At 32.6% G+C, this 72,089-nt stretch overlaps 2 protein-coding genes and 1 long non-coding RNA gene across 7 annotated transcripts in view; 2 read left to right on the forward strand and 1 right to left on the reverse strand.

Moving 5' to 3' along the window:
• Positions 1 to 1,479: 1,479 nt before the first annotated feature.
• LOC143072437 (uncharacterized) lies at positions 1,480 to 16,472 on the forward strand. Of its 2 annotated transcripts, none has more exons than XM_076247360.1 (5): positions 1,480 to 1,584; positions 12,948 to 12,993; positions 14,047 to 14,184; positions 15,154 to 15,420; positions 15,671 to 16,472. In XM_076247360.1, exons 2-5 carry the CDS (start codon positions 12,972 to 12,974, stop codon positions 16,066 to 16,068), a joined length of 825 nt encoding a protein of 274 aa, XP_076103475.1. In that variant the 5' UTR covers positions 1,480 to 1,584; positions 12,948 to 12,971; the 3' UTR covers positions 16,069 to 16,472. The 2 variants fall into 2 exon arrangements, with proteins under 2 accessions (XP_076103475.1, XP_076103476.1); XM_076247361.1 differs by having other exon boundaries at positions 1,528 to 1,584; positions 12,954 to 12,993.
• A 6,352-nt stretch (positions 16,473 to 22,824) lies between these two features.
• LOC143072438 (uncharacterized) lies at positions 22,825 to 44,203 on the reverse strand. Of its 2 annotated transcripts, none has more exons than XM_076247363.1 (5): positions 43,987 to 44,078; positions 39,008 to 39,242; positions 36,701 to 36,815; positions 30,261 to 30,387; positions 22,825 to 27,743 (listed from the first exon to the last, which is right to left on the reverse strand). In XM_076247363.1, the coding sequence occupies exons 2-5, from the start codon at positions 39,239 to 39,241 to the stop codon at positions 27,245 to 27,247; spliced, it is 975 nt and encodes a 324-aa protein (XP_076103478.1). In that variant the 5' UTR covers position 39,242; positions 43,987 to 44,078; the 3' UTR covers positions 22,825 to 27,244. The 2 variants fall into 2 exon arrangements, with proteins under 2 accessions (XP_076103478.1, XP_076103477.1); XM_076247362.1 differs by lacking the exon at positions 43,987 to 44,078 and adding an exon at positions 44,098 to 44,203 and having other exon boundaries at positions 22,826 to 27,743.
• Positions 44,204 to 66,330: 22,127 nt separating this feature from the next.
• LOC143072440 (uncharacterized) overlaps positions 66,331 to 72,089 on the forward strand; it is a 9,563-nt gene continuing 3,804 nt past the window's right edge. Inside the window, exons 1-2 of one of the 3 annotated variants that reach the window (XR_012977183.1) lie at positions 66,331 to 66,628; positions 68,682 to 68,789. This is a non-coding gene — a long non-coding RNA (uncharacterized LOC143072440). The other 2 variants (XR_012977184.1, XR_012977185.1) reach the window with 2 other exon arrangements.

The following is a 72,089-nucleotide window of genomic DNA, read 5'->3' on the forward strand; positions in this document are numbered from 1 at the left end:
ACTTTATAAGATATCTCATATACTTTGTAAGATATCTCATATACTTTGTAAGATATCTCATATACTTTGTAAGATATCTCATATACTTTGTAAGATATCTTATATAATTTTCTTTATAAGGTATCCCATAAATTATAACTATATGAGATATCTTATAAACTATATAAGATATCTTAAATAAACTTTATAAGATATCTTATAAACCAGTGGCGGATCCAGAAATTTTCAAAAGTGGGGGCCCACTGACTGCTTAAGAGGGGCCCGCTCTTGTCATGCTTCAGTGATATAATCAACCAAATATAATGTTGTGTCATTTTATAATACATGTATGCGTTTTCAATGTATTTTTTAGTTGTGTACTTGAATAGACGAAGTGCATCTAAGTCTTTGCCATTAAAAACTTTTAAATTCCGTGTTTTGAAGATGCAAACTTTGGCTACACCGAGGGAAAAAAATAGAAAGTAAACAATAACTTGTGAACGTTTCAAAAACCCAAGCCTAGTAAAAATAACTGTTCATAATCAATGGAAATACCCATATCTGAGGAAATAAAATATGTTGTTGTTGTTGTTGGTGGGTAATTGATAAAAATGTTGTGTAATATGTCTTTCGGGTAATCATGAAGTGGTTTGAACTTTTAACAATGTACAACCAGTTGACTAAGATTTTCTATACCCTGGCCGCAAGTTAATAGTTCTTTCCACTCTTCAGGAATACATCGTATGATTTTTTCGAAAGCTGTATTTATTTGGTGTTTGTATCCGACGCGCTAAACCACTCGACCAGGGATTTCGTTACCATAAATTACTTAAAACCTTTACTATTTTTTTCCATAGATATACAGATTTAGTTTTGAAGTTTGGTTGTACCTGTAGAAAACTTATTTCGAACGTGAATCTCATTTTTACGGAGACGTTGTTAACCGTGCCTGGAAATTTCCGTAAGGTCAGTCAATTTAATAATGACGTCAGTATTACTACCAATATATAATAAAATATGTTCGGTATACAAAGAAATATTTTCAGTGACCATGGTAAAATTAAAAATTAAATTATTATTAATAAATTATTTGCGTTATGAAATGATTGAAATTCAAAAGATGCAGTAGGTGGGTCTATACAAAAAATAATTATCTGAATTAAAAAAACAGTATCAATCAACTGAAATAAATTACATTAGTACGTGGAAACTTGTAAATTATTTAATTTACAAACGAAAGTGTTCCACGTCGATTCATTTAATACTAACTGAACAGAAGTTTAAATGATTTAAACATTTCTCTACTGAAAGGATGATGTGGTTGCTACGAACGCTTTACTTAACCAGAGGCGAAAAGGGATATTTAAAAGTAAAATCAACCTTTCATTTTAATAAGACTCAATCACCGATTTCTAATAAAATATCTAAAAATTTAATTGTGGGCTATCTGATTTGACACCTTTAGTCCCTTTTAAATCTTACCCCACGTCACAGTTTACTTTAGAAATTAGTTAAGCGAAACTATGTAGATAATGTGAATATATTATCGTTCTTTGTTGTCAAAACACTCTCCTCTCTTACCAACCACGGAAAACTCATCTCACGGTAGGTTGTATAAAACACTGTTTTCCATTAAATTATAATATTGATTGATAAGATAATACATTAATTATTGCAAAATTGATATGTGAAATACATAAAAATTGAAATCTGAGCAGTTATTTCAATCGTATTTTTATGTAATTGTCTGTCAGATATCAATGAAAAATGGTTTAATAAACGGGTCAAATGAAATTTAAATAGACAAACTTTACGATTCTACACAACGACAGTTAAAATAAGATATGTCAATAGTATATCGGGCTTCTTAAATGTATTTCGAATTCAAGATATCCATATTTGCCCATGGAGGCTTTTTTTATATTCGAACAGTTGTAGTTTTTCTTTTATTCACATATTTGTTTCCTTTTAAATCATAATATTTAGTCTGAGTTAGTTCGCTGAAGAGCTCGAATTCTCACAGTCCAGTGCATTTTGAATTACATACGTTTGGAGATCTTTGAAGCATTTTGTAAATAGATAGTAGAACCACACATTTTTGGCTTCCATAGTTGTCGCATTTAACTACATCACTTGGAAAAATATTAGGCAGATTTGACAATATGCTCAGTTATTCCTTTCTAAAATTCCATCAATAACAACAACAAAAATACAATATTTGTCGCCTTTAAAAACCATGTTTATAAATAAGGTACAGCTTCACAAACAGCCAGAACAAAAGTCGATTAAAATGGGGTTCAGACGAAAAATGATGAATAGTTTTGGGCATTCAAGTCTGCACATGCTTTTAAACAATGATTTTCGGAGACTTTTGTTCTTTTAGTGATTTGAGTAGGTGTGAAGCATACGTCTAGTTTATACGCATGCAGTAAAAATGTTGCCCATTTGATATACAACAATCAAAGTACTGAAGAACTGAACATCAAATGACCGCAAGTTCTGGTTGATGGTCTCTATACCTGAAAGTTAGGTTGACGTACATAGATATATTTTTTTCTATGACAAGTTCCTGTGTGGATGATGAATAAATGACGGGGAATTTAACGTCATCGTGATGATTTGTTACTGATATATATATTTCTAACGACATTTGACTTGTTTGTTCTAGCGTTACTTATGGATATTTGTATTATAAGCTGGTACTTTTTATTTATGAGTTATTTTATACATGTGTATCAGAAGTATCTTCAGTGAATCTTCGTGTTATGTTTTTGAATGGACGGTGGGTTAAGGATTAAATATCTCCACAGTTGCATATAATCCGAGTCTACTCTATGAAATAATAATATTGAAGTCCCAGATATAACTAAGGACATTTTTCACAAGTGATAATCATCTATTTTTATAATTATAAACACTGGTGTTAAACTTTTCATCGTCATTGCAGTTACGACGATCCCAACATGGCGGAGCATTAAACAAGTAAATCGTCTTCTTCTAATTTCTCCGTGTACACGCGTTGTTTTCAAGAATACATCAGCAGCTAGGTTGATATTTACGGTATTGTTGTATGTTTGTTTGTTTGGGGCCTTTGTTACCGAAATAATAGCCATAGAATATTTACGGAAGATCGGCGTAACTCCAAAAGAAGATCATAGTAACTTGTAGACAAATAACTTGAAAGATAATCGTTACTGTATAAAATATATCTATGAGCATAGTAACAGATTTTACCAGTACCCTCTGTTAACGGAATATTTAATAATAAATGGGGAATGTATCCATGGGACACAGATCGAGGATGCCTCTGTTTGCATAAACCGTTATAAAGGAACATAAAATCAAGAACAATGAAAGTGATACTGCCCAAATTTGTTCCTGATTTGAGGTTTGTGGTAATAAGCATTTTAATTCACACCATTTGATTGAGGCAAACTTAAGTAAGTGAAAGGAAACAAAAAATTCAGCCTTTTTCCAGTTGGAAAGGGGCATAACTGTAAAACAGTATGAGTGATTTGCCTTTAAAATTCAAAACTTCATCTGCCATATGTAGTATTAAGCATTGTGTTTCAGTTTCATTGCATTTGGTCACAGCAAACTAAAGTAAGAAAACTAAAACGTAAAATTCAGCATTTTTTTATTTGTATATATATATGTTGCCTAAATATAATTGCTTACATCCACTTCATATTTGATCGCCGGTGGATAGTTGCCTCATTAGTAGTCATACATCTCTTCGTTATTTATACCATTCAGCTGACTTTTAAACTCCTGAACTGATTCCCGAACACGCATGACATATTGTCACTGGGCGTTAAAAATTAGCAACAAACAATTAATCAATAAATCAATTCAAACTTGTGTTGAATAATAAGAAAAAACATTTGATATTTATTGATTTATTGGGGCTGGTAAGAGCTGAAAAATATGCATAATTAGCGACAGATTAAAAGAGTTGATAATGTCCTCATCCATTCCCCATCCTTCATCTATAAATTTAAACTGACAACCACGGCACGTAATCAGTGCACGGAATAGCCCAACTTAGTGATAAAAGTTGCGTTAAAAAACAATCAATCAAAATCCATTCCCTGGAATATCAAATAGCCGACCCTTAACTGTTATTGTTTAAACAATATTTTATTCAAATAAATTGAATTGGATTGGGCAACAGGCATAGCCTATGTAAGCCCTCTCCACAAAACAAGGTACAATATATTACATTCAAACAAAGCAACACATACACAAACATAAAGACAAAACAGAATTAATTTTTCAAAAATACCTCTTAGCTGACTGGAATGATATTTCAAATAGTTAACTCTGATCAAAAGTATGACTATTTTAAAATGCTTCAAATGTTAACTCAGAAAAATTATGAAAAAATAAATTATGAAAAAAAAGTTTTAGTATTCTAGGTTATATACTCCAACATTGATTTAGAGGTCTCACATTAAATTAAATGGTCTCCAGTCAGCTATCTAAAATAATAAATTTAATAACTCATTTTTAAAACAACATGTTTGATATCATGTACTTATTTTTACTAAATTATTGCACCTGAAGAAAAACGACAACGAGTAGTAACCATATTGATACATTAAAGAATTATAATAATATAAAAAGAATTTGGAATGTTAATAATAAAAGAAAAAAAAAATAGATTTAAGAAATTAAAGATATACAAATTGAATATATGAATGATATAGAAATAAAGGTGCATTTAATAGCTTTTTAGCTTTAATAATATTAATTCCAATGTACTGTCGTTTCATTATACTTTTGTTTCAATTTTAATTATTTTTCAGCTGGTTCGGGTCTAAGAGCTTAATATAATATAAAGTACAGACATACAAAGTAAAAGTTAATTTTTAATTTGGTTTTGGACTATAAAATACATTTCATTATACAAATCTCTCTGAATTTTTTATATATTCATGAACAGCCTTAACTATCTGCACATTGTCTTCAATACTCATAGATTGATCACCAAATAGTATCAAGTTTAAATCAATATCAACTCCATAAGCAGACAGTTTATCAAGGAGTGTGATCCTGTTAATATTGTATGATGGACAATCAAAAAAATAATGTTGGTTGTCTTCACATTTATATAAACATTTAGGACAGGAAGGTTCTTCTGTCAAAAAATCATGAAACAAGTGAGAATTTAAATTACTTGCTTCGTTTCGTAATTGACAATGAATAATATTAAATTTTCTTATACCTGAACAAAAATATTTAGGAGGAATTTCTGGTTTATATATCTTATCAAGTACAGATTTGAACTGGTTAATCGACAAAGCATTTTTAGCATTAGTATCTAATTCATTCCAGAGTTTAACAACAGATGGTATGAAACTTTTATAATATGAAACTGTTCTGCACCTTGGGATGGTATAATTCTGAGAGTCTCTCCTAAGATTGTAATCATTCGATGTGAGAAAACAAGGTTCTAATAAATCATGTATCTTGGAGAAAATCCATTTTTTATTTTATAAAATGTAGTAAGTTTATGCTTCTTCCTTCTGTCTGATAATTTTTCAAGACCTATTTCAGTGTATAATTTTTTAAGAGAAGTTGTACGTCGGAGACCAGTAATAATACGAGCAGCTTCAATTTGAACACTTTCTAATAAGTTCGCTTCTTGTAAAGTACAATTATCCCATATAATGTTTGCATATTCTAGAATAGGGCGAATAAATGCTGTATAAATTGTAGTAAGTACATTTCGATCTAAACTATATTTTACTTGTCTTAATAAATGTAATCTAGAACATGCTTTTTTTATAAATTGCATTTATATGTAATTTCCAATTAGCCTTACTCTCAAAGTTGAGACCTAGGTGACAGTGACTTTTAACTTCTTTTATTTGGTCCCCTTCAATGCCAAAGTATAAAGGGGGAGGATTGATATCTTTTCTAGAAAATAAAAGGGTTTCTGTTTTGGAGGGATTAAAGGTTACAGCCCAGTTTTCAGCCCATGTTTTAATTCTCCCAAGATCATCAGTCAAAGACATAGAAACAGTATCATAGTCATCATCAATAATGGCATATAAAGAGGTGTCATCTGCAAATAATCTAATATGATTACTCATATTTTCCACTATATCATTAATATAAGTTAAAAAAAGGAATGGACCCAGTACCGAGCCTTGGGGTACCCTAGCACTGGTACCTTTTTGAGATGAATAAAACCCATCCAAAACAACTTTCTGGCATCTGTCACCTAGGTAATCTCCAATCCAATCAATTAAATTACTATGGATACCAAAAACTTTCAATTTATATAGTAAACCATCATGCCAAACTTTGTCAAAAGCTTTGGAAATATCGCAAAAAATAAAGCGAATATCTTTTCCTTGATCAAGACTGGAAATAATAGTATTATATATTTCTGCTAGTTGATTTACTGTACTATCACCTGGTTGAAAACCAGATTGAAATTTACATAATAAATTGTAATCTTTCATGTAATTGTTATTGTCCATGTTGTTTTATATTTATCCAGCTTATCGTTCTACAGGGATGTCCATCTAAGAATTTCATACCATAAAATCGTTTATAACACAGCTCACATTCTAATTATCGACTCCTAGTTATCGACTCCTAGTTAACGATGGACAGTTAGTGCGTGAATTTTTCTTACTACCTGATTGGAAGATATTACGAGACATGAATAATCAAAGTTTATTGATTGGTTAGGACAATCCAAACCTAGTAAATGTCCTTCAATCCCGTAGAGTATCGGATTTGTCCTCTCTGTTTTTAGCAATTAGATTTTGCCTGGTCATTAATCATGCATATTCATGATATTGGTACACAGGTAACTTTTATCTATAAATAGTCGAATCTTCTGGAGTTTCGTAAACAACAACGTTAAATGATATACACTACTCCATAACGTGTGACCTCACGTGTGTGGTAAAATTTGTTGATTGATGCACGTGGTTATTCTAGTAAATGAATTAATCTACAAAGTGAGAGCACTTTCCATTTTCCTCAGCTAAGAGTCGACTAGCCCTTTTTGAAAGGCTAATGCTTGTATATCTACATTCATTAATTTATTTATGTCAGCCATGTTTGTTATGAGCCTCCAGAAGATCTACACTATGCAAAAAAGCCCAGCTAAGATCAAACCACAAAGCACTAATGGCATGCATAACATTTTCTAGGTCTGTATTAGATTGGAAAATTGAGTTAGAGAATTTTCCTGTCTTATGTGGTTTGGCAGCTAGTTCAATAATTGTGCAGCACTAAAACGAAATGATTTTAACCCATATGTTGTAGTTTTAACTCTCGGTATATCAGCTCTATCCTTAGATCTAAAATTATAAAGTCTTGAACACAGTAGAAAATATCGCTAATTAAGACATTAAACAACACTGGTTCAAGAAATTAGAAGAAGTCGATTTTACTTGTTTTTGGCTCCGCCATGTTTAGATCGTCGTAACTTCAATTACGATTATCAGTTTGTCACCAGTGGTAACGTAGGCTATGTAAATGGACGAAGTGCATGAGTTCTTTGGTTACATTTTTACGTGTAGATGGGTCATTATCAAAAAAACATGCTAAACTATGTTAGTGGGTCTTTTTAAGTCACAGACATGAAAATATATCAAAATAACACTTGCATATGTTAGATATGAATGTTTTGAGATACACAATATACAGTTTACAGTATGAAATGTTATAAAAACATCCTTTGTGTTTTCTTAAATCCTTGGTGATAGCCAGAATTAACTGGGTTTTTTTTTACTATAAATCCTTTCAGCTGACTTGAAATTATTATTATCCATATAATTTGTTATTATGATTTATCACTTTTTATTGCATTTTGATACATACAAACATTTTTTAATAATTTAGGAGGTGTATGTTGGTTTTATAATAAAATATTTTCACCAAAAGGAAATGTTACATTTTTTATGTCAATGGTGTAACCAAAGGACAAATTAGTAGGACTAGAACACACCCGCGAAATCGCGGGCATCCAGAGCGTAGTTTAAAGTATGTAAAGTGTTGTTGGAAGAATTTTGTAAAATATTGAATGACTGGAGAATTTCAGCAAAAGTATCATAAGTCATGTATAGGTTATTTGTGACAGGAAAATGCTTTTTTTTTTTTTATCCCTCCTCCTTTATTTCCAAAATTCCCAATTTTTGGTTTTCTATCAATTTCAATATGAACATAGTTTTCATTTAGTATGTTATGAACATTTAAGTAAGGAGCCTGTAATTCAGTGGTTGTCGTTTGTTTATGTGTTACATATTTGTTTTTCGTTCACTTTTTGTACATATTTTAAGGTCGCTAGTTTTCTGGTTTGAATTGTTTTACATTGTCAGTTCGGGGCCTTTTGAAGCTGAGTATGCGGCATGGGCTTTGCTCGTTGTTGAAGGTCGTACGGTGACCTGTAGTTGTTAATTTTTGTGTCATATTGGTCTCTTGTGGAGAGTTGTCTCAACATGGCAATCATACCACATCTTCTTTTTTTTTGTAATCAATGAATTTTGTAAAAGATTTAATGACTGGAGAATTTCAGAAAAGGTATCAAAAGTTCACATGAATATTTTTAGCGCTTATCTGTATATTATGAACATTCATTACTATATAAATATAGTGTATTTACTTTCAATTCTAAGTTTACTAATCGATCCATGGTGGTCATTGATATAGTATACAGACCCTCTTTATTTAATAAACTCTGTGACCGCCGTGGATAGTAATCTTGAAAATGATAGCAGATAGAATTCTGAAAATACACTTTATTCTTTGTATATGTATGTTTAAAGTATACAGAAAAACGCAAACCGGAAGTCTAATATGACTTAAAATTTTGTCCAATGACGGGACAATATCCGGATGCCTTTTTTCTCGTTTTTCTCCCAAAATAACTCAATCTGAATAATCATATGAATGGATGACAAATGCGACTATGCACTGTACCTATAGGACACAGAGGCGTGTTGATTAATTTATTGTGGAAAGGAGAGAAGCGACACCAAAAATGAGGTCTTCTCGTTTAATAGTATAGATAAGAGTTATCTTTCGCAAGATTTGGGAATTTACAACAGTTTCTCCCTTAGCAATGTTACCTGTAAGCATGTTATGAAAAAGAAAGCAAACAATTTTGTTGAAAATTTAGTGAAAAAATCTTAAAAGTATAAGTAAAAGCTATATCATAAACGAAAATAGTGTCTATGGTGTACCTTTGTAAAAATCATTTTTTGAAAACATTTCCTTAACTTTGAATTATGAAATATATTGATTATAGAAACATGCACCAGTGACAACATATATAGAATAAGGGAATGGAGCATTTATTTCGTAACTGAATCTTAAAATACACCTTAAATCATTGGTGTTACTGTCAATGATGAGACCATTTTTATAAAATAACAGTCATTGACCAGTTTAGTAACACAACTGAATATATGATCATGACAATCAGCATTATTTTGTGTTTCTTTCATGTTTAACAAGCGAAACATCATATTATTTATGAAAAACAATACTTATTTAACAATGTTTTAACAATATCATGTATTACATTTACAAAGTTTTTACAAACTGATGTATGCTGGTAACACCAATGACACTATTTAGTAACACTATTGACATTTTTAGTAATGGATGTTATGTTATGTAATTTGAGATTGTTTAGCCAAAGAAGTATTTTTTCATCTTTTTCTTTTGCTCGATGTTCTTGGCTTTGTGTTTAATACTTAATAAAAGTAAAATTTGAAATGTGATGTCAATGGTGATACTTTTGTGTCATTGGAGTTACTGAAGGGTCAATGGTGTTACTATATAAAAATGAGACATTTTTTGTATTTTTATTCATAAATGAAAGTGTTTTTAGGTCGTGTACGAAGCATAAGGTATATTATTATCATTTGATCTTATACATTTTACATATATTCAGTTTAAGTGTATTTTTTAGTATTTACAACGGCCATAATTAGGACAGCCAACTTTTTTACGACAATGTATTCTGAAATTTATGTTTGAATAAAATGCACAGCTATATGAATAATGTCAATAAGTCTTAATTTAAACCTTAAAAAAAATTTGAACAGTTGTTTGATGTTTAACAATAATATTTAGTACCTAAATGTATGTTTTAAATTGGTAACACCATTGACACGATTCTATCAAAGGATGCCCTAAATTGTTAAAATTGAAGGAACCTTCATTTTCCCCATTGCATAAATTGGCATATTTCTGAATATCGTTGCTACCATACTATAAAACATTTTCGCTAGCCAAGGGTTTCGATCCACTCCCGCTCTCTTCTCGTGAAGAGAGCGGGAGTGGATCGTAACCCCTGGCTAGCGAAGATGACTATAAAATAGAGGGCCACATTCAAATGTTTTAAACAATGACATCATTTTTCAAAATATTACCTCAAAGAAATTTGCACTTTTTTTTATAATGTCCCAGATATGTCCACGTAGACGGCCAGAATTGGATGCAGGTTGGAATTGTGTAATATTACTTTAAAATCAGCTACTTCAACAGTAATGAGTAATTTTTGTCAAAACAAATGTGTATTTCAGATTAAAAAATATACATTTCCAAAATGCATTTGATTAAATAGAAGCGACGGGGTTCGTTCGTCGTATTTATAAGTATCTCAATCATAGTACTTCACACATTTAAGTACTGCTCTGCTCTAGATGCTGCTTGTCTGTAGTAAAATTGTCAAAAAAACTAATCTTAACTTACTAGTTTTGTTGTTATGTTGTAACAACAGTTATATAGGTTGGAATAAAAGATGATATATAATATAGTTTTTACGCCTGTCAAAATTTTGACGGGACGTAAATATGGTATACAAAGGTCTGGTGTCCGTCTGTCCGTCGTAAACATGTCGCACCGTAACTTGAGAACAACTCATACAAAATTTATGAAACTTAATATTGTCGTTTCTTATGATGGTCAAACGATCTGTATACTTTTGGGTGAAAATAAGATTAAAATTTTTAGAGTTACAGGACTTTGTAACGTAAACAGGGGGGGGGGGGGTCACATGTCGCGCCGTATCGCAAAAACAATTTATGATTATTGCTCAACACTTTACACATGCACTTCTTAGTTATATCAATCTAAAGATCTGTATACTTTTTGGTGATGATTCAAAATTTTATTTTAGAGTTATTGAGTTTTTTTTTGTAAAAAGAGGGGGTAGGCGTTCACACGTCGCGCCGTATCTCAAAAACTATTAATGATTATTGCATTAAAACTTCACACACTTATTAGTTATATTATCTGAAGATCTGTATACTTTTTCGTGATGATTCTTTATTTCATTTTTGAGTTGTTATAAATTTTAGATTTTACGTTTCCTAGTTGTGTGGTTTTATTCATTTATGTATTTATACATTTTAGATTTTAAGATTCCGACTTATGGGATTTTTTCATAAAAGAGGGATGAAAGTGCTTTGAAAAGTTTTCTTTAAATTTTGGTGACTGATTTATATCTATTAAGATCACTCACCTTTTGGTTTTTTTTTTAATTTCTGATATGACATTGAACTTTATTCTTTGAAAATGCGACGGTCGTATTATGCGCTCATGGAGCAGCTGTTTATTATACTTTGTAGATAGTCCAAATAGCTCATGTGAGTAAGAGATTACAGGTGGTAGCAATAGCTCACATTAGACCGGTTGTTGAGTTAACAATATAGAACACACGTTTAACTAAAACAACAGCAAACAACGCCATATACATTTTTCGACAACTAACTACATGGATTCACTTGCTTGTTGGCGGAGGGAAAACAAGGGGTGTCGTTATGGCAATCTAACTTTCAAGAAAGTTTTTCAGTACCCAAGGCCCAAATGTCAAATTCGTCTTCTAAAAAGTAATATTATTTACACACCTTCCCCCTATTAATTTGAAAAGGTAACCCAAGATTACCAGTTTTCTGACTTGTTTTTGTGTTGCACATTAAAGTATCCCTTAGCTAGAACATATTTAAATACTCATTTACTATTTCACCCTACTGTTTGTAACAAGTTCTTATCAGACCAATAAAACTAATCAGAAAGTTAAATAATATCTTATTAAAAGTCAAAATCAAATTTTTGATAAATAATTATGTTTCTAAATTGAAATTGATAATTCTAAATTTATTTATTTATAAGCCATTGACTTTTATTAATTTGTCTATGTTTGAAATTTATTAACAAACATTTGTAGTTATTGACGATGAAATCTGTTTGCAAGGGGAGGCACTGGTATTTAAATTCTTAAACATTTAAATATACATTGCTTGAATAAATATTTGCATTGCGGGGGTAAAAATTCAAAGTAAGATTTAATAATAATGTTACGCCCGTGCAAGGAACTTGAAAGGCACTTGTATATGTTAAAATTGCATTAATTGAAAGTTTTATAATAAAGTGAAGTATTTAGAAAGTTAAGCACCGACATTTTTACGACAAGATAAGTAAGAATTGAATTTTAAGGATAACTCTGTTCAACCAAAGGTAAATTTGTTTTAGGCATTTATAAAATTTAACATGTTTTTTTTAACTTACAAATCAAATTAGAATTTACCCTTTCTTATAAACCAAAATCATTCAGATGCACAAACCATGCATTCAGAAGCATAATGTAGGTTAAACTAAAGTAATCGTTTTTTTTTTTTTTATTGCTAATACGCATTGTTTTACGAAGAATGGCGACATCAACATTGTTTACGTGTATATAGATTACATTATTCTTCGTAGGAAATATGCTACGAATAAGCTTTTTCTATTGAAAAAATAAAGATCTATAGAATCAAAATGTTATTGCAGCATAGCAGCTTCGTTTCTTTTATCTGAATCATTGTACGCGCAATTGGGTATGCTTTGCAATGCATGTGTTTTCAAACACCTAAATCGAAAAAAATAGAATTAAACAATTAAACAAATGTAAGTTAGTTTTGAACTGTTATTAGTGTTTTTCTTTTTTTCAGAGGCAGACATCAATACATTCTCAAATGGAGGAACAAGATAGACAAAGTAAGTAAACATTACCATTAATAGCACATGCATATACCCACTTGGTGTTCTCTGGACTTAGTAAAACCGTATTGAATTTGAATAATAGTGAAAAGTTAAATTTATTATTGTCAGAATATCCTCGAAAAACAGCTCGATACTTAGAACAGTCACTAACAAAACGCAGACACACTATATTTTTAATTAACATGTATATAAAATTCCTGATGTCAATCTGAATTAATACTATAGTATCTATTTAAAGTGACTTATAGGTCCATTGGACCGGGTGCAATTTAATTGAAATATTTCAATATTGTACATATTTTGTTATACACAATGTCACTATAATAAACATATTTGTATTGCATAATTGTATTGTATTGTTCTGTTATATTTAAAACGAGATGTTGGAAGAAAATAGAAAAAGGTCACGATTAAGAAAGAAAAAATATGATGATATGTTTATTAGTTTCTTCATTTGACTAAAGAAAATGCAAATTAATGTGTTTCGTGTATATATCATATAATATAAACGCGTATCAAATATGAAAATCAATTTTCCAATCAGCTCAGTTAGATTTCATATAAACAATGGCATGTAGTCCTCTATTTTAATATTCATACCATTTTCTGTATATGGTTTCAATACGCATAACTAAGCTTGAATTTTTAGTTTACTTTTTCCAGAATATTTTTTTATGATTTATTTGGGGATTTATATGATAAACGTATACTGCTATGAAACTGATAATGAAAACTATATTATCCTAAAGCTGTGGCAATCGTTTGTGTCAATAGGGGATAAAATGAGACGCTTAGGCATAGGTCCTTTTTATCGGTGTAAAACCTATTTTCGTTAAAATTCCTTACTTATCAATGTCGTTACCTTTAAAAATAGCATGTCTGTCCGTATTTACACGTCAATCCTTCTTTAGTGCGAATGAAAACGAATAATGATACAAGGGTTCAATGTCCAAGCGCATGTGTCCGAAATAAGCAGTTATTCATGTTAATGTTGAAACCCAAGTTTCGCACAAACACATCTTGGTAACTGATAATCTTCTTTTTCAGGGTTAGATGCGTTGTTCGCTGAAAACTGTACTGACGGTGTAGTCATACGAGATGGGTTTAAGGCAATATTACAATGCATGGGCAACAATCCTACTGATGAATCCATTGACGAAGTATTCGCAAATTTCGATGCTGATGGTAAGTTTCAAGAGAATTAATTGCAGAGCTCTATATATAAGGGGAGACCATTTACTAATGTCTGCACGTCGCAACATTTTGTAGAGAAAATATAACTTGTGAAATAGTATTAAAAGCATCGGACTCTGGTATATCTATTTATTGTTTTATTGTCAGTTTATTACAGACTGACATATAATTAAAATATACAAATAGAAATTTATAACAAATATACAGTGGCAACTAAGAGTCATTGAAATATAAACAAATACTAGAAGGATATTTTGATCATAACTATCTCTTAAAAGCCTCTGGCGATGTACAGAAAGTTGAAAACAAAATGGTGTTAAACACGATTGTAAAGGTTCAATCTCGCTTATAATGCTGTTAAAGCAAATGCTCCTTTCCAAAAACATCCCTAATTTGAACATTTTGGAGCAAAGAAAATAATCCCAAATTAATTCTTAACAATGGTAGTGGAGACTGATTAACACAATTTGTTTATTGGTGCTAGTCAACACTTGTTTTACACAATTGGTTAAATTCAATCATTTTGAGACAATTGAAAGCAATAAGTAGATTACACTACTGCTTGGGGAGTTTTAATCAAAAAGTCTCATTCGGATACACAACACCTGTATACTAGCCTTTCGGGTAAAAAACATTTTTTTATACAAATTTGTGTGCACATTAACGAGTTTCTGGAATAAACTTCATCTGGCAAGCTCGAGACCAAACGTTTGGATATGATACATTTTGAAAGCATGAAATGAACAACAATAAAAACAGTCGTTGTTTAATTACATTCACATAGAATTATCAATTATTGATAGAAAATATGTAGTCGTTCTGTGAAAAAATATATAATTTTAATAGACACTGAATTTAAATTTATCCCCCAAACCCCCTCTTCTTCAGGAAAAATACAGTTATGTCCAATATCCAACCATTGTTAAAATTATTTGTTAAATGAGGTAATTTTCTCTATAGGCACAACCGGGTTATCAAAGGACGAATTTGATGAGTGGTTCAATAAATGTTGGGTTCCTGTAGCCCAGGCACGCGAGGCAATTGTAGAAGCATTTAAAGTTTTGGCTGCTGAAAGCGAAGATTCTGATGGACGTTGCTGCATTACAAGTTTAGTTGATTTGTTGAAAAATCGAGGGGGAGAACCACTATCAGATGAAGATGCTGCAGTATTTCAGAAGGAACTGGAAGTAATTGACACAAGCTCAGACGGCTTCATCGATGGAGAAGGTATATGAAACTTTTATATAGTGATTTCAAGTGAATGTGCAAAATATGACATGGTGATTCCTTGCGAAAAATGCGATAAAATATGCAAAGTTTAATACTAGTAATATACATATAGCAAGGTTGACTTCCATTTTAACTTATGAAAATATGCAACGTTGTTTTTTTTAATTATATTGAAAGAATTGTCTTTGAATCAAAGTTTGTTTCTTTTGCTCAAATTATAAAAAGTGATATATATATTTATTTTTAGAATTTGCCAACTTTCTAACGGAACAATGCCAGGAGGTCAAAACAGAAGAAGAAAATCAGGAACAAACGGAAGAAGTTCAAACCGAAACTACTGAAGAAGTAACCGAAACTACTGAAGAAATAACCGAAACTTCTGAAGAACAAACAGAAGAACAAACTGAAAATACTGAAGAACAAACAGAAAACACAGAGGAACAAACAGAAAATACCGAGGAACAAACTGAAAATACTGAAGAGCAAACGGAGAATACAGAGGAACAAATTGAAAAAACAGAAGAAATCACAGAAAAGACAGAAGATCAAAATGAAAATACAGAAGAACAAACTGACCAGCAAAATACCGAAAACTCTGAACAAGAACAGTCAGAAACTCCAAAAACGGACCAAATTGAATCTTGAAATAAAGTTCTATTTAAGTGTAACCACCTTTTAAACTATTCAGGATAAATGTTCATACTATTGATGTTATTTGGGTGGGGGGTGTCTAGAAACACTAACTGAATGAGAAACTTTCAATGGAATCCTTACGTATATAGAATAACTTAAATGGTGCTATAAATTCTACTCATGACTTCTGCCTTCACCAACTGGTGCTTAGAACAACCTGCTTTTAAATAGGCATTACAAGTCAATGGATATTCAAATGCAATAACATATCTTATGCATTATGTTTTTTTTTATTTATTTCTGTGATATATTGTGAGAGCTGTGATAACTACGTATTTATTTGTTGTGTTGTAAATGTATTGTGACAAATTCAATATGAATTTGCAAGCACAATTATACAATTCTATTATCTAAAACGGGTATTTTTTTTATTTGAATCATCATTACAGTTGTAACGTATGCATTTTATATTTTGATATTTCTACAAGATATGCCTTAGTTACTGCTAAAATATGGGTTTCCACGATAATACTGCTTGACCAAATCTATTGAAATGAAGTTAGTATAAAAATGATGTGGTATGATTGCCAATCAGTCTGATTAAAACCAGTCAACTCTTCATGAGAGACCAAATGACAGAAATTAACAAGGAGCATAACTGTAGAATAGTAAAAGTGACGCTATCCAAGTTCTTACTTGATCTGTGTTTTTATCAATTTAGCATTGTGCTTTAGTTTCATAACATTGGGTTAAGTCAAACTGAAGTTAGAGAACGGAAACCAATTTTGGGATGTACGGGCGTACAGATGGACAAGGTTAAAACGTAGTGACTCCTCTATTACGGCGAGGGCATACAAAAGAATATCACAATCAAAAATTATCTTCAATTGCAAGAGCTATCTAATGATTTGTCATCGATATCATTATTATAGGTTACATTTTAGATGACGGCATTGAACCAATTCACAAATATTATACATTTAGTTTGATCTTGCCAGTTTTTACTAGACTAATGCAAGTTATCTCAGTGCTCCAACTATTGATTAAGTGGTAATTTATTTAGTTGAAATCATCTTTTCGTAAATTTTACGGACGCCATCACGAGTTGGTTGACCGTTATGGAATAACCGTTTCACAAATGATATCGGATATGTTCCTTACGTCGTAACTACTACCACCTTCCCTTTCATGAATGTGACCTACCGAATTATACTGTTTACCGGATTTTTTATAACATAAGCAACACGATGGGTGCCACATGTGGAGCAGGATCTGCTTACCCTTCCGGAGCATCCGAGATCACCCCTAGTTTTTGGTGGGGTTCGTGTTGCTTATTCTTTAGTTTTCTATGTTGTGTCATGTGTTCTATTGTTTGCCTGTTTGTCTTCTTTCAGTTTTAGCCAAGTGTTGCCAGTTTATTTTCGATTTATGCGTTTGACTGTCCCTCTGGTATCTTTCGTCCCTCTTTTATTAGCATTAGTTTGTTCAAAGTCAGTGGTTCATATCTAGCATAATAATTTGAAACACAGACATTAACTCTTGTTGGTTGTTTGCTTGATGAACAGTCGGAAATATTTCATGCATATTAAGAGCATATATAAAGATATGAATAGTTAATTTTGTTTAGTTAAATTCATTGTTTACAAAGTAATTAATTTTTTTGCACTAATAAATTGCAGATGACTATATATTTTAATAATGTATCAGGGATTCATGGTATTGCAGGTACATGTACGGCTTAATGCTAAAGGGGTTTCTGGGCTTTTAGAGAAGTACTGTTTCAATTTTAATTCTAATCAAAAGGACGGTTTCTGTAATAATATTAATTGGATTTATATTTAAACAACATGTGATTGATTTTCTAAAAAACTGTACCCCCCTTATGATCCAAAACCAAAGTTTTATGGGAACCGTGAACGCAGGTTGTAGTTAATGTACGACATGTTGACGACATACAGACGGTCAGACAACAGTCTATCATAATTCGTCTCATGAAAGCAGTTTGTAGTTAATGTACGACATGTTGACGACATACAGACGGTCAGACAACAGTCTACCATAATTCGTCTCATGAAAGCAGTTTGTAGTTAATGTACGACATGTTGACGACATACAGACGGTCAGACAACAGTATACCATAATTCGTCTCGTGAAAGCAGGTTGTAGTTAATGTACGACGTGTTGACGACAAACAGACGGTCAGACAACAGTATACCATAATTCGTCTCGTGAAAGCAGGTTGTAGTTAATGTACGATATGTTGACGACATACAGACGGTCAGACAACAGTATATTTACACATGTAAATACAGAAAATATAGTTGTTTTGCATAAAAGTTTATAGAACACCAAATATAGTAGACGTATTGTAAACAGTATAAGAAAAACAGACCAAAAAACAACCAGGTGCTTCGCAGGGCACAGCTTTATACGACCGCAGTGGTCGAACCCTGAACGGTTGGGGCAAATTTGGTCACAATATTCAAGCTTTAAACTGTCTGAATTTGGATTGTGATCCAATTTTTGACATAATACAGGTTTTTGTCACAAAATAAATGTGGTCAAAAGATCTAACAAATATATTGCACAAAACTGAGCAACTGAAGATTTCTTCTTGAAACTTTTCAAAATTCGAAATTTGACAAATTTTGTTAAACAAGAGTGCACACGCTGAAATGTCTCGCCTTCTTTACTAATCATTGATATTATGTTGATAGACCTAAATATAAAGCTTTATTACAACTGTCACATAAACTCAACATTAACCAAGAAAACGAAACATGGATCAATGAACCATGAAAATGAGGTCAAGGTCAGATGAACCATGCCAGGCAGACATGTACAGCTAATAATTCTTCAATACAACAAATATAGTTGACTTATTGCTTATAAATTAAGAATAACAGACCAAAACACAAACACTTAACACTTAGCAATGGACCGTGAAAATGAGGTCAAGGTCAAATAAAACCTGCGTAACAGACATATAGATCATAAAATATTTCCATACACCAAATATAGTTGACGTAATGCATAACGTATTAGAAAAATAGACCAAAACTCAAAAACTTAACTTTGACCACTGAACCATGAAAATGAGGTCAAGGTCAGATGACACCTGTCAGCTAGACATGTACACCTTACAATCATTCCATACACCAAATATAGTAGACCTACTGCATATAGTATAAGAAAAACAGATCAAAACATAAAAACTTAACTATAACCACTGAACCATGAAAATGAGGTCAAGGGCAGATGACACCTGCCAGTTGGACATGTACACCTTACAGTCCTTCCATACACCGAATATACTAGACCTATTGCTTATAGTATCTGAGATATAGACTTGACCACCAAAACTTAACCTTGTTCACTGATCCATGAAATGAGGTCGAGGTCAAGTGAAAACTGTCTGACAGGCATGAGGACCTTGCAAGGTACGCACATACCAAATATAGTTATCCAATTACTTATAATAAGAGAGAATTTAACATTACAAAAAATATTAACTTTTTTTCGAGTAGTCACTGAACCATGAAAATGAGGTCAAGGACATTGGACATGTGACTGACGGACAGTTCGTAACATGAGGCATCTATATACAAAGTATAAAGCATCCAGGTCTTCTACCTTCTAAAATATAAAGCTTTTAAGAAGTTAGCTAACGCCGCCGCCGCCGGATCACTATCCCTTTGTCGAGCTTTCTGCAACGAAAGTTGCAGGCTCGACAAAAATTATCCCTTAAAAAAATTGGAAAGAAAAATCCCCCCCCAAACTTATTGAAACCCCCCTTAAACTCTATGCCATCATTTCCTTTGTAGTATGGAACCTTGTAGTACAATTTCAGAGAGATCCATACACTTAAACACAAGTTATTGTTTGGAAACTAGAAACATGCTTCTTTTTGGCTCCTAATTCCTACATATTTTGGCAATTAATCCAAAACTTAATACCAGCCTCCCCTTTGTTATATGGAATATTGTGGTACAATTTTAGAGAGATCCATACAATTACACACAAGTTATTGTCTTGAAACTAGAAAAATACTCGTTTTTGGCCCCTTTTTGGCCCTTAATTCCTAAACTTATTGTGGTACAGTTTTAGAGAGATCCATACAATTACACACAAGTTATTGTCTTGAAACTAGAAAAATGCTTCTTTTTGGCCCTTTTTGGCTCCTAATTCCTACATATTTTGGCAATTAATCCAAAACTTAATACCAGCCTCCCCTTTGTTATATGGAACATTGTGGTACAATTTTAGAGAGATCCATACAATTACACACAAGTTATTGTCTTGAAACTAGAAAAATACTCGTTTTTGGCCCCTTTTTGGCCCTTAATTCCTAAACTTATTGTGGTACAGTTTTAGAGAGATCCATACAATTACACACAAGTTATTGTCTTGAAACTAGAAAAATGCTTGTTTTTGGCCCCTTTTTGGCCCTTAATTCCTAAATTTTGGACCCATAACCCCATAAATGAATCCAAACCGTCTACTTGTGGTTTTAATCATTGTGGTACAATTTCAGAGCAATTGAAATACTTACAGATATACACAAGTTATCGTATGGAAACTAGAAAAATGCTTGTTTTGGGCCCCTAATTCCTAAACGGTTGGGACCATCATCCCTAAAATCGATACCAACCTTCCTTTTGTGGTATTGAACCTTCTGAAAAAACTTGTGGTTTTAAACATTGTGGTACAATTTCAGAGCAATTGAAATACTTATACACAAGTTATCATATGGAAACTAGCAAATTGCTTGTTTTGGGCCCCTAATTCCTAAACGGTTGGGACCATCATCCCCAAAATCGATACCATCCTTCCTTTTGTGGTATTGAACCTTCTGGAAAAAAATTCAAAAAGATCTTTTCATTTAAACTAAAGTTATTGTCCGGAAACCAATGTGTCTTCAGACGATGCAGACGACGACATCATACCATTATACGATCCCAAATTATTTTTTTGCGGTTGTATAAAAACTTGACTTTAACCAATGAACCATGAAAATGAGGTCAAGGTCAGATGACACCTGCCAGTTGGACATGTACACCTTACAGTCCTTCCATACACGGAATATACTAGACTTATTACTTATAGTATCTGAGATATGGACTTGACCACCAAAACTCAATCTTGTTCACTGATCCATGAAATGAGGTCGAGGTCAAGTGAAAACTGTCTGACAGACATGAAGATCTTGCAAGATACGCACATACCAAATATTTATCTTATTGCTTATATAAGAGAGAATTTAACATTACAAAAGATCTTAACTTTTTCCAAGTAGTCACTGAACCATGAAAACGAGGTCAAGGACATTGGACAGTCAGGGATAACATGGTAAACCATGACCAATGAAAGTGATGATTTTCCATGACCCATTAAAAATACAGTTATGGAAAACCATGACTCTGAACTGTAACTATATTTAAGGTCAAGGGAGTAATTAGTTTTCAAAACTTATACCAAAGTCATGGCAAATCATGACACTTTTATTTTTTTCAATAGTCATGGGAATCCATGACTAATGAAATGGCTTGAACTTCTGGACATGTGACTGACAGAAACTTAGTAACAAGAGGCATCTATATACAAAGTATGAAGCATCCAGGTCTTCCACCTTCTAAAATATAAAGCTTTTCCTTGTAAGTAGCAACCTCAATCACAGAAATCAACTTCTGAAATATATCAACTGAGATATATACTCCATATGCAGGTTCTACTGGAATGGTGCTACCTAGCAATGGAAAATTCACAACTGAGAAGCTGAAACCATCTCTTATGTAACAATGTTTTGCTCTTAAACGACCAAGTCTGTTGCTATTGAATAATTTTAAATGTCAGAAACGGTATCTTTTTTCACACTAATGTGTGAGCAAGCTTCTTGTGTATCGCCCTCTACCCAGTGGTTTTCTGCCCTGGAGCCGCTGGGTGCCTTCAAACCCACTGTGTTCAGACTCCTCACTGAGGTTCGGGTGTACACGTATAAAAGGCCTTGCTATGCCACTGGTAAGTATGCATTCCCCTTTTCCAATAGAGTGGAAAGGGGGGTTAACAGTGAGCATGTTAATAATACAACTAAAATCAAGTAGTTTTAACAATTTAATGTAATTTCAAAAATTTCCACTGCTGAAAGTTTTAACATGAATATGTATATATAATGCAAGTGAACTGATTAAGTATCGTGAAAGTAAAGTTCAAAGTGTACAATTGAACTGAAATAAACATAATTACATAAAACTTACACAATAAACAGTCACGTAAAACATTTCTGAATAAGTACACACACATATATATATATATATATATATATATATCTATCAACAGAAAAAGATATTTAATACTTAAAAGAAAATTATGAAACAAGCACATTTTATCAATCAATAAATTGCATCGCCGAGTGCAGCTGAATACGACCCCTGAGGTCAAACCCTAAACAGTTGGGGGGAAAATGGACACAATATAAGCACTTGATACAGGTCTGAATTTGGATTGCAATTAAAAATTTGACACATAATAGGTTTCTGACACTGAATAACTGTAGTCAAAGAACTTAGAATGCGTTATATGATTTGAATTTGTATTCAATTTTTTGCTATTGTGCAATACACCATGCTGTTGTGAATTACCTCCCCTAAAAAAAAATATTTTTTTTTAACCCTCCTTTGTTTTTTTTATTTTGTGCAATACATTAAGCTGTTGAGAATTGACCCCCCCCCCCCCCCCCCCCCCCCCAATTTAAATTTTTTTTTACCCACACCCAACCCTTTTTTTTTTGGCAAAAAAAATATTTGAAGAAATTTTTGAAATTTTGAGAAAAAATTTGCCCCCCCTCCCAATTATTTCTTTTCACTCCCCCACATCCTATTAAAAAACCCCAATTCTTTCACTCAAGATATGGTCAATATCTCAATTCAAATTTCCAATGGAGTTTGAAACCATAATTACCCATTTGATAATTTAAAAGCAATGTAAGGGAGGTAATCCAAATTTTACTTAAAAATAATTGTCTGATAAACAGGACACCCTTGTTTTTTCCCCTTTTTTGCCCCTAATTCCTAAACAGTTTGAGCCATAACCCCCAATGCCAATCATAACCATCCATTTCTGGTATGGAACCTTGTGGTATTATTTCAGAGAGATCCATACACTGTTCCATAAAATATTGCCTGGAAACTACAAAAATGCTTATTTGGGCCCCATTTTGGCCCCCAATTCCTTTACCGTTAGGACCACAACCCCTAATATGAAACCCAACCCTCCTTTTGTGATTATAAACCTTGTGTTTAAATTTCATATATTTCTATTTACCTATACTAAAATTATTGTCCAGAAACCAAGTGTCTTAGGACGACGCTGACAACGCTGAGGACGACAAAGTGATAGCAATATATGTCGCAAAAATTAATTTTGCGGTCGTATAAAAAATTCAGAAATTGCAAAAAACAAGCTTTTTCATGTTAAAACTCAAGCATGAACTGGATACACAAAAACTTCAAATTGAACATTTCTGCATTGATCCAGATTAGCCTGGGGTCCTAGCTTATCTTGTCAGCATATGATGCACAGCTAGATCTGACCAGGATGCCAGTCTAGTTCCCAGAACTACTTGATTACTGGTACCTGTAACAATAACTACAACTGGTACCTAGAACTAAACATTGTCTTTCAAACAAAACCAAGGTCACAAATAATTCATTCTTAAAATGCCTCATAAATTTGACACTATAAAATTATTTCATATATTAAAACATGCAAGAGATTCAAATGAAACAATATTTAATAATCATGCATAATTTTAACCACTTAATTGAAACTGTGTTTGATCCCTATTTTCTATTTTTAGCCATGGCGGCTAGTTTGTTGATGGATTAAAACTTTCGGATACAATTCATAAAATAAATACTCTAAGGAACATTCATTTAAAGTTTTAAGGTATTTGGCCCAGTAGTTTCAGATTTTTTGAATAGTTTACGACGGCATGACAATGGCGGAAGCCAAGTGATGGCATAAGCTTACATTGACCTTTTGGGCCACGTTTTAAAAAAAGTCGATTTGTAAGGATTAAAATGATGAACAAAAAACAGAGAAAGCCAATACACATCATTAAATATATAAAATCGCATTAAGCTAAAATGTTATAAAAAGCAAAATACAAGCCTGTTAAAAAAAATATAATGGAGTTCAACTCTCTCGTAAATGTATTTACCTGCTCAACAATTTAATTTAATTACTTATAAGGATACAAATCCAATTAAAATTTAAGCAAAAACATGATATATATATATATAGATCTAAATAACATATACAAATTACCATTAATTCATATTTGGAACAGCATTTACAACTTGTAATATGTTGTATACATAAGGAATGGAAAATAAACAATAAGAAAAATGCATATGGTACACTGAATATGATTAAAAAGGACAATACATACTCATCATAGGTCAATATTTTCATAGCACATATAAAACATATCAATGTGCTCAGCAATCAAAACATCAATTAAAAGCATGAAAATCTTCTATAATATCATTCCATTTTCAACCAAATGAAGAATACTGAAGAAATGGTACTATATATTTATAAAGTTACTATGGACCTTCATTTATTTTCAAAGTACAATGTATCTTCATTTTGAAGAGCAGATGTATATGATGACTAAATCATTTTGGTGAGTGTTACGAAAAAAGTTTCTTGCATGATAGACTTAAATATTTAAAGCCATCATTTTGTTTCTTTCTGTAAAAATTAAACACTTTGTTGATCTGTTAATGCCCCAAAGTTTTGATGTCTAAAATACTTTAACCTTAGGCATAAATCCTTTACAAGATAATGAAATGAGGTGTCAAATAAAGGTCAACATACAAATTCTCCACTAGAACATGTAAATATATATTCAGTTCATCATTTGGAAGAAAATGGATTCTAACATTACATTATAAGATTGACCTGATTCCACATGGCTTAAACAGCTACTTCATCATTGACAGGAATTCTATAAAAAAAATGGAGAATGTGTCCCCATGGACAGAGATGATGTCCCACTTCCATACAACATTATATAGGGGCATAACTCAAGAACTTTAAAAGTGATGCTACCCAAATTTGTACTTGATCTGAGTTTTGTGGTAATGAGTAATGTGTATAGGTTTCAAAATGTTTGGTTTGGACAAACTTAAATTTCAGAATGGCAACTTAATTTTTTTTCTTCGATTTTTTAAGGGGCATTTAAACTATTAGTTAAAGTGACACCACCAAAATTCAACTTGATCTGGTTTTTTTTGTTATAAGCATTGTCTATAAGTTTCATATCATTTGGTTGAGGCAAACTCAAGTTAGAGAACGGAAACCAATTTTGAGATGTACAGACGACAAGGGTAAAACTAAATGCCCCCTCTGCCAGGGCAGGGGCATTAAAATCATAGAGCTTGTAAGCAATGACGGGTAAAGCTTGCTTTAACTTATCAGTGGGAGTAAAATTGAACATTGAATTGTATGAAGCATTGGTTGTAGTTGATTCAACTACAATTATGGACAAAGGAAGATAACTCCAATTTTAAAGATTACTCTAACAATGACATCATTGATATTTTGAGAACAGATATTAGCGATTTTCTTGCAAGGTATAATATCATTTGTAACATGAATATCTGATCACATATTTCATTGATAAATTTCTGGAAATGTCCATGGATAGGATTCATAGAATGTTATGATCAATGCACTATATTTTGTGCATATCAAAAATAGTGAAAACCCTTGAAAGATATAAATATCAATTCAGTATCAAAGGATTTTGATTAAATTTTCATGCAAAAATAAACTTTACAGATTTTTAAACTATCAATTTACATATCCTTGTTCATCTTTAGAATAATGAGAATACACTAAGTTTTGTATTGGTGAAATGCTGTCTTATTGGATAAAGAGAATATGTGATACATTTTGTACAACAAAGATATAAAAATTAATTATTTGAAACACAATAACATTTGAAAATTTGATTAGCAACATCATCAGTTACACAGTTGTGTAGGCCATATATAATCAGGTCAAATCAATTAGTTAAATAAAATATATAAGTCAGGGGCGGATCCAGCCATTCAAAATAGGGGGAGGGGGTTCTAACCCAGGATAAAAAGGAAGGGGGGTCCAACTATATGTCCCCATTCAATGCATTGATAGACCTAAAAAGGGGGTTCAAACCCCCAGAAAACCCCTGGATCCGCCACTGTATGTTTATCTGGTTATAATATAACAATTCAAAACTGTGCAATAAAATAAAGTATTCTTCTTTCCGCCAACTTGGCTTACAAAGCAGACCTGCTGCTTATCAACAAACAATACTAGTTTGTAACAGTATATGCTAGTTCAGATGTCCCTTTTGATCAGAGAAGAAACTGGAACAGTGGCTGCTTATCAACAAACAATACTAGTTTGTAGCAGTATATGCTAGTTGTCCCTTTTGATCAAAGAGGAAACTGGAACATGGGGCTGTTATACGACAAACAATTCTTATTTGTAACAGATAACAATTTTAGATGTCCTGTTTGATTAGAAAAAAAAAGGAACTAGGGCTTCTTATCAACAAACAATATTACTCTTTAAAATTGTTTCTTTGGTTCTGAAATAATAATGTTTTTTTTAATGAAATGAGGGCCAACATTACACCCACTTTCTTTACTCATTTTACAATCAGTAAATTCAAATTCAAATACACATTCAGATATATAATTTCAATCACCAACTAAAAATAGCCATTGAATTATTTTTTTCAAAATGCAATTCTATCTGATCACTGGAAACTGTTTTGTCCTATATTCTTATGTGAATCTAATACAATAGAAACCTCACAGAAATGTGTTTGATTTGATGTTAATCATGATAATGAAACTACTAGCATTTCATTTTCCATCATGGGTTAGAAAAAAAGGAAATAACAACCTTTGCACTTAATTAACTAACTGTAAAGATAAATTTACAAATAAGAAAATTTGAAATGAAAGGACATGATATAATCGTATCTAATGCCTATTTTCCTTTGGCCAAAGCTAATCCTTGTCATTTCTTACAGAAAATTTTCTTTTCTTATGCATTATGTGTGCAAAAAAATGGATTTGATCACTGGCCTGACAATGTTTTAAACATTGCACATGTTGTAATTAGGTGTAGGCTAGATAGATGTGGTGGGAGTGGGAAGATGAAACATAGCTCGGCTCAAATAAGTCTTTACTTTACAAGGAACGGGTAATTTTGGAACCAGTTGAACAATATTTCTTTTTCGGTGCTGGTAAAGTCTCTTTTGTATGACTAGACGACTAAGATTAGCCAGACTATGTGGCGAGTTCATGTTATTTTTGTACCATTCGAGGAACGCTGGATCATCAGCCATCAGTTCCTCAGGAATCCCTGGACCCTTCCATTTGATCCAGTCTGTCAAGTTTAACATATCACATCCAGCAGAATACAGGACCTTGATACAGGGAACTTGATATTTCAAATCTTCCTTATAAAGACCAGTACTGAGCGAGCTGACACATACATACAGAGGGGTACGACCCTTATTATCAAGTTTGTTAACATCAGTATCTGCTCTGAGAAGAATTTTGATCATATCTTTCAGCTTCCAGTGGGCAGCTACATGCAATGGAGATTTACCAGCATTGTCAGACCTGCAAAATAAATCACAGATGAAACTATTTTTACATTTTGTAGGTTTTTTGCAATTGAATGCTATATACTCCCAAATCAATGAATAAGGAGTACAAATAGAAGGAGAGAGGCAAATTGCCCACCCCTGTTCCTACACCACTTTAAATACTGTGGATTCATTTATTTCTGTGGGTACCAACTTTTGTGGATTGCAGAAACCTTGCATATTCATGGATATGTGATTTCGTGGTTCTACCAAAGTCTAGATACTACTTAATAGAAATTTGTATTCCGTTGAATATTTAAATTTGTGGCTCACATGTACCCAAGAAACCCACAAAAATTGGTATCCAACGAATAATAATGAATCCACAGAAGTCTTGAATCATTAATCATCACACATAAAAAAACTTCACAAGATAAAAGAATGAAATAAACATTTCTTTGCAACTGAAGTTTTCATTTCTGAATTCTTAAATAATTCAGAATTCCGCTGTAAAAACAAGAGTTCACATGCTGAAATGTCTCGTCTTCCTTACTATTCATTTTGATATTATGTTGACAGTCCTAAATATAAAGCTTTATTACAACTGTCACATAAACCTAACATTAACCAAGAAAACTAAACATTGACCAATGAACCATGCAAATGAGGTCAAGGTCAGATGAACCATGCCAGGCAGACATATACAGCTAAAATTGTTCTATACACATTATATAGTTGACCTATTGCTTATAGTTTAAGAGAAACAGACCAAAACACCAAAACTTAACACTGAGCAATGAACCGTGAAAATGAGGTCAAGGTAAAATAAAACCTGGGTGACTGACATATATAGATCATAAAATATTTCCACACACCAAATATTGTTGACTTATTGCATATAGTATAAGAAAAAAAAAGAAAAACTCAAAAACTGAACTTTTCCCACTGAACCATGGATATGAGTTCAAGGTCAGATGACACCTTCCTGCTAGACATGTACACCTTACAATCATTCCATACACCAAATATACTAGACCTATTTCATACAGTTTAAGAAAAACAGACCAAACAACAAAAACTTTACTATAACCACTGAACCATGAAAATGAGGTCAAGGTCAGATGACACCTGCCAGTTGGACATGTACACCTTACAGTCCATCCATACACCAAATATACTAGACCTATTGCTTATAGTATCTGAGATATAGACTTGACCACCAAAACTTAACCTGGTTCACTGATCCATGTAATGAGGTTGAGGTCAAGTGAAAACTGTCTGACAGACATGAGGACCTAGCAAGGTTTGCACATACCAAATAAAGTTATCCTATAACTTATGATAAGAGAGAATTTAACATTACAAAAAATCTTAACTTTTTTTTCAAGTAGTCACTGAACCATGAAAACGAGGTCAAGGACATTGGACATGTGACTGATGGAAACTTCGTAACATGAGGCATCTATATACAAAGTATGAAGCATCTGGGTCTTCCACCTTCTATAATATAAAGCTTTAAAGAAGTTAGGTAACGTTGCCGCCGGCTGGATTACTATCCCTATGTCGAGCTTTCTGCGACAAAGGTCACAGGCTCGACAAAAAGTCTGTGCAATTTAGAAAATAGTCAAAAGTGTTCAGCCTTACATCTAAGTTTATCAAATTTCAAGCAAATAGAAAAATTTCCCTGTTGTACATGTAATTAAGGCTACAAGCAAACAGCAATCAAGACGTTCATGACATAATGTTTACTCCCATATTCTTTGGGGTAAGAGGATGTTGAAAATGTATATCCTGGGTTTGCAAGACCTGACCAAAAAGCTTGCACAAGACAAGATGAAAATGTATATTCTGAAAAACAAAGTGCAGGAATCATTGGTCCAAAAGAGCAAATAAATTTTTGCATGTGTACAATGGTGTAGCAACAGATGAAAATGAATACTGTAAATTCAGAACTTAATGCATGCATTTAATATTGCAATTTATGGAGAATTGACAATAATGAGATAGATTTACTATACATAGCCATTTTAGAAATTCTGCATTCAGATGCATATATCAGTTTGGAATGCTTGTTTTTAATTATAAAGATTCAAACCCAGTTGCACAACTAGCATTAATAAAATCCTAGCAATAATTTCTGAATTTACAATAAACAGGCTATTATTTCAACTTGGAATTATTTTTAATTATGGAATTTGCATAATTTCTTGTGTTTGAAATTTTTAACGAATTCCATGTTTATTCTGCATTATAATTTTTTAAGCATTGCACAACACTTTTCATACAATGTATTTTGTATAGATAGTTTTGTGGGCAGCACAGTACATTCTATTGAAAACATGCATTCTTCTTTGTTATAGAAAGTGTTGTGTGCTGCATATATAACATTAAAACAGAGCCTATCTAACTTTCTCATTTTTTAATATGTTTTCATCCTAAATATGCAAGCAATATTTGATAGCAGACTTTAGGCAAATAGAAATCTATTGATCCCTTTCTGAAGAGTTCAAGGGTGAAACAAAACATCTTTCAATTAAAATCTATGACTTACAATTGTAATGATGCCCCACCAGAGAGAAGTCTCTCTACAGCTCTATAACTGGAATGTACAATCGCATTCTGTACACATATATACAATGGAGTCTGTCCAGCTTTGTCACATTTGTTAATGTCGGCACCTGAAATCGGAATCATACTTTGGTAATAAATCAAAAATTGTAAGTCCCTTATTACAAAAATGTATGAGTAGGGGTTGGAAGGGTACTGATCCCGAAATCCCGAGGTCCAGAATTTAAATAAATTGAAATCCCAACATCCCAAAATTCAAAAAAAGAATTCCCAGATCCCAAAGGGTCAATCCCGATATCCTGAGCTTAAAAAGGCAGATCCAGGAGTCCCGAGAAAGGTCTTATCCCTCCTCATGTATAATGAGGCAAATTTGAACTTTTGACGGTTTTGCTATCTATATTGGCCTTTTTGGTTTCCTTGCTGCTTTTTATTATTTTAAACTTTTTGTGTGCAGTCTGTACTAGGAGAGGTTCACTCCAGAAGTTATATCATCCATTATACCACTTCCAGTGTCACTGATGGTGAACTAAATTCCCACCAAGTAGCCAGTGATTTTGTATTGGCTTGATTCAAATTACACATTTTGTCTGTATTTAAAATTTGAAATTCTTATGCGATAATTCTAAAGCTAATGTTGTCACTCCCTTATGGCAAAGTTGTTCTGAAAAGGTTTTTACAGTTCCCTTTACATTTATAGCATGTTTAGGCCCTGTTGGTTTTTTGTGCTGAAACTTTTATATTTGTGACTTTCAAAACATTTGGGTTAATATGTACCTCATATAAGATGACTTTGCTCAAAATGTGTTGTGTCTTGTGTGTATGGAAATCAGTAAATGTTTTCTATTGATTTCACTCGTATAGATAAAAGAAGATATATTATGAAAGCCAATGGTACAACTATCCATCCTAGTCACAATTTGTAAATGTTAACCATTATAGGTCAAAGTATGGTCTTCAACACAGATAGAGCCTTGGCTCACACTGAACAGCATCCTATAAAGAGCCCCAAAAATAACTGATGTAAAACCATTAAAACAGGAAAACCAATGGTATAATCTTTATAAATTAAATTGGAAATGTGTCCATGGGACTTAGATGATGCCCCCACTTATATATCATATAAAGTTATAAAGGGACATAACAGAAGAACAGTTAAAGTGACACTACCTTAATTTGGTAAAAATCCAGATATAACATTAATTAGGAAACCTTAAAACATTTTTGTAAACAGCATGGAAATCAGTAAGTGTTTTCTTTTGATTTCTCTCATGCATGATTATCGTTTATGATATTAAAGTAGATCTGTCATATAGGATTTTGAATAGAAACATCGGAAGTACACCAGTAACTTATTCATGGTCCCAATACTTTCTATGTTAAATTCATCCATTTCAAGCAGGCACATCTCTTTTGTTAATATTTCAAATAAAGTGACCATCATTACATGTCAAAGCAACACTTTATGGTGTCTTGTACTGAAAAAAATCAACATACCTTTAATGGCATATAAGATAGAAATGGTTCCCGGAACTTCCGATGTACCAAAACAGGTATTTCAGATCTGACAAACAGACAAAATGTACCCTCTTTTTAAAATTTTGTGCATTTTTTTCAGTATTCAAAAAGTGTTCTACAATGATCACCAGTCCTTCAGCTTTTATTTGATGCCAAAAATACCTAATTATTTTACATATTTTGAAAGTTACAGGCCCGAGACCACAATTAAGAAATATATGAGAAAGGGAAAGAAAAAAAAAGGAGAAAAAATTCAATATAAATGAAGGGAACTATATATATTCGTGAACAATGAAAAGCGGGATCATTAATTGTGGTCTTGGGCCTATAAGGGGCCAAATACTTGACCAATACCAATAAAACTTGGCATGATTTAAGCTTAGTGAATTATGAGTCAGTTTACAAAGTTTCAAAGCCATATGATATATGTTATAGAAAATGTGGCATTTTTTATATCTCATCTTTGGTTGCTGAGTTGTGACGTTGAAATAGAACAATTTCAACTTTCAACTTTGGGCTTCAAAAATCCCTAAAAAACAATAAATTGCACTTTTTAATGTCTCAATGTATAAGATTTTATCTATTGAAAGAAATATTTAGCATACTAAATGCATCAGACTTATAGAAAATGGACCCAACAGTTGATTTTATATGACCCTGTGCCAAAAAATAGAGGTTTTCAAATGAAGTGAGGCGTTATACATTGTTATATGAAATGTAATATTTTCCACTTACAACAATTTTTTGAAATTGTTTAGTTAAACCAAAACCTTCTACATATCATAAATGTTCCTTTTATGTAAATATAAGTTACAAATAGCATAACACATGAGTATGACATGGTCTTAAGCAATGTCAAGCTTAAAACAAGAATGTGTCCATAGTACACGGATGCCCCACTTGCACTATCATTTTCTATGTTCAGTGGACTGTGAAATTGGGGTTAAAACTATAATTTGGCATTAAAATTAGAAAGATCATATCATGGGGAACATGTGTACTAAGTTTCAAGTTGATTGGACTTCAACTTCTTCAAAAACTACCTTGACCAAAAACTTTAACCTGAAGCGAACGGACGCACAGACGAACGGACGCACAGACGAACGGAGGCACAGACCAGAAAACATAATGCCCCTCTACTATCGTAGGTGGGGCCTTAAAAACAAGTTGACAATTTAGGCCGTTCCCTATACTTTCATATTAAATTGCATATAAATGAAATGGGAGATTGAAATATGCTCCTTTTTGCTCAAATCCTTGCTGAATGAAGCCTAAATGTAACAAGACTGCTGCTTTCAACTACGGTATATATGTAGATAGTATGGTCTGATGTAAAGTTTATTCACTTTACTGTTTAAAACCTGCATGAAATTTCAGCCTCAAAAGGCCAATATTTTAACCATCAGTCATCCAACAGAAGAAAATAAAGGTTGTCTGTGAAACAGACAAGGTTTAACAACAAGTAATAAGTGCCTTTGATATAGATTCAGAACAATCTGTTTCATTTGCTTTGTACGGACTGTTAAGACTTAGACCATTAAAACAGCACATTTTGCACTCTTTTTATGTTTATATCTACTTTTCTTTGTGTTCAGAGTTCACAGAGGAGTAAAACAACTGAAATTAATACCACAAACACAAATAGATATCAGAAAACACCTGTCAAAGAAAAAGTAAGGATGCTGCTTTTGCAAAAATATTGAAAAAAGTGAAAAAGCTACATTTTGGGCAAATAAGCTGAAAAGTGACTTTTTTACAAAATTTCTATCAAATAAAAGTGGAAATCATTTCTTCTCACAGAGTTTGACAAATTAAAACCAATAGATCATTCAGAGAAGTTGTCAAAGAAATAATTCAAAATTTGCTGAAATGCACCTCTTAGACCCGAGACCACAATTAATTCCTCTATCAGTTCTTTATAACGTTTTGTCTCATTAAAATAAATCTACCTGTGTTTTTTGTCAGATCTTTTGTGAGTGTAATGTACTGTAAAAGTCCAAAAATATATCCAAGTTTCAGAAAAATTGCTGGTATAGATTTTACAAATTTAGCCAATACACATCCATACCCCTATGGACAAGTCAAGAGATGTTCGAAGACTATAAATATTACCTTTTTGCACCTGGCCTTATCACTCTTTCCATATCAAAATCAGTTAAAATAAAACATCCAAAAGTTTATTTCAGCTCTCTTCTTTCATTTCTACCCCAGAAAAATTAAGAAATATATGAGAAAGGGAAAGAAAAAAAATAAAGAAAAAATATACTATAATTAAAGGGAACTATATTCGTGAACAAAAAAAGCGGGGTCATTAATTGTGGTCTTGGGCCTACACTCATGGGTAGGAACTATTTTGTGTTAAATATGTACTTCTTTCTGGTACTGTGGATTCATTTAATTTCGTGGGTATCAATTTTCATGGATTGAAGAAAATTTCGTCGATATTTAATTTCGAGGTTTGTCCAATATTTGCATACAAGCCTACAGAAAATTTGAAATTTGTTGAACATTTGAATTTGTTGTTCACCTGTACCCACGAAACCGATGAAAATTGATATCCAACGAAAAATAATGAATCAACAGTACCGGGTATGTGCTCTCTTGCCAGACCCAAATTAGTGGTGTTACACCTGTAGCAGTTACTGGTGTATATCATGTATATGTTACAGTGAATTTGTATAATCAGGGATTATGTAGAATCCCTGATTTTTCAGGGAATATGTAGAATCACTAAAATCATTAGTAATTATATATAATCCCTGAAAATGACCAGTGATTTTACATAATCACTGAACATTTGAATAATTATTCTACAAATTCCCTAATATAATTTCAGGGATTATGAATAATTTAAGGATTCTTTGTTTGATAAAAAAAAATAAAAAAAATATAGACAGATCAAATTTATTCGTTCATAGTGTGTTAATTTACCATTTATTTTATTGAGTTAAGCCTTCCAATTGATATTTTATCGTGTGTTTTTCTATGTTGTGATGATTTACTATTGTTTCACAAAAAAGGGAGAAGGTTTGGTACCATTAAAATGTTTAATCCCGCTTCAAATGTTTGCACCTGTCCTTAGTCAGGAATCTGATGTACAGTAGTTGTCATTTGTTTATGTAATTTATACATGTTTCTCGTTTTTTTTTTATATAGATTAGGATGTTGGTTTTCCCGTTTGAATGGTTTTACACGTCTAGTAATTTTGGAGCCCTTTATAGCTTGTTGTTCGGTATGAGCCAAGGCTCCGTGTTGAAGGCCGTACATTGACCTATAATGGTTTACTTTTATAAATTGTTATTTGGATTGAGAGTTGTCTCATTGGCACTCATACCACATCTTCCTATATCTATCAAATTATCATTCTTTTTACTTTCATATTCCTTGCCAGATGAAATAATTTTGCTTTTAAACACAGACGATGGTCTTAAAGATATAACCATACAGGGTTTCGAGATAAAGTTGAAGACTTCAAAATTAATAATATCAAGAGTCCCTTTATAGCGATAACTTTACATATATTGTTTGTTTTTAAAAGCCAGCGTCAAATTGATATTCATGTTCTATTTGTAAATCTACAGAGCATGTTATTTGTGGTACATGTAAAACAAATGGTGAAGAAGACCATGGAACATCTGTATTTTGGTGTTTTTTTTTGTTTTTTTCTCCTCAAATGAACAAGAAATTCAAACAGAGAGAACTTACGCATCTAAATGTACACAGCATATAGAAAAACTAAGGATTGACAATTAGAACAAAATTGTAGAGGAAGCTGAAATTTGGTGTAATATTCTCATAGCAATTCCACACGGTAAAAAAGGAAAGGAAATCCCCAAAAAAAACAGAATTGTAATTGTTCACCAAGAAAAAAGAATATCGCCTGGCCAAAAAAACATGGGGTCTTGCAAGGACCAGTTCGAGGTTGCTAATTCTCTTTTTTGGGGTACCTATAGATGTTTTTACTGAACACTTTATTTCTCTTAGGCGGGTCATAAAATCTGATTCGACGATATAAGAAGGTAAATGTTTTCTAAAATATGGATATTGTGGTAAAAACAGATGTAATGCATATTATTTTAATATATTGTATTTAACATTTTGATATATATTGTGCCTAACATTTAAAAAATAAATAAAGTTATAATTTTGATATTTTGTGCTTAACATTTATAAATAAAACTATTTCTTAATTTCAGTTATTATGTATAATCCCTGACGTTTTTTCTAGTGATTATACATAATCCCTGAAAATTTTAGTGATTTTATATAATCCCTAAACTGGACAGTGATTCTACATAATCACTGAAATTTTCAGGGATTCTACATAATCACTGATTATACAAATTCACTGTAACATATATATACAATGTATGTTACATAAATAAACTGTTGACACAGAGATGTCAAGTTTTGCAATATTGATAGTATAACAAATGTTGAAATTAAAATGGAAATATGTTAACATGAAAACTATGCAATCATTCAAAGTCCTTGAACCATGATTAAGGGGAGGGGCCAAATAATTTCCAAAGAAATGAGATGTGCCAATGCTAATACAACTGCATACTAAATATCATTGACCAATCCACTGGTGTTTCCCGATTAACTGACCTAATCACAAACAAATACAATATTGATGGCACCACAGCCTTAAACAGTATGCTCATATTTAAATTTTTTACCTCAGCGAAGGAAGACAAAAAATTATGATTAAAACAATGCCAGGCCTAGTCTGTCTTAATCTTGAAGTTACATTATAGCACATTTTCTTACATTAACAAAATTATGGTAAATTTTTCAGGATTTTATCCTTTTGATTAACAGCGACAACAGAAAATTAAAATTATGAAAAAAAATGTCAAGCTAAAAACTACCTGTTCAAGACTATTATTTTCAAAAATATATTACCAGCTTTTAACAAAATATCTAGCAAAATAGGTCTCCCATGGAAAGCAGCTTTATACAGAGGTGTACAGTCATTTCTATCAGTCATATTTATCTTTGCCCCTGCTCTTATTAAAATCTGAAATAAAGCAAATTTAGAATATATTCATATGAAAACAAGTGTATCAAACTAACAAATAAAATTATTCGCTGAGAGCAGCCTGATACGACCTCAGAGCTTGAACCCTGAATATTTGTTGAGTTAGGGCACAATATTCAAACTTGAAGTTGGTACTGTCTGAATTTGGAGTGTGATCAATTTTTTTGTTACATAATATAGGTTTCTGACACAAAATAAAAATGGTGAAAGATCTCAAAATTTGGAAATGGGTTCACTTGCAAGTGTATAATTCAACCTCATTGAATCCTTATTCATGTTAACTTCAATTTAACCCCTTATCTAGAGATTGATAATGCTTGCAGTGTGTGTGGTCAGTTATTAAAAGGAAAAGAATGTCAACATTGAAAATGAAACAAAGGTAAATCATTTGATTGACTGATTTGATCCTCAAATAAAATGCTTTGCTGGGCGCAGCCAGATACGACTGCAGAGGTCGAACCCTTAACAGTTGGGACAAGTTTGGACACAATATTCAAGCTTGATACTGTCTGAATTTGGATTGTGATAAAAAAAATTGACAGAATTTAGGTTTCTGACATAAAATAAATGTGGTCAAAGATCTAACAAATCTATTGCCCAATACTGTGCAATTGAAGATTTCTTTCTAAAACTTTTCAAAAACTTGAGATTTGAAAAAAAATGAAAAAAAATATGAACACCTTAATTTTTTTACCCCCCCCCCCAAACAAAAAACCTTTTTGAATCCCCTCTTTGAGCAATTAGTTATTACCCCCAATATCAATCCTAGCCTTTCCTTTGAAGTATATATATATGGAACCTTGTAAACACAAGTTATTGTCTGGAAACTAGACAAATGTTTGTTTTTTTGCCCCTTATTCGTATATGATTGAAGCAATAATCCCCAAAATGAATCCCAGCCTTCCCTTTGTGATATGGAACCTTGTAGTAAAATGACATAGAGATCCATACACTAATTCACAAGTTATTGTCTAGAAACTATAACCAGATGCAGGGCGCAGCTTTATACGACCACAGAGGTCGAACCCTGAACAGTTGGGGCATTATTAATTAGTATGGACACTACATTCATGACATTCAAGCTTGATACAGCTCTGAATTTGGATTGTGATTAAATAGTTGACACAACATAGGTTTCTGACTCAGAATGAATGTGGTCTAACAAACTTAAAAATTATCTTTTTTTGCTTTTGAGCAATACACTATGCATTGCTATGCTGTTGAATATTAATTGCCTCAAAACAAATATTTGAAGAAATTTTTAATTTCTGAAATCTAAAATGAGAACAATTGTACTTATATTTAAGTTATTGACAAATTTCCAATTATGCTAAAATAATTGGCAAATTTCCAATTATACTTGAAAGTTTAAATGTTGAAAATTTTGTCAGAAATCAACTTTATTAAAGTTTAAATCAGTGATAACATTAAAAAAAATCATTGAAAATATAATCATGATAATAAACACAAAAAATCCCATGCAGTTTGATAATGTTAAACATGTTATTTCTATCTATTTGTGTAGTAGATACATTTTTTACTCAGGTAAATTAATCAATGAGTGATAGGTTTCTCTTAGAAGAAATTTAAAGGTCCCAGTTAATAAACTACACAGAGAACAATACCTATTGTATTTGTTCAATGGGACAAATGAACTGCCAAAAGTTTAAATGGACAGGTAACTATCAGGTGAATCTATGGAAAGGTACAATTGGGTTCGCAATAAATAAATATAGAGGTCCATTTTGTAACACTTTGTGATCAATTTATTTAGCAATCGTCAATGGCAGTCAGTAGGGTTTAAGAACATCAGTTGTTCGACCTGCTAGTCAAATGTGTTTTGTTCAAATATATTTTTTCACTCTTTTCGTCTTTTGGAAAATGTTGTTTGGGCTGTATTTAGACCCTCTACAGTGAAATTTGTTACATGCACACATTTAAAAATTGCGGTTTTTATCCAACATAATCATAGTTTTGAACGTTGTTTTCAATTTAGACTTGTTTATACATATGATAATTTACACATCCTGTTTGGTGTGTATCTCCTGCAATATCTTATTCTGAACTAAAAGAGACCACAAGTGAGTCTGTCAGTCAGCATAAACTGCAATCTGAGTTTTTATCAGTTATATCTTAGAGATCTTTGCAAAAATCTTGAATTTGAAACATACCTCAGTAATTTCTACATGGTTTAAAGAAACAGCTGCCAACATAGGAGTTGTGCTATCTTTAACACTAGGTACATCTGGATTACTCCAGGGATAGTTCAGATCAGCTCCATGTGTAACACATAATTTTACACCCTCTTTATCGTTAGCCATCACAGCCAGATGGAGATCCCTTTCCTTCTGAGGCATTCCTAGAGAAACTGTCTCTGCACATTTTGTGGATTTTGAATTGCCCATTCTTTAAAAAATAAATAATAACATATTCAGTATATAATTAACAGAAAATGACATTGTGAATCATGACATTTGGCATCAATGGCAAAAAGCTGCAAAATATCTTAAGATTTTGTTATGTGTACAGTTGTTTTGTGTTTTAGTATGCTATAATATAGCCTATTGCTCAATACTGTGCTGTTGTACAATACCATGCTATAGTATAGCCTATTGCTCAATACTGTGCTGTTGTACAATACCATGCTATAATACAGCCTATTGCTCAATACTGTGCTGTTGTACAATACCATGCTATAATAAAGCCTATTGCTCAATACTGTGCTGTTGTACAATACCATGCTATAATATAGCATATTGCTCAATACTGTGCTGTTGTACAATACCATACTATAATATAGCCTATTGCTCAATACTGTGCTATTGCACAATACCATGCTATAATATAGCCTATTGCTCAATACTGTGCTGTTGTACAATACCATGCTATAATATAGCCTATTGCTCAATACTGTGCTGTTGTACAATACCATGCTATAATATAGTATATTGCTCAATACTGTGCTGTTGTACAATACCATGCTATAATATAGCCTATTGCTCAATACTGTGCTGTTCTACAATACCATGCTATAATATAGCCTATTGCTCAATACTGTCATGACTGTGCTATTGCACAATACCATGCTATAATATAGCCTATTGATCAACACTGTGCTATTAATTGCACAATACCATGCTAAAATATACAAATGTAGCCTATTGCTCAATACTGTGCTATTGTACAATACCATGCTATAATATAGACTATTGCTCAATACTGTGCTGTTGTACAATACCATGCTATAATATAGCCTATTGCTCAATACTGTGCTATTGCACAATACCATGCTATAATACAGCCTATTGCTAAATACTGTGCTGTTGTACAATACTTAGTTAATCTGTTATATATATAATTTACTCATTCTGTTTAATGTGTTTAGTTTAGTTTAAACATATTTTATTGTTCAAAATGACAAATGGATTAGACATAAGTTTTACAACTTAGTATTAAACATTCGGAGAATGTTTAATGTGTGTCCTGCCATATCACTATTTGTTGCTTTTATATATAAATCAGAAATAATGATTATCTGTATGTGAAATGGAAAATTTTGGGGGAATAAAAAAAATGTTATAAACAAGATAAAACCCCCAAAAAAGAAAAAAAGTATGAAAAAAATTAACCTCTTCCCCAAAACTAGAACAAAAGACTGTCAGAGTGACAGCAAACAGGATTTTCCTGCAAAGGTCGAACCCAGGACAATTAAGCAAGTATGACACAACATTTAAGCTTAAAACAGCTCTGAATTGGATTGTGATTGAATGTAAAACACAGCATAGGTTTGCGACACACAATGAATGGAGTTCTGGAGAAAGAAAGATAACTCCAATTTGTAAAAAAGACTTTAAAATATTTTTAGAAATGGAGGGTAAAAAATGCTTCAATTTATCAGAGGAAGGCAAAATTAAACATTGCATTGTATAAAGCATTGATTGTAGTTGATTCAACTATAATCGTGGACAAATCATGGACGAAGGAAGATAACTCTAATTTAAAAATTACTAGATTGATTTTTATTTTTTTAAATTTTAGCAATTTTTCCATTTGTACAGGGATAACTCTAAAACAGTAAAAGTGACAGCACCAAAATTCGAACTTGATCTGTAACATATGGTAATAAGCATTGTGTATTAGTTTCATAACATTTAGATGAGGCAAACTAAAGTTAAATGAAGTTAGAGAACAAACGAAAAATTTAGCAATTTTCCATTTGACAAGGGGCATAACTGTAGAATGCCAGGTAAAAGTGACGCTACCCAAATTCAAACTTGAACTGGTAATTAGCATTATGTATACATTTTGTAAGAGTTATAACATTTGGTTGAGGCAAACTAAAGTTAGAGAATGGAAATTAAACCAATTATGGGACGGACGTCACGGACAGGCAGACTGACAAGGGTAAAACTTAATAGCCCTCTGCTTTGGCAGGGGCATAATTATTTTAAATACAGATCTTCAAAATATATTCAATTACGATCATTCAAGCAGTCACTACATGTCAGTGAGCCAGTATACTCTCGACTAAATAATATGTAGTATTTATATTTGTTGAAAAAATGCAAATGAAGTTGGTTTACCATAACATACAAAAATGTATATGTTGAATGTTTAGATCTGTGTAAACGTTGCTTTTCATAATTTAATAAAAATATACATAGACAAAACTGGGTGATTGTGTAGTAAACAACAAAGACATGATCCATTTCTTTTGTTCCATACACAGAAATACAAGTATTGAGGTGCTATCTCCATGTCAATATCTTTGTATCTGTACCTTTCTTTCAATACAATGGGAACAATTTAACAAGATATTAAACAAACTTTAGGCAAGGTTCACTCAGTTGGTTTGCTTTACATATATATTATGGCTCCAATAACTACATTATCAAGTGGCCTGTTTGATACATGTTTGCCTCTACTGACTAGATGTACCTGTACAAGTAAGCTGTGCATTTGAGCATGCTAAAGTTTATCATGTTCCTGTTTATAATTGTTCACAGAATTCAATTTATATTTCAAAAGTGCATATAAAATGCATTTACAAATTACAAGACAAGAAAGTTTTAGCCTTCAACCCTCTTGCTGCTACTATGATGTAATTAAATGTAGTTTAATATGGTTGCATTTTGTTCACTATAAAAAGCAGCAGCTAGACATCTTTGACATCACAATGCCAACTACCATATACATGTAGCAGGTTATTTTCGCGGGGTGTAAATTTTCACTTATTTTCGCAGATAGGACAAAATTGCCAAAATAAATTCCACCATTTTAAAAGGCACATGCAAAGGTATAAATAAAAACATTGAATCCGCCAAAATAATAACCGCCAAAATATTTCGTATACCTTATTCAATGAAAATCTCGAAATTTTACACCCGTGAAAATAACCCGCTATACGGTATGTGTATGACGTCATGTGACATATTTCATCATTCAGTGATTACAATAGAGAGCCATTAAAGAACAAGAATGTGTCCATAGGACACTGATATATTGATGCCATATTTGCACTATCATTTTCTATGGTCAGTGGACTGTGAAATTGGGGTAAAAAATCAAATTAGGCATCTAAATAAGAAAGATTATTTCAAAGGGAACATGTGTACCAAGTCTCAAGTTGATTGGACTTCATCCAGTCTGTGCCAACCAGTTTTAGGGTTTGTCAGTCAGGGGACTTATTGAATCACTGATTCAAGTAACATTATGTCCATAAAGGTTGGAAGTAAGAGTTGTCTTTCTTTAATAATCACCTATTTAAGTAGTACAAATTTAATCACTAGAGGTGGTGCGCAAGTAGCTGGGGCATAAAAACATAACACTATATTTACACATTGCAATCTTCTGTGGTTAATTTCATTCATTTTGAAAGAGATACAGCAATGAGCAAGTTCATAATGTATGCTTTTATGAATGGCATGCAGTCATACATGTATTTATCTCTATCTCTTAAAAGACTTTCATCTAAGGCATGTTAAGCTATACAATGTATGTTTTCCTTAAGAAGTAAACAAGGACATGTTCGTGTATTGGTCCCTTTGTATTATACCTTGACTCTTAAGTATAGGGACCCTTAAAGTAAAAGAAGGCCATTCAAAGGCGGTAGGTCTTTTCACCACCAAACACCATCGCACACCGCCGAACAACCCAAAAATTATTTTTTACATGTTTTTTTTATATAAATGTGACCTAAATATAATATTTAAATTATCAATTCTACAAATTTAAGATTAAGAGACCAAATATCAACATCGAACAGACAAAGAGAGTCTATAATATTACTTGAACTCAAACATCCACCACTGGACACCTCAACTGATATTTGTTTTCTTCATTTTTTGTTCTTCTTTTATAAAATAGTTATACCAATAATAAGAAAAGAGACAATGTTAAAATCATGAACAAAATTTAAATATTTAATATATTAGTATAAAAGTCCGAGGTAAGGTAGATGTCAAATGATTCTTTACACACAATGTAATCCGGTAAAAAGTGATGAATTCAGAGAAGGTTTCATGTATATTGATTATATTGATTATTGACTTTTTCAGAATGATGCACATAAAAATTTAAAAATTTGTTAAATTATATGTAATTTGATTGATTTTATTGTTTTATTGTATAAAATCACTGATTTTCTTAATGGTTTTTTTGGGTTTTCGGCAGTGTTCGGTGGTGAAAAGACCCACCCAGTCAAAGGCACACATAAGCATTTCCTTAAACATATATATCCTCGTCTCATGGGTTTTCAACTTTTCATACTATTATGAATGCATTGTGATGTCAGAATTTCCATTGAAAAAGCATGCATAGTACATGTAGATTTTTGTAGTACTGGTTCATGTTTAAATGTACTTTAATCATTCTAATCATTTTCTGTGCTTTATTTTGTAATTCATTTGATTGTATAGCTCAAATTTTGGGCACCATGATTGGTTAATAAAATTATCTATCTATACATGTAAGGTACGAAAACATATGATCTGACCATGCTGACGATACGACTATTTCAGACAATGAGGTTCAGAATGCGCAAATAACAAAGGCAGTATAATCAATTCATAGATTGTGGTCATTATTTGGCAGAAGCAGAAGGCAACCACTATTTTGTATTACAAAAATGAAAATATGGCCAAAAACATACCGACGTCTTTATACAATGTCTAATAGAAATATGTTGCTTTGTAGAACCTGTCTGACAGTCAGCGTCTAGTGCTTAGATACATAAGTTTAAAAGGCGTATGCAAACTAATACCTGAATAGGCGAATTCAATCAATAATCTAAATAAAAGAGGGTGTAGATCCTTCTTTCAACTATTTACAAACATTTTGCTCATTATGAAATCGTCACTAGATGTCGACACCAGTATTTTATTACTACATCGGAAGGGATAAGAAATTAATTCCGTTTTCTTCAACCAGAGACACTATAGATGTCTCTGATACATATCATAGTACCATTGTCCAAAGACGTAAGCCAACCCTTGCGGCGGATTCATGGATATGGAAAGGGGCTAAGTTTTTAAATTTGGAACCTTGTTTCTTCTTCTTCTTCTTTAAATTTCCAGTTTTCCATCTGAATAAAGATGATTAATTTAATAACTGGTGCATACCTGGCCTATTTATTTAAAACTAGTTAAAATTTTAGTAGTATACAAAACGATACAGAGAACATATGTAGTGATTAAAACTATGCACAGGAGATGAAGCTATTTAAATGATAGTGGAGAGAACAGAATATGTAAGCTAATCTCTGAAAGAGTCGACTGTCTGTGTAGTTAGTACTGATGTTGGTAAAAAATTCCATTGAGTTATTGTGTATGGGAAAAATGAAAATCTGTACGAGTCTTTTGATGTATATATGTGTCTGAAGGTGTGAGAATGATGTTTTCTTGTTCTCGAGTCTGATCAGTGGAACTTGTGAGAATTGTACTAGATGGTATAGCAACTGAAGATGATGTGTGATCTTGTACACCATAACCAGGCGTGCACGCAGTCTGCGTTGTGTTAAAAGAGGCCAGTTGAGTGTGTTCAGCATGTTTGATACACTGCTAGTATTATGCTACCTGTTGCAGGCATACCGAGCAGCTCTCCTTTGGACCATCTCTATCTTCGACAGATTCTGAAGTGTGGGGTCCCAAACTGAGCAAGAGTATTCGAGTTTGGGACGGACAAGTATGTATGCCCAGAGACATATCTGTATATATGTCTCTGGTATGCCTGGCTCTTGATGTTTTGATTTGATGTTTTCAGGTTTCTTCGAAGGAAGCCGAGTGTTTTGTTGGCTTTCGAGATGTTGTCATCTATGTTTGTCCCATTTAAGGTTTGATTGTAATGTGATGCCTACATGTAAGTACTTAGCAGATGTAACAGTTTCAAAAATATGATTGTGAAGAGTGTAATAAAATTAACGGTATCAATTTTCTTGCACCAGATGCGCATTTCGACAATACATGTCTCTTCAGTGATGCTCGTGGCCAAAATATTTGAAATCCAAAGCTTATATAAAAGATGAAGAGCTATAATCAAAAAGATCCAAAAAGTATAGCCAAATACGTGGAAGGAATCAGAGCTTTGCATGAGGGAGATACATTCCTTAATTTCTAATAATTTCTATCATTTTGTAACAGCAAATTTTAATAACACAAAAATCCGTATTTTCATGCCAGTACCGAAGTACTGGCTACTGGGCTGGTGATACCCTCGGGGACTAATAGTCCACCAGCAGAGGCATCGACCCAGTGGTAGTAATAAAACTAACGTAATTATGTTGTAAAGGTTGACGTTTAGTTGTGACAGAGAGAATATTACACTTGTCCATGTTGTCTGGGTGGAAAGCCATCAGCCAGTCCTCTTCCCATTTTGCAGCTGCATCAAGGTCAGCTTGCAGTTTAAGGCAATCACTCTGGGATTTAACTGGCATATATATGATACTGTCATCAGCAAATAATCTTAGTTTGCTATGTGTAAAGTAGTCTGGAAGGTCGTTAATATAAGCCAAAAATAAGACTGGACCTAAGACAGTACCTTGTGGAACCCCAGAGACTGTGCTTGATGATCTTCCATCCAGAACAACTGATTGGGTTCGATCGGAGAGAAATGCAGAGATCCAGTTTAAAGTGTTGCCATTAATGCCAAAATAGTGTAATTTGTAAAGTAAGTGACGATGCGGAACTTTATGAAAGGCCGTCGCAAAGTCCATTATTACAAGGTCTGTTTGTGTATTTGAATTGTTTGTGGATTGAAGTTTTTGGATGAAGGAGAGGAGTTGTGTCTCACAAGATCGAGAGCGCCGAAAGCCATGTTGGAGGTCGTACAAGATGTTATTTGATTCGAGATGTTTCATAATATGTGATGTTACTATGTGTTCCATTAACTTGCAGCAAATACAAGTTAATGAGATAGGTCTATAATTGACCGGTTTATGCTTATCCCCCTTTTTATATGCTGGTGCGACTCCAGCGTGTTTCCAGTCGTTAGGTGTAATACGAGTGTTGTAAGATTTGTTAAAAATTAAGTATAGACTATAAAAACATAGCATGAGTGTAAAATGCACTTTCAAGTAAACGATTCTTGACTTGGGGCATGTATATTCTATAGTTGCTGTAATGTGAGGGTTGGACATTTTTTTATGCTGAATTCTCCCTTTAAATTTCCTATCATAAAATGATAATATGGATCCAAAGTACTGATATATTTGATGTGGGAATATTTCAATAAGTGGAAGTTTTTTTGTTTTTTGTTTTTATTATTTCTGAACATTTGTCGTGAATATTAAGCATATAACATCAGCAAATGAAATTTCAACTTTTCAAATTTTGAAGGTGTGTACCAATCCGACAAAACAAGAGATCCCAAATGGTCTTTAAACCAGAAAATAGAATGGAGCGTTTCTAAATCCGTGTAAGCAAACTTGCTTGGGCACATAAGATCTCAGGAGCCTGTTTATCGAACTAATATTGTTCACGGCCAACTATTAGAGAGCTGGTATTTCTTTTACTTTAAAGCTCAAAGATTTTAACTAAAAATTGTGTACTGAAATTTCTTAATGCGGCATGGAAGTTACGATCACAATTTATCATTGCATAAAACAGTTGTAGTTCTATGCTTGTTATGACCTCATTGTATTGTTCTCTGCTTTTTTACCGTCATTCATTCAAAGTTGCTAATTCTGCCTATCTAAGTTTACTGTCGATAATGGTCTCATTGATATTGAATGATTGATTCAGTCTTTATTTACTCCATTATACTGAAGATTTACACAAGTATATTAAATACAAGAAATGAACGACATATAATTACAAACCACAACTATATCGCTATCATCTTGCTAAAACAGATTTCTGGAATTGTAAAACATCTACGCAAAAATGTTAATGATTTATTGCATCCAAAAGTTGTTTACAGTATTAGAATTAAGTGTTGAACGCCATCTGTGGAATGACATTCACATAAAGAGCACTGGCCATTCTTTAATGATATTGAGTCCATTTTTACCATGACTAATAATTTATATTTCAAATGCGGATAGACAACGACAAGACGTAAAAGTCTGTGAATAGTCGATTTATTTGTTTTCAGTGAATTTCTTAGTAACGACAAGTTATGTTATGTGGTCGATGAATTCCAAATAATTTCTTCTCGAATTTCAATTGATTGATTCACAATTTTGGACCATAGGTTTTTTTTATCCGATCCATGTTACTCTCAAGAAAGGAACGCATGCCATATTTAATAAGAATTTATTAAGTCATATAACCGTCTATCGTAGACGTATAATACATGATTGCTTATGAGTTGTATTGGAATCAGCTCTGAACAATCGTCCGATGAACAATAATTTGAATTTATCGAGGAGTCCTTGTATAGACCATGCATAGTCCGACAATACTTGTACAAGAATCAGTTGGCGATCATTTATCTAGACATAATATAAATCGTACAAAGTATCGTTGTGTTTGCTCTAACATTCTAGTTTCAGCAAATGTAACCTCACACGAGTAAAGCGCAGTTGGCAACATAATACATTTCCAAATAATAGTATTTGTAATTGAGTTAATGCCACTCCGATTCAGTTCTATACTGTATAGAGAATGCAGATTCATTTATTTTTCATCTTTTTGCACGCCTTTTCAGTACGATCGTATGATTTAATATTACTATCAATCAAATTTCCAGCATAAAAATACTTTGCTTCATAGGGGCATTTGTTTCACCTAGACAACATTCATACTATATTCATTGTTTTATGGTAGAGTTTGATGGGTTGAAAAGAAGGCTGGTCTTACATGTATAGTTGCGTTCTATTTCAACCGCCATGTATTTGCATTTTCATTAACAGCATTCAACATTTGTTGTAAAGATTTTGTGCTACTAGATCTTGTGTTTCCATGTAAGGGAAAATCTCCATGTAAAAAGTCATGTGTTTGTTCACAACAAAACCTTACATGTTCGGAGCTTTGCCCCTCTAAATAAAAGGTGGAGTAAACACAAATCAAAATCAGTTAAGCGAGAATATCAAACGATCGGCCAAAGGGGAGTAACTAGAACATATTTCGCATCGTAATTACTAGGGTTTTTTTTTTTAGAAAAAAAACAAACCAAATATGACAATTCATCATATTCATTAATTAATCACATAATCTGATTTCTGAATCACAGAAAAAAACACAGTGACGATTAATTTACGCCATGAGAAATCCGCGTAAAAGTGTTCTAATGAATCCACTCAATTCTAACCTTTCATTGAAAACGAGAGTCCTGCAGTTTCTCCAGTCTGTGTTTATTTTAGGTTTTTTTGTTAAGGTACATTTATACTAGTAACATGTATACTTGGTATAGCATTTGTACTTCACAATCTGAATAGCCTTTGGTAGTATCATATTGTTTCAATATCCATTATTGAGTAACTAAGTGACAAAAAATAATAACAGAATATGATCTTTTACCTTATTTTATGCAAAACTCAGTGTTACCACATTTCTTTTTGACGACATCAATGTTTCAAAAGTACTCTTTTTTTCCGAATCCCAATGATATATAATATATAGCCATATAGTATGTTTGACGATTAAAATTTTAAAATAGTGTGTCTGGTCACCGTACTAGTATCATCAGTTCATACAAAGCAGAAAAACATCCAACAAAACCCACAGACCCGGCGTGTTAGGGAGGATGTTACGATATCATTTTTAGATGCTAATTTATCATAATTCCGTGGCTACTACTACATATAAATAAGGAGCTGTGGTTTGAGTGCCAATTAGTCAACTCTCCATCCATTTTTTTACTGTAACACTACACGATATTAACTTGAAACTACACAATTATAAACCCTAGTGTGTTAAATATAGAGAAAGTCAACGAACTTTAAGCAAGAAAACAAGGCGGAGTAAACAGATTGGGAATTTATACATCCGTCACGACAAAAAAGATACAAAAAAAATAGAAATTTGAGTGTAAAAATGTTGAGTTTTCGGTAAGTTACATCGCATATAAAAATAAGGAAATGTGGTATGATTGCCAATGGGACAACTATCAACCAAAGTTCACTTGAAGTGGGTGTAAGCAATTATGGGCACCCGTTCGGTCTTCTTCAAAAGTCTGCATCTGAACAAATGTTTAGGTTTCGGTAAATTGCAACTATCTAATTCTATAGACTATTTACCGGATTTTTTATAACATAAGCAACACGATGGGTCCCACACGTGGAGCAGATTCTGCTTACCCTTCCGGAGCACCTGAGACCATCACTAGTTTTTTTTAATGGGGTTCGTTAGTTTTCTATGATGTGTGTACTAATGTTTGTCTTTTTGTCTTTTTCATTTTTAGCCATGACGTTGTCATTTTAATTTGGATTTATGAGTTTGACTGTCCCTTTCAGTTTGGTATCTCAAATGGCAAAATCAAATGATAAAACACATCAAACGAATGAACAACAACTGTCATATTCCTGCCTTGGTACAGGGAAATGTTAAGGTTTCGATAAGTTACAACGAAATTTACATTTGTACTCGTGTTTAGGTTTCGGTACCGTGAGATGTAACAAAAAATGGTTTCGTCAGTGTTGGGGTATGATAAAGTTGAAAACACTTTTGTTCAGATAAAGGAACATGTATATTTCAATTGGAAAATGGCAGATTAAGGAGTTGATTCTTCCTATATTTGCCTAAAAATCATGCATTTAGCAACAAAAATATATCATCTGAACACATAAGTTCTTAAAGAAATCAAACTGGGATAGGATCTTCTTAATTATTTTGTTTTTTTCGATTTTGAGTAGTAGAGTTAAGTACTTAAATTTCAAACGTTTCGACACGGTGCCAGTGGTACAGGGGTATGCTGAACTATGAATCTCGCTGCCGGGGGTGCAAAAATCATCTCCTATAAGAAATTTAACTTTTATTTCGGAGACATCCATTATCACTGAACTATCTATACTACACAGTTTTGTTTAACCAGTGAAGCAAATTTTAAGATATTTTGGGGGCATTTCAGAGACTTGTTTCATCGCCATTTGCTGACGTACATATGTGGGTAAGGGCTCAAATTAATCCTCAGATAACCAGCAATGTGATATACTGTGCATCAAACTTCTATCATTATCGATTTAGAGTCAAGTCGACCCTCTAATGACGTGTATTTTTTCTGTTAAAACCATTTATTTTTCTTTGAATTTTGAAGAATATTTTTAAACAGAAGGGCTTAGAAAACTGTGCTTTTTGGGGGAATTATGACTTTTTTCAATAATTGTGCAGTGAGATTTTGAAGAATAGTATCAAATTAATAGTTATAACATGTACACTAGTTAAAAATATAATTTTTAGTGTACAAGCGCAATCGCAAACTTGAAATGCGCTAAAAATCCGAAGTCATTTCTTAAAGATGTAGTATGGTAAAAGAGACAAAAAGTCACTAAAATATCCTGAATATGTTTGGCAAAGTTGAAATAGATGTAACAAAACATGGTTTCGTCAGTGATGGGGGTATAATACAATTGAAAACACTTTTGTTCAGATAAAGGAACATGTATATTTCAATTGGAAAATGGCAGATTAAGGAGTTGATTCTTCCTATATTTGCGTAAAAATCATGCATTTAGCAACAAAAATATATCATCTGAACACATCATTTCTTAAAGAAATCAAACTGGGATAGGATCTTCTTAATTATTTTTTTTTCGATTTTGAGTAGTAGACTTAAGTACTTAAATTTCAAAATTTTCAAGACGGTGCCAGTGGTACAGGGGTATGCTGAACTATCCCAAGGAAGAAAGGTTGCGTGTTCGAATCTCGCTGCCGGGGGTGCAAAAATCATCTCCTATAAGAAATTTAACTTTTATTTCGGAGACATCCATTATCACTGAACTATCTATACTACACAGTTTTGTTTAACCAGTGAAGCAAATTTTAAGATATTTTGGGGGCATTTCAGAGACTTGTTTCATCGCCATTTGCTGACGTACATATGTGGGTAAGGGCTCAAATTAATCCTCAGATAACCAGCAATGTGATATACTGTGCATCAAACTTCTATCATTATCGGTTTAGAGTCAAGTCGACTCTAATGACGTGTATTTTTTTCTGTTAAAACCATTTATTTTTCTTTGAATTTTGAAGAATATTTTTAAACAGAAGGGCTTAGAAAACTGTGCTTTTTGGGGGAATTATGACTTTTTTCAATAATTGTGCAGTGAGATTTTGAAGAATAGTATCAAATTAATAGTTATAACATGTACACTAGTTAAAAATATAATTTTTAGTGTACAAGCGCAATCGCAAACTTGAAATGCGCTAAAAATCCGAAGTCATTTCTTAAAGATGTAGTATGGTAAAAGAGACAAAAAGTCACTAAAATATCCTGAATATGTTTGGCAAAGTTGAAATAGATGTAACAAAACATGGTTTCGTCAGTGATGGGGGTATAATACAATTGAAAACACTTTTGTTCAGATAAAGGAACATGTATATTTCAATTGGAAAATGGCAGATTAAGGAGTTGATTCTTCCTATATTTGCGTAAAAATCATGCATTTAGCAACAAAAATATATCATCTGAACACATCATTTCTTAAAGAAATCAAACTGGGATAGGATCTTCTTAATTATTTTTTTTTTTTCGATTTTGAGTAGTAGACTTAAGTACTTAAATTTCAAAATTTTCAAGACGGTGCCAGTGGTACAGGGGTATGCTGAACTATCCCAAGGAAGAAAGGTTGCGTGTTCGAATCTCGCTGCCGGGGGTGCAAAAATCATCTCCTATAAGAAATTTAACTTTTATTTCGGAGACATCCATTATCACTGAACTATCTATACTACACAGTTTTGTTTAACCAGTGAAGCAAATTTTAAGATATTTTGGGGGCATTTCAGAGACTTGTTTCATCGCCATTTGCTGACGTACATATGTGGGTAAGGGCTCAAATTAATCCTCAGATAACCAGCAATGTGATATACTGTGCATCAAACTTCTATCATTATCGGTTTAGAGTCAAGTCGACTCTAATGACGTGTATTTTTTTCTGTTAAAACCATTTATTTTTCTTTGAATTTTGAAGAATATTTTTAAACAGAAGGGCTTAGAAAACTGTGCTTTTTGGGGGAATTATGACTTTTTTCAATAATTGTGCAGTGAGATTTTGAAGAATAGTATCAAATTAATAGTTATAACATGTACACTAGTTAAAAATATAATTTTTAGTGTACAAGCGCAATCGCAAACTTGAAATGCGCTAAAAATCCGAAGTCATTTCTTAAAGATGTAGTATGGTAAAAGAGACAAAAAGTCACTAAAATATCCTGAATATGTTTGGCAAAGTTGAAATAGATGTAACAAAACATGGTTTCGTCAGTGATGGGGGTATAATACAATTGAAAACACTTTTGTTCAGATAAAGGAACATGTATATTTCAATTGGAAAATGGCAGATTAAGGAGTTGATTCTTCCTATATTTGCGTAAAAATCATGCATTTAGCAACAAAAATATATCATCTGAACACATCATTTCTTAAAGAAATCAAACTGGGATAGGATCTTCTTAATTATTTTTTTTTTTTCGATTTTGAGTAGTAGACTTAAGTACTTAAATTTCAAAATTTTCAAGACGGTGCCAGTGGTACAGGGGTATGCTGAACTATCCCAAGGAAGAAAGGTTGCGTGTTCGAATCTCGCTGCCGGGGGTGCAAAAATCATCTCCTATAAGAAATTTAACTTTTATTTCGGAGACATCCATTATCACTGAACTATCTATACTACACAGTTTTGTTTAACCAGTGAAGCAAATTTTAAGATATTTTGGGGGCATTTCAGAGACTTGTTTCATCGCCATTTGCTGACGTACATATGTGGGTAAGGGCTCAAATTAATCCTCAGATAACCAGCAATGTGATATACTGTGCATCAAACTTCTATCATTATCGGTTTAGAGTCAAGTCGACTCTAATGACGTGTATTTTTTTCTGTTAAAACCATTTATTTTTCTTTGAATTTTGAAGAATATTTTTAAACAGAAGGGCTTAGAAAACTGTGCTTTTTGGGGGAATTATGACTTTTTTCAATAATTGTGCAGTGAGATTTTGAAGAATAGTATCAAATTAATAGTTATAACATGTACACTAGTTAAAAATATAATTTTTAGTGTACAAGCGCAATCGCAAACTTGAAATGCGCTAAAAATCCGAAGTCATTTCTTAAAGATGTAGTATGGTAAAAGAGACAAAAAGTCACTAAAATATCCTGAATATGTTTGGCAAAGTTGAAATAGATGTAACAAAACATGGTTTCGTCAGTGATGGGGGTATAATACAATTGAAAACACTTTTGTTCAGATAAAGGAACATGTATATTTCAATTGGAAAATGGCAGATTAAGGAGTTGATTCTTCCTATATTTGCGTAAAAATCATGCATTTAGCAACAAAAATATATCATCTGAACACATCATTTCTTAAAGAAATCAAACTGGGATAGGATCTTCTTAATTATTTTTTTTTTCGATTTTGAGTAGTAGACTTAAGTACTTAAATTTCAAAATTTTTCAGACGGTGCCAGTGGTACAGGGGTATGCTGAACTATCCCAAGGAAGAAAGGTTGCGTGTTCGAATCTCGCTGCCGGGGGTGCAAAAATCATCTCCTATAAGAAATTTAACTTTTATTTCGGAGACATCCATTATCACTGAACTATCTATACTACACAGTTTTGTTTAACCAGTGAAGCAAATTTTAAGATATTTTGGGGGCATTTCAGAGACTTGTTTCATCGCCATTTGCTGACGTACATATGTGGGTAAGGGCTCAAATTAATCCTCAGATAACCAGCAATGTGATATACTGTGCATCAAACTTCTATCATTATCGGTTTAGAGTCAAGTCGACTCTAATGACGTGTATTTTTTTCTGTTAAAACCATTTATTTTTCTTTGAATTTTGAAGAATATTTTTAAACAGAAGGGCTTAGAAAACTGTGCTTTTTGGGGGAATTATGACTTTTTTCAATAATTGTGCAGTGAGATTTTGAAGAATAGTATCAAATTAATAGTTATAACATGTACACTAGTTAAAAATATAATTTTTAGTGTACAAGCGCAATCGCAAACTTGAAATGCGCTAAAAATCCGAAGTCATTTCTTAAAGATGTAGTATGGTAAAAGAGACAAAAAGTCACTAAAATATCCTGAATATGTTTGGCAAAGTTGAAATAGATGTAACAAAACATGGTTTCGTCAGTGATGGGGGTATAATACAATTGAAAACACTTTTGTTCAGATAAAGGAACATGTATATTTCAATTGGAAAATGGCAGATTAAGGAGTTGATTCTTCCTATATTTGCGTAAAAATCATGCATTTAGCAACAAAAATATATCATCTGAACACATCATTTCTTAAAGAAATCAAACTGGGATAGGATCTTCTTAATTATTTTTTTTTTCGATTTTGAGTAGTAGACTTAAGTACTTAAATTTCAAAATTTTTCAGACGGTGCCAGTGGTACAGGGGTATGCTGAACTATCCCAAGGAAGAAAGGTTGCGTGTTCGAATCTCGCTGCCGGGGGTGCAAAAATCATCTCCTATAAGAAATTTAACTTTTATTTCGGAGACATCCATTATCACTGAACTATCTATACTACACAGTTTTGTTTAACCAGTGAAGCAAATTTTAAGATATTTTGGGGGCATTTCAGAGACTTGTTTCATCGCCATTTGCTGACGTACATATGTGGGTAAGGGCTCAAATTAATCCTCAGATAACCAGCAATGTGATATACTGTGCATCAAACTTCTATCATTATCGGTTTAGAGTCAAGTCGACTCTAATGACGTGTATTTTTTTCTGTTAAAACCATTTATTTTTCTTTGAATTTTGAAGAATATTTTTAAACAGAAGGGCTTAGAAAACTGTGCTTTTTGGGGGAATTATGACTTTTTTCAATAATTGTGCAGTGAGATTTTGAAGAATAGTATCAAATTAATAGTTATAACATGTACACTAGTTAAAAATATAATTTTTAGTGTACAAGCGCAATCGCAAACTTGAAATGCGCTAAAAATCCGAAGTCATTTCTTAAAGATGTAGTATGGTAAAAGAGACAAAAAGTCACTAAAATATCCTGAATATGTTTGGCAAAGTTGAAATAGATGTAACAAAACATGGTTTCGTCAGTGATGGGGGTATAATACAATTGAAAACACTTTTGTTCAGATAAAGGAACATGTATATTTCAATTGGAAAATGGCAGATTAAGGAGTTGATTCTTCCTATATTTGCGTAAAAATCATGCATTTAGCAACAAAAATATATCATCTGAACACATCATTTCTTAAAGAAATCAAACTGGGATAGGATCTTCTTAATTATTTTTTTTTCGATTTTGAGTAGTAGACTTAAGTACTTAAATTTCAAAATTTTCGAGACGGTGCCAGTGGTACAGGGGTATGCTGAACTATCCCAAGGAAGAAAGGTTGCGTGTTCGAATCTCGCTGCCGAGGGTGCAAAAATCATCTCCTATAAGAAATTTAACTTTTATTTCGGAGACATCCATTATCACTGAACTATCTATACTACACAATTTTGTTTAACCAGTGAAGCAAATTTTAAGATATTTTGGGGGCATTTCAGAGACTTGTTTCATCGCCATTTGCTGACGTACATATGTGGGTAAGGGCTCAAATTAATCCTCAGATAACCAGCAATGTGATATACTGTGCATCAAACTTCTATCATTATCGGTTTAGAGTCAAGTCGACTCTAATGACGTGTATTTTTTTTTCTGTTAAAACCATTTATTTTTCTTTGAATTTTGAAGAATATTTTTAAACAGAAGGGCTTAGAAAACTGTGCTTTTTGGGGGAATTATGACTTTTTTCAATAATTGTGCAGTGAGATTTTGAAGAATAGTATCAAATTAATAGTTATAACATGTACACTAGTTAAAAATATAATTTTTAGTGTACAAGCGCAATCGCAAACTTGAAATGCGCTAAAAATCCGAAGTCATTTCTTAAAGATGTAGTATGGTAAAAGAGACAAAAAGTCACTAAAATATCCTGAATATGTTTGGCAAAGTTGAAATAGATGTAACAAAACATGGTTTTGTCAGTGATGGGGGTATAATACAATTGAAAACACTTTTGTTCAGATAAAGGAACATGTATATTTCAATTGGAAAATGGCAGATTAAGGTGTTAAACATGTTTGTGTAACCCCAACTTCCCTCTCCCCCAACCTGGGACAGTGGTGTAGTAGTACAACATAAGAACAAACTACAAAAATAAGTTGAAAAAGGCTTAACTCATCAGATACAAATAACATACATCTAACAAAAACACAGAGTGGACGGGGCCGGGTACTTTATATCCCAACAACAAAAAGACACTAATTACTGATCTGAGAATACTCGAAGTTAATGACAACTAGATCAAAACCACTAACAACTAATAAAAAAATCATCAAGCATCTAAGACTAAATTATCAATCAGTACACATCCAGCATCCAATGAATTTAGTGTAAACACGTCATAGGAAAAACACGACCTTGTGCAATGCCAAGATGCGAATATCGACAGATTGTAGATCCATGAATGTGTATATGAATATAAAAATAATATTCAGTTTGCTTTTAATTTACTGACATAATCAATATTAATATCAATAAAACTATATTCAATGATTTAATTACAGTGTTGAATTGGTAACCTTTTAGAATAAGTTTATTTTATCGATAAGTTTACCAGGATCGTTTCTAAATTTTCGAGCACGGTAAATAACATTTCCATAAAAATAGGATGTTCTATCCCGTTTGAACTTCAAAACCAAATGATTAATCTTTATAGTAAACAGTCAGGGGACTTACTGAAATAAGTGATTTTTAAATCACTTCTTTGAGTAGCAAATTCGAGGTTTTGTCACAAATTGGGATTTTGTATTTTTTTCAAAATTTTAAACACATAGGTTTAAATAATATCTTTTAATTAGTAAAATAAAAAAAAATATGAACTTTTTGCTTCTTTTAAGTAGCAAGGTTTATGCCTTTGATGCTATCATTTAGCTGAAAATTCTATTTTAGTTGAAAAAATGCTATAATAATGGCTTTACATAATGAACTGATACTTTCTTCAAAGATTTTTCACAGCAGTGGGAGTATTTTTCCTGTGAAGTACTTCTTTCAGATTATGTAATATAATTCTACTGTTCCGCCTTCGCGATAAAAATTTCACTGTTCGGGGGTGTTGAAATTAGTGGGGGTTATTAAAAGAATGATACTTAAAGAAGTGGTTTAATTTTTGGGAAGGAAATTGAGGTCTGATACTTAAACAAGTGATTTTTATGTCATTATCCTAGATTCAGTACAAGGTCGTCACCTGAAATGACCTGGTCATCCTAGACAACACAGATGTTGGTTCTGATAAGTTTAGAAACATAATTAGTCCCTGGATCATTAGTATTCTATATTTAAAGCTACAATAAAATTAAATCACTTCTAGTGAACTTGCTGAAAATAAATCTTTAATATACAGAAATGATTTTATTTTGCTAGATTTGAATTATTATTTTTCAGTTTCACACGAGAAACTTTTACTATACAAAAAAGAGACGATTTTTTTGTTCTTTGTTGTTAATTTTCCTTTTTTTGACGGCAGAAAGTTGCTTTGGACCCAGATTATTGTGTGTATTTTCTCTCTATTTGCCGGCGTCTGCATTAGGATATTAGATTTCAAGTAACATTATTTATGTATAATTGATAAAAAAAAAAAAAATGAAAAAAATGTTGATTCAAATCAGCTCCATTACAATATAATTTAATTTTGGATGTAACGCGTCTTCTGATTGGCTGACGTTATTTTGTTACGGCTTGGATGAAGAGTTGTCTCACCGGCACTTTTACCACATCTTCTTATTTCTATATACAACGTTAACTAGACGTTTCTCAGACTGTTTTCTTTTTTTTTTAAATCCTTTGCCGCGCATTGTGTACTGTGTGATAACTCAATCTGGAAGAACAGGATTTATTTCAGTTCTGGTTGTTATTAGCTTTGAGCAAATTTCCAGTAATTACAAATACTCTTATGTCGGTGCTTTTTCGATTGTCTTACAAAGAGTTTGTGTGTGTGTGTGTGTGTGTGTGTGTGTGTGTGTCTCGTTTCGATCTTTTGAGTTAATCTAATTGCAACTGATTGTACAGGTTGCTATTTTACTGTACTGTTACACCACTGTCCCAGATTCAGGATGGATTGAGTTCTCACAAACATGTTGTTATACAGGAATAATAATAATAATAATAATAATAATAATAATAATAATAATAATAATAATAATAATTGAAATTGTCAAACTTGATGATTAAATATGCTAATTTTAAAAGCAGACGACTTCAATATTTATATAACTGTTATACTATTAACAACAAAAAATACCAGTACATGACAAAACATTAAAATTAATTCATTTGAAGTAGATAAAAGTCTTAATTTGTATAATTCGAACACACCTACCATTAGTGGAGTGACCAAGCCAACAATTTTTCAACTTTAATGGACCACCCTACCTGCAGGCTAAATTATGACTTTTTGGAAAGAGAAATGTTTATTCTTTAATTTTTGCCCGGTCGTAGAATTTAAATATGGTGCAATTTTTTTTTAAATGAGGTCAAAGGTTAGTGATTGAGATTTTCACTATTGTCAATTTATTTCACAAGAGGTTATAAAAATCTCCAAAAAATATTTGAATTGTTACTAAACAAGAAAATCATAATGAAATAAACTGTTGCACTTCATTTTCAACTTAATTTGAAAATAATGAAACCACCAAATGCACATTTTAAAGGGAATTCAGACTAGCAACAAAATAGCAGATGTAACAACCGAATCTCAATTCATTTTGTTGCATCGCATGTTCTTCTAAAGATATATTTCTAAATTTAACGGCATTTATAAAAAGTCGAAGTCAATTTTGGTTTTGCTTTGATGTATATTTATTGCCAGTCACAAATATTTCACAAGGCAATTAAATCAAATGAGTTTAATGATGGACTAACATTTCAGTGTATATTCTATCTCTATGAACTTTTTAGGTTTTATGTGCCTTTGCCTTCCAAAAGCACACATGAACCCCTTAGAAAGAGTGGTTGTATGGAGTATTTTAACAAACAAAGGGCATTGTGGCACCGTTAAAGTCCACAATTCCTCTAAAGTCCACAACACCGCTAAAGTCCACAACAAATATCAGCTAAAGTCCACAACGCCGCTAAAGTCCACAAACTTTCCGCTAAAGTCCACAAAATTACCTCCGCTAAAGTCCACAAGAAAACGCCGTTAAAGTCCACAATAACAAGTTCCGCTTAAGTCCACAAAAAAGCACCGTTAAAGTCCACACCAAATTTTTTATTGTTAAAAACATATTATTCGTTATTTTTATCCCGTTAGTACAATACAAAGCATTGGACTTTCTTCTCGGTAGTATTTTTTTTTATCAGTTTGATACATGAAAAAAGTACAGTATCGGTATATGATTTTGTTCTATCAATTTTGATCTTGATGGCCAATTTGGACATCATTTCTAAAAAGTTTGTAAATTCGTTATTTATTATTACTGCATTCAACCAGTATTTTTTTTCTCTTATTCTTTGCATATAATCACTTTTTGACATAATTAATGTACAAAGCAAATGTGCCTCCTAATCTATAACATTTGAACGGCATGCAACAATCTTGATTATATCATTAAACAAAAAAAATACTAAGTTTATGAATTCCCAAAGGTCTCCTGTCGCAAAACTTTTAACCAACGTTTAACGTTATTAATTTCTGTTATGATTTCCAGAACGGAAAAATGAAGCCAGTATGATAAATTCCAAATAAAAAAGAAAATATTCTATGTACTTAGGTGAGGTTAGGTGAAAATTAATAAATTAAGAAGTTAAAATTGATACTTTAAGCTGGTAGAGCATCAATTAAGGATAAAAATAAGCTAAAAATATTGATAGGTCATGGACCTCCTTTTCTAGATATTTGAGATTTAAAATATGGCGAGAAAAGGCTGACTCGGACTTTTACCTTATATTTGCATTGGTATTATTAGGTCTCAAAACAAAAGAAAGAAAATTAAGAATATTTTAAAATTTTGGTAAATGACCTTTCATGAGCTATTAAGTCTTATATGAAAAAATAAATTGGTGTTATGGGGCAAAATATTTTACATTGTATTGTATGGAAAAACACCAAGGAGTCCGAACATTTGACGCAAATTCCAAAACCTCACCTAAGTACATCCTTAAGTTATATTTTTATCGATTAGTAGCAGATATCGATGCGTTGAATGGGTTTCTACCAAAATGTCACAACAAAACCTGATTTGATCGATATAGGAAGATGTGGTATGAGTCACAGTGCCAATAAGACAGCTCTCTATCCAAGTTAAAATTTATAAAAGACCATTATAGGTCAAGGTACGGCCTTCAACACGGAACCTTGGCTCACACGGAAAATTACTTAAACAAAGTGTAACTATAAACTTATCCACAATCATCATAAGAGTACATGTATATAGTTTTAAAAATGTGTCCGATGACCCTGCCCGCGAACGAAGATGGCAGACATGGCTAAACATAGTACATAGGGTAAAATAAGTTTTTGGTTTATATCTCTGAAACTGAAGCATTTAGAGCAAATCTGACGGTGGCAAACATGTTCATCAGATTTAGATATATCTGCCCTGAAATTTTCAGACAACCAGTTGTTGGGTTGCTGTCCCTGAGTTCTTTGCTATTATCTTAGATAGTATTATAGTCTCTAAAGATATCTTATACTATAAATTATGATTTTAACCTTATTTTACATGATTTCCAAAGGATCAGTAAATACAGGTGAGCGACACAGGCTCTTTAGAGACTCTAGTTTATTTGGTTAAAGTTTTTATTTCATTTTCTGACTCTTGATAAATTTGACAAATGCACATTTATGGTCGACCTCATACTAAACCATACGAGTATACTCATACGGTACGAGTATACGTTCAGGTATACTTATATGGTCCACATTGTACGCGTAAGGGTTCAAATCAGATATACTCATATTGTCTGGAACATATATATATATACGTGTAGCATTGTTGAAAACAAACTTATACTTTTATCATCATGGATAATACACAATACAGAACCACATCCGCGTATAATTTATTCAATTCATCTTTCATTCTGAAACAAATTCATTTTCCTTTTTGAAAACAAAACAAACAGTTGTTTATATTAATGTCTGTGCCATTTTGGTCTCTTGTGGACAGTTGTCTCATTGGCAATCATACCATATCTTCTTTTTTATATGCAAACCAAAGAGTGATGGAAATCTGCTGAGCACAACAAAATGCATGAATGTGTGGTATTCTTTATCATTATTTTGATTTCAAAAAAGAACATGATGGATCCAAGTCTTTTTTTGAGATTTACGGACCGTTTTGGCTGCTGTGGAACCTAACAGACACTGAATGGAAATCTTACTTATGTTTTATAGATATTGCAAAGGAAATTTAAATATCAAATATAGGCTCCAAATTTTGTCTCCAGCATATATACATAAAGAGAACGCTATGTTCGAGTTTCTTGTGGATGAACAAATATTTACTAAAGAATAAAAAGAGTATAAAAGTTAGATAACTTTTCAGAAATGTTGTCTGTTTGATTGATAGAAAATTGCATAAAAATCGATAAAGCAAATACTATAATTTTTTCATTCATCAAAATAGAATTTATGCTGACAAGAAATACTTTCTAAGAACAAAAGTCCGTGCTTTTAATAAGATCTATAATATAGGGTGTAAAAAACAGAAAATTGTCTTTTGATAATGAAAAAAAAATGTTTGGACTTTAACTGTGCTTTTTTGTGGACTTTAGCGGAACTTGTTGTTGTGGACTTTAACGGTGTTTTCTTGTGGACTTTAGCGGAGGTCATTTTGTGGACTTTAGCGGAAATTTTGTGGACTTTAGCGGCGTTGTGGACTTTAGCGGAAAATTGTTGTGGACTTTAGCGTTGTTGTGGACTTTAGAGGAATTGTGGACTTTAACGGTGCCACAGGGCATGACAACTTTCGAAAACCTGCAATCGGTCATCGTTTTCATCGTCGTCTTCTTCCATTATTGCTCGGTGAGTTAATTAATTTCTACAACCATCATACCCTTTACATGAACAAATATTGGTAGACACAGATTTCTGATAGTTGCATACACAGTTGTTATTGCAAGCTGTTTTCCCTTGTCCGTATACGTACAAACAAGGTCTTGAAGGAAATCTACTGACATAGGTCCCTTAAAGAAAACCGAGAGCAAATTGTTTTTACCCTCTTACAAATGTACCAACCCGAGTCCTTGGAAAGTATGATCACTGGTTTAGCAATATGAGAGTTTATCCAAACTTGCGTTTGAAACATTGCACGTGGGATGTGCTGTAAAAACGTGTTTTTCACATGGGGTGATTTACACAAGAATGGCATCCTTTATGGCGGCAAACTCCACCCTTAGCTTGTTTATATCATTTAAATTAAAGATACATAAACGTTCCCTTTGGATCATACAATGAGGCGATAAATGCACTTCCAATGTTAACGGCGATTCCTAATCTCCCGTTTTTAAAATTAACGGATTTAGCACAACTTTTAGGAATTTTTGTTCTTAATGCTCTTCAACTTTATACTTGTTTGGCTTTTCTAACTATTTTGATCTGAGCGTCACTGATGAGTCTTATGTAGACGAAACACGTGCGTCTGGCGTATTAAGTTATAAGCCTGGTTCTTTTGATAAATATCATCATAACTTGGAAGATTGAAAGTAGAGCAAATTTCCTCTTCAAGGAGATTTACAACATTTCCACATGGTACCAACATCATGGAACAGAGCTGAAGGTATGGGACCAATAGGATATGCCAATATCATGAATACAGTCTCATTCTCACGAACATTAGTAAGAACTAAAGCACGTATTTTTACTGGGTTTTTGTGTGCCTCAACAAAGTCACCTCAAGTTGCGATTTGAGGTCTTGGTCGTATCATTGAAAGTATTGAGAGGATACCTCGACATAGGACTGTAGAAGACAGGGGTTTCTGACTCATTAGCTCAGCCTTCCACAAAAGATTTAACCATCTGGTTGTCACGTTCAAGAGATTTTAAAAGAGAATCATGAACATTTATTGAGGCTTTCATTTCTGTAGAAATACTAGTATTTATCAATGGCTAAGGATGATCGGCAACGTTAAATGGATTGGTCATATTTGAATGCATATACCCTATCAAATCAGAGACATTCTTCTTGTCTCGTGTCACTGCCGTTGGCTTGTTTTCTTCGTGTTCAATTTCTAAATCTGTGGCTTATCCTGATCTTGATCTCGTTTCAGAACTAAAATGCGCAAGGATATGTCTTGTAAGCATCTATCGAACCTTTCGAATCTTTAATAATAGTTTTCTCTGTAGCCATATCACTCCAGATACTATTTAAACCTCCATGTTTATGCCTGATTGAAAACTCACCTGACATAAAGACAGATTTTACTGTTTCCGACAGATTCAACATATCCAATATGTAGGCTGGTGTCCACCTAGCAATGTTCGTCCGATTGGTAATGAAAATTCAGCGCAACATTGAAGCTACCATTTCCAAATGTAAAAGCCACTAGCCATTCCGTTCAGCCCTAATGTTCTGTAACAATATCTCAACTGCACGAAGAATCATATCTCAAAATGCGAAGGTTGGTGATAGTTTATAAGAGTGTATTCTGAATTCTTCAAACAATGGCAACATATGGTTTTTTTAAATTAGAAAAACAACCTGTGCAATACCTTCAGCGCTTTTGGGTGTTTCAGCAACTGAACTGTGACATACATTTGGTTTAATATTAATTAACGATTTTCGTCTTAACACCAATTGAAGAATGCTTTTACATTAAACAAAAGAGCCATGACAGTTTGCCTCATTTACCAAAGTTCATCCTTGAACACGTCTGGAATAGACTATTTTACATTTGGGCAACAGCATACCATTAATTGTCAAATGTTTGCACAGCATATTGTTGACCAGCAGGTTTTGACCTATCTAAACATTGTTCCATAGTTGTAAATACTATTGCCATGTTGAGGCATGGCATCTATAACTGGAGCATAGGCCTCAGACGAAATTTCAGATTTAGCTTTTTGTAAGAACCGGTCCAAAATGGAACAATTTGTTCTGTGATTTCTGAAGAAAATGGAATCGAATCTAAGTTTTGTCTCGAAAGAAGTCGCAGAAATACCAAAGACAGGACAGATATATCTCGGTTTTCGATGAAATAAGACTCAATCTTCCCATAAACATTAGAATAACGAGCAGGTTCATAACGTTCTATTGGCTTGTCGAAAGGTAAACATGCCATAAGATTGGTATTCGAATCATTCAACGTCAAAGATCTTTCTATTCCCCGTTTAACCTTTATGGAACTCATGTGGGCGTTTAATGATTCGTTTTGATACTGGAATACAACTCTAGCCATGGAGTGAAATGTATGTTTACCATCGATTGTTTCAGCATTTAAGTCAATATTTTCTGCTCCCTCCTCTATAATACGGCCACCTTTTCTAAATACAGCAATATCATTAGGTACATGTCTGGGATTCTGTCTATTTCCAAATTTGCTAAACCAGTCCGATATCTACGTACTTCAGAATAGGATGCACAAAAACCATGAGAGTTTGGATTTTCAATATTTTTTTTAGATCCAAACTTATTGTGTAATTGTAATGCCAAAGCAAAATGAAATGGGGTTAACAGATTTATGTCTAATGCAAGTATGCATTCTGTTATTTTCAGGAATTTTCGCAGTTGGTCGACAGGAAGTTTAGAAAGATTACTTCAATCTTTCAATGAGCATCAGAATAACGAAAAGGTACATTTCATATTCATTGAATTAAATGCAAAGTTAAAAATCCTCACTAAAGTTAATTCATACGAAATACTGACTTGGAATGGCTTAGAAACTTTTACAATAGTAAGTTTAAAACATTTTAATTCGGAAAATCATGAAAATATCATTGTCATTTAAATTTACAAATGTTGTAACCACTTCATTTAAATAATACAGAGTGTGCTTTCTCTAAACTGAGTGAAAATGAACAAAATTAAGAAAAAACTCTGTATAAAATGCAAAATCATATGTCAAAAGACAAAAAAAAGTAACAACATTTAAATTTGTTCTCATCTTGAAATTTAACAACAAAATCCAAATGTCTTTTTTCTTTCCATTTTATAAAAAAACTGCACCGTATTAAATGTCTACGACCGGGCAAAAAAGTTAGCTTAAGGTATTTGCTTTGCAAAAAAATCGTTTTTAGCCTGCAGGTATGCCGGTCCATTAAAGTCGTAAAATAAGCACCTTTTTCTTGATCTGTCACTCCACTACATGCCGTATTGACTCATCGCAAAGGCATGTCATTTGACCCATATATTTTATTCATTAATCACATGATTTCTAAAGCTTTTTGTCAATATTTATGCTTTAAATATGAAAATAATGGAATCCGAAGCTAATGTTATATCAATTCTGTTTGTTTTATATGCTTTTTGGACAAAGCAGTAAACTCAAAAACGCCCAAATTTGAAAAGGTATACCCGACTTTTATTTGCGATAAAATATTTGCCCATTTTCAGGATTTTTTTTCTAAATATTGATGCAGGGGGCAGAAGAGAAATTTTGGCTTTCACAAGATAAATCTTTTATCTTTCCATGGACTTCTTTTCGGCGAAATTTAAGGGTATGTATTTTTTTTATCCACTTGTGTTTGTACCTACTCTAATCGGCCTTTTTACTGAAATTCGTCTTTAATCTTCAAGTTATAAAATATCTTTTTAATTCGTACTCTTATATAAATATAAACAAATATAAAAGACGAAACAATCTCTAATTGTGAAAACACAATTAACTTTTACCAGCCATAGAAACAGGGTAGGCACTTAAAGTTAACCATCGAGAGACGTTAACCACCGAGAGTCGGTTTTTAGACCCGCCCAGTGCACCTAAGCACGCCTACTTTTGGAGCTCTTTAGTATGAAGATAAGAAAAATATACGAAATTACGGAACTATGTACCCTGTTTTATCCTTGTTGTTGGTGTTTCTTGCGCATGCGCACAAAGCACGGTGATAGTTACGGTTACTGACTCAGGAACCTTGTATATTATATACCTCGGTTTACAGACGTTTAATAAACTGGATCCCTGTTGTGTTCACTTATCGATACACTACGATGGAATTACGGACCAGTTTAACATAAACATGGTAAATAGATAGACAGCTGATAATAAGAAATAACCTGGAAGAAGATATGAGTTAACTATTGATTATAACAGAGACGGCTGAGAATGCCATCGTGTTTGTTCTGCTAAAAAAGCAGGAACATTGGAGTTTATGGTTAGATTTTAAATATTTATTGTCTCCAAACTGGGTAAATTTGATATAGTAACAACCCCCCCCCCCCTTTTTTTTAAATAACTCGAGAACCACACATCGCGCTCGCTTAACAAAGTAACAATAAGAAATAATAATGGTTAGTTTCAAGAATAATTAATCGTCAAAACTTTCCCCCTCCCCGACATCAAAGGAAGTTAAATGTATTATCCCAAAATTAGACCAAATTATTATGATATAAGGACGTCTTGACAGGCTATTATTTTATTTTGTTTTGTTGGGTTTTTTTTTGCTTTGACGTCTTCCTCCTGTATGAAAAAAACATAATAGGACCCCCCCCTTTTCCCCATAACATAGCTTTTTAAGAAGTCATAATTATTTGGACTACCCCTGAATATATTTCAGACAGACTCTTCTGTAAAAAAATGTAAACATGATTTGAGAGAAATCTTTGGAATAGTTTTTTAAATGATTTAATTATTATGTCATGTATATAATTAACATTAACATAGTTATAAACTGAGACTACTAGTATAACACATAGTGTTATAGTAGTCTCAGCTATAAACTTTCGGGTGGGTCTTTTCGCCACCGAACACCACCGCACACCACCGAACACCGCCGAACACCTGAAAACCCACCAACCACTAAGAAAAACTTTGATATTATCCAATAAAACGATAAAATAAATTAAATTATATATAATTTAATCGATTTTTCAATTTTATGGGCATCATTTTTATGTTAAAATCGAAAATCTATATAAGGAAAAGCGTCTCTGGATTCATCACTTTCCAGATTACATTATGTGTGTTACATGTATATGTGTGTATCCTGGATCTCTGTTCATTGGTTAGATTTTGATATTTTTATGCCCCACCTACGATAGTAGAGGGGCATTATGTTTTCTGGTCTGTGCCTCCGTTCGTTCGTTCGTCCCGTTTCAGTATAAAGTTTTTGGTCAAGGTAGTTTTTGATGAAGCTGAAGTCCAATCAACTTGAAACTTAGTACACTTGTTGCTTATGATATGATCTTTCTAATTTTAAAGCCAAATTAGATTTTTCTCTTTTATTATTATTGGATTATTGGTACAACTATTTTATAGAAGAGTTAGAAGAAGAAAAAATGGAAAAAAGTATATTTGAGGTGTTCGATCATGAGGGTCAGCGGAGTTCAAAAAGTGGGGTGTTATAAGACTTCCTTTTTGTTTTCTGTAGATATTTGGACTTTAAATCTTCTGATCTGTTGAATTAATAATTTAAATATTATATTTAATTCCCATTGATAACGATTAAAGACAAAATAATAAACTTTTGGGGTGTTCGGTGGTGTTCGGCGGTGTGCGGTGGTGTTCGGTGGTGAAAAGACCTACCGTAAACTTTCCATTGTATTGACCAATATGACTAACTCATATGCTCTTTCCCATAAATGTCACAATATCAATATATTACAGTAAAACTGATAGTTTGATGACATTGTTTAAGACTATTGACCTCAGGTCAGCCTAAACTGAGTTTAAAACTGTAATTTATTCATTAAAACAGTTCAAGACAGTTCTGAAATGTGATTGCATCAAAATTAAACCTAAGGCATAACATACTTAGTGTGCAGGAAGTGCCACCAAATAAATACTGATTTGTAAAATTAGATGATGATATTTGTGAAGTCAAAGATATTATAGCTAGTTATAACTGGTTTTAGATATAAATCTGAGTAAAAGGTTGATTTATATGTGGTCTTTCATGTTTAGATTATAATTTAAATTTAATCTTTTGAAGTTTTTTTTATAATATTAAGACATTAAAATCACAATTATTTATTTATACACAAAAAAATAATTTTTGTCCTTTTTTAGTTGAATGACTGTACACAAACATTATACACACATAATTTTGATAATTCTGTAATGTTTTTTTTCTATAGCCCCAGAATGTGACAAAAGACTTATTAATCCAGATTTACAAAAAATAGAAATAGTTCAGCTACCATAAGACTGCTATGACAAAAATTCTGCAGTTTCCAGAATTTGAGGTAGAGTATAGTTAGGAATAGTTTGATTATGCAGATGCTTAGTTTGCCATAAACAATTATGCCCTTGATACAAAAGCAGAGGAAACAAAAAGGTATGAAAATAGTTGAAAAAAGTAATCATTATTACCTAGTCATATACTGTAAATAGAAAAAGAGAAAAGCACTGGTTATGATTTGGTATTTTTAATAGCATTATCATTTGTCCATAACTTGGAATATATACTGGATTGAGCTTGACATTTATTTAATATCATTGACACATGGTTGCAAGAAATGAAAGATGGTAATTTAAACCTAGCAATTTTATTAAAATTTAAAAAAAAGTTTTTGATTTGGTAGAATATGACTTTCTTTGTTTAAAGCTCGACATGTATGGATTTAGTGAGACTACTGTTAGTTTTTTTAAGTCGTACCTGAATAACAAAAGGTATACATTTGTAATGTTAACTCTGAACAACAACATGTAAAATTTGGTGTTCCCCAATGTTCTATACCTTGTCCTCTATTGTTTGTGCTATTTATAAATGACCTTCCCTTATGCATTAAAAATTGTGAAACAGACCTATATCGTTGTATATGCTGATGACACCACTATTCATAAATCAGGGGGAAACATCTAGAAAATATAAATGATGATGTTCAAGAAGATTTATACAGGGTTGAAGAGTGGTGTAAAATGAATAACATGTTCATAGATGCAAATGAAACAAAATGTTTGATTACTGGAACAAAGCAGAAACTATTCAGACTTTTCAACCAAACTTGATAATAAATTAAAGTATTACAAAATTCTTCATGTGAAAAAATATTAGTTTCAAAATTGACAGCCCACTAAGTAACTGGAGAAATCAAATTGACCAAGGTTGTGCTAATATATCATCCAGAATATACCATCTTTCTTAAATACATTTTTTTTTATATAACTGCAAGAAAACATAATACAATGGGTGTTCTGCCCCTAATTGACTACTGTTGTATTATTTGGGATGAATGTAAAAATTGATGGATAACAAGAATTTTAAAAATCCAAAAAAAGGGCAGCATGATATATTCTAGATGCAGATCCGTTATCCCTCTTGGTATATAGGAGCACTATATTCTATGTTAACCTCCGACAGTAGGTATAAACAAATACTGTTGATAGACGGTATATAGGAGCACTATATTCCATGTTAACCACCGACGGTAGGTATAGACAAATACTGGTGATAGACAGTATATAGGAGCACTATATTCTATGTTAACCACTGACGGTAGGTATAGCCAAATACTGTTGATAGACGGTATATAGGAGCACTATATCTTATGTTAACCACCGACGGTAGGTATAGACAATTACTGGTGATAGACGGTATATAAGAGCAATATATTGTATGTTAACCACCGACGGTAGGTATAAACAAATACTGTTGATAGACGGTATATAGGAGCACTATATTGTATGTTAACCACCGATGGTAGGTATAGACAAATACTGTTGATAGACGGTATATAGGAGCACTATATTGTATGTTAACTACCGACAGTAGGTATAGACAGATACTGTTGATAGACGGTATATAGGAGCACTATATTGTATGTTAACCACCGACGGTAGATATAGACACATACTGTTGATAGATGGTATATAGGAGCACTATATTGTATGTTAACCACCGACGGTAGGTATAGACATATACTGTTGATAGACATCAACGGTATATGGGAGCACTATATTGTATGTTAACCACCGACGGTAGGTATAGACAAATACTGTTGATAGACGGTACATAGGAGCACTATATTGTATGTTAACCACCAACGGTAGGTATAGACAAATACTGTTGATAGACGGTATATTGGAGCACTATATTGTATGTTAACTACCGACGGTACGTATAGACAAATACTGTTGATAGATGGTATATAGGAGCACTATATTGTATGTTAACTACCGACGGTAGGTATAGACAAATACTGTTGATAGATGGTATATGGGAGCATTATATTGTATGTTAACCACCGACGGTAGGTATAGACATATACTGTTGATAGATGGTATATAGGAGCACTATATTGTATGTTAACTACCGACGGTAGGTATAGACAAATACTGTTGATAGACGGTATATGGGAGCACTATATTGTATGTTAACTACCGACGGTAGGTATAGACATATACTGTTGATAGATGGTATATAGGAGCACTTTATTGTATGTTAACTACCGACAGTAGGTATAGACAAATACTGTTGATAGATGGTATATGGGAGCATTATATTGTATGTTAACCACCGACGGTAGGTATAGACATATACTGTTGATAGATGGTATATAGGAGCACTGTATTGTATGTTAACTACCGACAGTAGGTATAGAAAAATACTGTTGATAGACCGTATATAGGAGCACTATATTGTATGTTAACCACCGACGGTAGGTATAGACATATACTGTTGATAGACGGTATATAGGAGCACTATATTGTATGTTAACTACCGACAGTAGGTTTAGAAAAATACTGTTGATAGATGGTATATAGGAGCACTATATTGTATGTTAACCACCGACGGTAGGTATAGTAAATACTGTTGATAGACGGTATATACATTGTAGGAACACTATATTGTATGTTAACCACCGACGGTAGGTATAGACAAATACTGTTGATAGATGGTATATAGGAGCACTATATTGTATGTTAACTACCCACAGTAGGTATAGATTAATACTGTTGATCGACGGTATATAGGAGCACTATATTGTATGTTAACTACCGACGGTAGGTATAGACAAATACTGTTGATAGATGGTATATAGGAGCACTATATTGTATGTTAACCACCGACGGTAGGTATAGTAAATACTGTTGATAGACGGTATATACATTGTAGGAACACTATATTGTATGTTAACCACCGACGGTAGGTATAGACAAATACTGTTGATAGATGGTATATAGGAGCACTATATTGTATGTTAACTACCGATGGTAGGTATAGACAGATACTGTTGATAGATGGTATATAGGAGCACTATATTGTATGTTAACTACCGACAGTAGGTATAGACAAATACTGTTGATAGACGGTATATGGGAGCACTATACTGTATGTTAACCACCGACGGTAGGTATAGACAAATACTGGTGATAGACGGTATATAGAAACACTATATTGTATGTTAACTACCGACAGTAGGTATAGACAAATACTGTTGATACACGGTATATGGGAGCATTATATTGTATGTTAACCACCGACTGTAGGTATAGACATATACTGTTGATAGATGTTATATAGGAGCACTATATTGTATGTT

Source organism: Mytilus galloprovincialis, chromosome 4, assembly GCF_965363235.1.
Source record: "Mytilus galloprovincialis chromosome 4, xbMytGall1.hap1.1, whole genome shotgun sequence".
Classification (NCBI taxonomy): Eukaryota; Metazoa; Mollusca; class Bivalvia; order Mytilida; family Mytilidae; genus Mytilus; species Mytilus galloprovincialis.

What these genes read in the sequence shown, in the direction of transcription:
- LOC143072437 (XM_076247360.1), top strand. Translation starts at nt 12,972, where the DNA reads ATGGAGGAACAAGATAGACAAA. An exon ending in GGAGGAACAAGATAGACAAA is followed by an intron (nt 12,994 to 14,046) that starts GTAAGTAAACAT and finishes CTTCTTTTTCAG; the next exon opens with GGTTAGATGCGTTGTTCGCT. An exon ending in CGGCTTCATCGATGGAGAAG is followed by an intron (nt 15,421 to 15,670) that starts GTATATGAAACT and finishes ATTTATTTTTAG; the next exon opens with AATTTGCCAACTTTCTAACG.
- LOC143072438 (XM_076247363.1), bottom strand. Translation starts at nt 39,241, where the DNA reads ATGGGCAATTCAAAATCCACAAAATGTGCAGAGACAGTTTCTCTAGGA. An exon ending in ACCATGTAGAAATTACTGAG is followed by an intron (nt 36,816 to 39,007) that starts GTATGTTTCAAA and finishes GCTTTATTTCAG; the next exon opens with ATTTTAATAAGAGCAGGGGC. An exon ending in GGTGGGGCATCATTACAATT is followed by an intron (nt 27,744 to 30,260) that starts GTAAGTCATAGA and finishes TTTATTTTGCAG; the next exon opens with GTCTGACAATGCTGGTAAAT.